The sequence below is a fragment of the Quercus suber genome, unplaced genomic scaffold, assembly GCF_002906115.3.
Source record: "Quercus suber isolate HL8 unplaced genomic scaffold, Cork oak 2.0 scaffold_143, whole genome shotgun sequence".
Lineage (NCBI taxonomy): Eukaryota > Viridiplantae > Streptophyta > Magnoliopsida > Fagales > Fagaceae > Quercus > Quercus suber.
The window spans coordinates 411,446-481,373 of record NW_027069604.1 but is presented as its reverse complement, the minus strand read 5'-3'; the positions used below and the strand labels follow the sequence as shown (position 1 = coordinate 481,373).

The 69,928-nt window shown below is 35.3% G+C and overlaps 3 protein-coding genes across 4 annotated transcripts; all 3 read left to right on the top strand.

Moving 5' to 3' along the window:
• Positions 1-13,675: 13,675 nt before the first annotated feature.
• Positions 13,676-44,076, top strand: LOC111992957 (K(+) efflux antiporter 5). 2 transcript variants are annotated; one of them, XM_024024805.2, is made up of 21 exons: positions 13,676-14,091; positions 19,376-19,419; positions 19,910-19,977; positions 20,073-20,157; positions 20,241-20,302; positions 21,050-21,125; positions 21,258-21,332; positions 26,868-26,939; positions 27,069-27,152; positions 27,252-27,320; positions 27,458-27,535; positions 27,648-27,736; positions 28,001-28,097; positions 28,180-28,233; positions 38,929-39,024; positions 39,409-39,597; positions 39,692-39,769; positions 42,766-42,810; positions 43,236-43,331; positions 43,570-43,644; positions 43,762-44,076. In XM_024024805.2, exons 1-20 carry the CDS (start codon positions 13,848-13,850, stop codon positions 43,609-43,611), a joined length of 1,743 nt encoding a protein of 580 aa, XP_023880573.1. In that variant the 5' UTR covers positions 13,676-13,847; the 3' UTR covers positions 43,612-43,644; positions 43,762-44,076. The 2 variants fall into 2 exon arrangements, with proteins under 2 accessions (XP_023880573.1, XP_023880572.1); XM_024024804.2 differs by having other exon boundaries at positions 43,570-44,076.
• A 3,327-nt stretch (positions 44,077-47,403) lies between these two features.
• Positions 47,404-51,562, top strand: LOC111992955 (cysteine and histidine-rich domain-containing protein RAR1). Its single transcript, XM_024024802.2, has 6 exons — positions 47,404-47,689; positions 48,006-48,008; positions 48,134-48,216; positions 50,450-50,610; positions 50,912-51,144; positions 51,244-51,562. Exons 1-6 carry the CDS (start codon positions 47,585-47,587, stop codon positions 51,337-51,339), a joined length of 681 nt encoding a protein of 226 aa, XP_023880570.1. The 5' UTR covers positions 47,404-47,584; the 3' UTR covers positions 51,340-51,562.
• A 10,742-nt stretch (positions 51,563-62,304) lies between these two features.
• LOC111992967 (uncharacterized) lies at positions 62,305-64,013 on the top strand. The gene has a single exon (XM_024024817.2). The coding sequence runs from the start codon at positions 62,530-62,532 to the stop codon at positions 63,934-63,936; it is 1,407 nt and encodes a 468-aa protein (XP_023880585.1). The 5' UTR covers positions 62,305-62,529; the 3' UTR covers positions 63,937-64,013.
• The last annotated feature ends 5,915 nt before the right edge of the window (positions 64,014-69,928 follow it).

Genomic DNA, 69,928 nt, shown 5'->3' with positions numbered 1-69,928 from the left:
AGCGAGACCGCTGCGCCCAATAAAGTTCTTGCTTAAGCATAAGATCATCAAGTTGTTTACTGGCTTCCACAAACTCAGACCTGGTTGCCTCATTCTGATCACCTTCATGCAGCCTTTCCAGCCGTTTCTTCAACCTCTTAATTTCAACCACCTCAGGCTTGGTCCTCGTCGAACCCCAAGCAGACAAAGCTGTCCCACACTGATTTATTTTAGTACTAACATTAACCATTGGCAAAACATCACCTCCCATCCGAAGCCATGCATCTTCTACCACATTCCCACAGTCCTCCTCTAATAACCACCTCTCTTCAAATTTAAACCCCCAAGACATTCTATCCTGGTATCTATTATCCCTTCCAATCTGTAACAGTAGTGGCATATGATCCGAAGCATGAGAAAATATATGAGACACCATGCTTGCCGGAAACAAATCAATCCAATCCTTATTCACTACCGCCCGATCAAGCCTTTCTCTAGTATTTGCTGCACCAGGCCGCTTGTTGTTCCAAGTAAATTTATATCCACGAAATCCCAAATCAATCAAATGACACTCCTCCAAAGTAGCTCCAAAGTCCTCCATTTGTTTTACTGACGGTGGATGGATGCTAAGTTTCTCCGAAGCATGTAACAATGCATTAAAGTCACCAACACAGCACCAAGGACCATTTACAAATGAAGACAGATGTCTTAAAAGAGCCCATGATTTGTGTTTTTGATTCGCTTCCGGCCAACCATAGAAACCAGTTAAGAACCATTGAAACCCATTATCCTCCACTACTTTTGCCAAGACATGATTATCTGTATAATTGATCACCTCTAACCGAACCTCCTCTTTCCAAATCAACGCTAAACCACCACCAGATTCAGGCTTTTTAACAATCAATTTATTTGGGAAAGCTAAGTCACGACAGTGGTGCATGAACCCATCTCTATCAAGTCTGGTTTCCATAAGGAAACAGACAGTGGGAGCTTGATCCCTCACAATGTCATGAAGGCTTCGAACTGTCCAAGGGTTCCCAAGCCCTTGGCAATTTCAGCTTAAAAGCCTCATTGTGCTCGGCAGGGGTGTTCCAACACCCCCGCCGCTTCATTTGAATGGGACACATCCCTAGTTTTAATCTGTTTCCCTACTTGCTCGTCTACACTTACTACCATTACCTGTTGCTGCACTTGGTTTAATCTTTTGCCCAGCACTGAGTTTGCCTCCTCCTTAAGTGACTCCATTGGCCCATAATGCATGCGGGCACGTCTAGTCCACGTACGTTGCTTATCAACGTCTTGGGGCCTTTTATCATCACTTGCATTTGTAGGCCCATTCGATGCATGCAGCCCAACAATACTTGGCCCAAGCACATCATCCAACGTGCTTTTTCCCATCATGTCCTTAGCCATGCTCTGCTCTGCCTGATGCACCGGATCTGCCAGCAAGATTTCTGAAGCGCACCCAATGTTTACGTTATCGTCATTAATGCGCTTGTCTCCTCCACTTCTAATATCTGACTCACCACTACTGCCGCCGTATTCCCTCCCTACCACCTCAACCGGTTGTTGCTGCACGGTCCTCCTTTTATCACTTCCATGGTCATCCTCATCTCTATATTGATCTCTCCATTGCGGCGACCTGCCACGGCTTCCTGTTGCCTTCATCCATTCCCCATACTGGCAAGTTACATCCCTGTTCTCCTTCATTAACTCATAGTATTTAACACAATGTTTGAGGTCGTGGCCAAGCAACCCACAATAATGACAGAGCAAAGACAGCCTTTCGTACCTAAACGAAACCCATGTCCGTTGCCCACTTGAACCTTCTAAGAACGCTCCTCTCCGAAGAGGTTTGGCTATAGGTAGCGCAACCTTTACTCTCATAAAGCGGCTTGGAGTATCCTGTTTCAGCTTCTTCTCCACTTCCTCAACAGCACCCAGGCGGCTACCTATTTCCTCTGCCACTTTAGGAGAGACCATGTCGAACGGAGCCCCCCATATTTGCACCCAAAAAGGTGCTGAATCAAATCTGACATTGCGTACCGTCATCCCCGCTTGCCATCGGACTAACAACAAGACCTGATTATCAAATGTCCATGGCCCAATTCTCAACACCAAATCAAAATCGGTCTGAAATTTGAATTGAAAAAGGTTCGCCCCTACCTCCACAATCTGGACTTTACTCTCCAAACCCCATGCTCTCTTTAGAGTGTTTTGAGCCGCCCTCTTATTAAAAGGCTTACAGGTGAGAAAAGTACCAATCAAGCTCTGAATACAGCTCTCAATCTCTTCCTGTCTGCACTCATCAGAGATAGAGATAATTTCCTCCTCTTCCGCGGTCAATTTCATGCTTTCTAGGCTGTGGATCACGTCCTCTGCCATATCTCTTGATAAACTGAAGTTAGAGTAACCTAAAGACAAACCCTTAGTCTGGGACTAGGGGAGAAAGAAACTCGTATTTCAACGAGAGAGAAAACTCCTACCTGAGAGGAGAGCGACTATTATGTTAGACAATAATCTAACATAATACTAATGGTCCCAACTCGTGATATATAGCGCATATGGGGTATGTAACGTCAGGGGGTGCAAATGCGGTGAGAATTGAGAAATAATGAAAGGCATTCACATCATGGTACTAAAATAGCTAAATGCTATTTTAGCCCCCAAAATATTAAAAAAATTCACTACATCAATTGTACTAGACTAAATTTTTTTTTTACTCTTAGAGTAAACTGCCTCTTTCTCTCTTTTTTCCCCCCCCCCTTTTTTTCTATCGCCCATGCCCAATGCCTCCACTTCTCCCTCGCGACTGAAACCAAACCAATGCCTCTCTTCTCTATCTTGCAAATGAACCCAAAGTCGTTGAACCTTCAAGGTCATTGCTTCTCCATCGCTCTCTCCCCTCTGTTAGATCAATGATTTAGGTTTCTAGATCTTTTTTTTCATTACTATTTTATTTCAATCGTGAACCATTTTTACGATATACGAGATCAAAACTCAAAAAGTATTAGTGATTAATTGCTTAATTTTTGTTGATCTGGTTCAATCTTTGTTGATTCGATTAGCTTCGTTTCTTTTTGCTTTAGATTTTCACAATGCTCGAATCCCAATATTTATAGTGAAAATTTATTAAATCTGAGTATTTTTTTCTTTGCTTTGATAGTGAATGTGGTGGTGGTTTGTGGTTGTGATGATGGCGGTGGTGGTGGTTGTGACAATTGTTTTGTTTTGATTTGTTTTGTTTTGTTTTTTTGCGGTAGTTTCTGGTTGTGGCTGGTTGCTGGTTTTTGTGATGGTTGTTTTTATATTATTTTAATGAGTTATTATATTATTTTGATAAGATGTATGAAAAATACTAAAATAGAATATTTGATATAAAGTGTATTATAAAGTGAAGTGTTAAAATAGATAAAGTATGTTTTTAAGGTGTTAAAAGCTAAATTTTTTAGAATCTTTGATGTGAATGCTCTAAGTAATTAATATTAAGTTTGTTTATGTTAACAGGTGCCCTAGGGCATTTGAAAATAAGGGAAATTTTGATGTCATTTTATTGGAAATATAAAAAGATGTAAGAAAAAATTAATTGCTTTTTTTTTTTTTTTTCATAAAATGTTTCCAAAGTTATTCCTTAAACTAATACATCTAGGACATCTGTTAACTTTCTTCTTAGAAGTTCCCAAAAAANTAACTAACAATTCATGAATTTCTATAAGCTAACTTTGCTCTACCAAATTTGACCCGTTATCAAGTACTATCTACTAGTAATCCCATTGTTTCAGAACTAGCTAAGACTTTAAATAAGTTGGACATCAACTTTACAATGGGAAAATTTGTGTGGGTCAGACAAATGAATTCTGGTCAACATGTACCAAAAAACATTTGCTAAAAATTAAAATCAGAATACTTTTCCTAAACTCAAAAGGTGATGATGCGGATTCAAAGAAATCAATAATCTAATAGAATACAAAAAAGAAAATGGGGTTTACCTGCAATAAGCAGTGAGTGGCTTAGAGAGCTCAGTGACCACAACAGAGTCCACCACTTTGTCTTCGCTCTTCCTTATCTCTGGGTTTATACCCTGACTCTCCGCTCTCACCGCCACCGCCACGCGCCTAGGCTTCACACTGACACCACCGAAAGACAAGGATTTGAAGTGGGTCCCTCCTCTTGTGCTTTGCTTTAGGCCCTCCATGGGTGGTTTGTTGTAAGACAACGTGGCACCTACCGTGCTTAGAATCGAAGCCATTGAAATGGAAATGGAAGTGGGTCTGTCTTGTCTATATCTTTTTCTTTTGGTCTCTGGAACTTTCCTCCTGCTCTGACTCTGAATGAAGTTCTAATTGTGAGAGAGGGTCGGTGAAATGTATATTTGGGGATTGACAAGTAGGTGGTGCTGAGGTAAACTTGTGGAGGACACGCTCCCTGTCATGGATGTTAGGGCAATTTTATTTTTGGAGCTTCTTCTTTTTCTTTTCTTTTCTTTAGGAATAATTGATAAGAAAATCATATATCTATAATAGAAAAAATATGTAAAATTTACACAATTTTACTTAAAAATAACTCAAATAATTAATGTATAATTATGTAAATTTACAAGATTAATATAGTAACCACAATTTACGTTGATACAGAGATACGATTCATTTTATATTTAGTTTTTGGGTAAATTACAACTTATCTACCTATGGTTTGACCGAAATTTAAGTTGCCTACCGAAATTTAAGTTGTTTACTTTTGGTTTGAAAACCAATGGTGCAAAAATTCCAATGGATTCTTTTTGATATTATTTGATCTTTTGCTTTTATATTTTTTGTGTTTTTTCAGGAGAGAAACATATAAGTGAAGCAAATTCACATATTTAGCCATGTTTTTAATAAATGTGAGATAAGGAAATCTAATAGAACTAACCTCGGGTGAGTAAAATCTCAAATTTCAAGCCACATGTAAACAACTTAAATTTCGGTCAAATCACAAATGGGCAAACTGTAATCTGCCCTTAGTTTTTTATTTATCTCGATAATGAAGAAATAGTGTGGATGGTAGTTGATAAAAAAAATTAGAAAAATCAATAAAATTAATATTTTAATGAAACTTATTGTAAATTAGATAATTCGATGTGGGGTGTTTTTAAAATTGAGTGCGTAAGATAGAAAAAGTAAGTTCTTATATTAAAATAGATAAAAGATTATGCATTAGCTAATTCGAATGCTCTAAGGTTTCACTTGGTTAAGAGATGAAAAAGTGTGAGATATAAAATACTTACTTTTCTTTCATGTGTGTTTAGTTGGGATAGAAAAGTGAAACGATGGGAAACTTTGATTAAAAATAAAAGTGAGATGATATAAAATAATATTTGTATAAATGTAAAACAAAACAACTAGGTATGGGGCCCTGAGTAGAAAAAACCCTACGGTCCACAATAATTACCTCCCAACCAAACAAAGGCACCATTCAAGATCCCTCTATTTCCCCCTAAATCACCCTTACTGGTAGGGATGGCAATGGGGCGGGACGGGGCCAAATGATGGGGTCTTCATCCCCGCCTCGCATGGTTTTGTCTTGCCCCACACCGCCCCGCCCCGCATGACGAGAAAAACTTTCTCACCCCATCCCCACCCTTGGGGCCCTGCAAAGCCCCGCCCCACCCCCATAAAACTCTATTTTTTATTAATTTGCCCTACAACTAATATAATTTTTTTAATGAAACCTATTTCATTAATAAAAATACACTTAAAATTACAACTAAATTTATCCCATCAAATCAAATCAATTTTTAGAAAAAATTGAATAATATATCCAAGTGTTTAACAAGACAATCATAAAAATAAAAAAAAAATTAAAAAAATTCTCATAGTGTAACACAACAAAATAAAAGCAGAGAAACACATTAAGCAAAATAAAATATGCTAATATTAATATGTTTGTTTAAATAATAGGGTTTTAGAGTATGAAAAATTTACAATTATAACCCTTTGTAATGCAGGGCGGGGCAAGGACGGAGAGGGGCGAGTCTAAAAAGTCTAAACCCATCCCTGCCCCGCCCCGTGATGCGGGGCTAAAATTTTGCCCCATCCCTGCCCCACCACCTTTGCGAAGTGGGGAAAACCCGCGCAGGGCGAAGCGGGGAGAGGCGGGTTAAGCGGGGTGGGAAAAATTTGCCATCCCTACTTATTGGTAAGAAAATAACATGCGTTCATGTCATGTGCAATGACAATGATACTTGTCATTTTTTTATTGTAGGTTAAAACTTAACTCTCCAACTAAGTTTTAAGCCAAACTTTGTTTAATGAACAATATGAAAATTTTTCATATATATTGACAAAAAAAGTGATATTATTTTATCTAAATCCACTATTAATGTCATTTTTTATGCACTAATCACAACAATTAAATATATTTACAATTGTTAAAAAAAAAGGGTAGAGTGATGTCAGTGATGACATGGTACTACAAAATTTACTATAAACTCTACAAATGCATGTCTTAGTTTTTAAACTTAGCACATAGATGTAATTAAGGAATTTATTTATTTTATTGGAAAAATGATAGAGTTATTATAAATTTTATTATATTACCTTACCAAATGCTGTTACAATAAATGCAATTGAATCCATGTATGTGTTTAAGAATTGACTTATTAACTTGTAAAATCTTTGCATGATTTTACTTTTAGAAAAGAGAGGAAGGGCCCAAGGATAACAAACCTAAATGCCATGGAAAGAGGGACACAATGTAAAAAAAAAACAAAAACAAAACAAACAAACAAACAAAAGGTATGGAATAGTTGTAAACAATATGAAAAAATGGTAAAGAGCCTTAAAATTCAATAATATTACCTAATCATACATGTTATATTAAAGTCAAAAACAATCAAATTCAAATTATTTTCTAATTGTTGTCTAATTTTATGCCATGTGTTTAATTTAATTTTCTTAATTTTGATATCAAGTGGTCCATTTATAATACTTAGCATTAAAGCTGACATGACCACTCCACTCACCTACGTAAAACCACCTTATCATCATTATTGTCAAATGTTTTCATGCGTAAGCACAATTTACAAACTAGTTCTCTTAATTAGAGAATTTAAGGTTCAAGTTTCCCACTCACTTATTATAAATTTTTGTTGAATACCAACTAATTCAGCATTTCGGTGATTGCTTTTTGCTAAATTATGGGTAAAGTATGGTTGCAACAAATTGGAAAAATATCTTATGCTCTTGAAATTGATCCATTTAATAGTTCATATTAAATATTATAAATATAAAATGGTATTTAGACTATCATGTCATTTAAAATTTATACACCTTTAGATGTAAAAAATAAAATCTTAATTGTGAAATGAATTCTCTAAATTTGAAACGAAATTATGAGGATTCTATTATTAAAAAAAAAGTGTAAGGTATGAATACCCCATCTGATTGTATCCTACCGCGGTGCCTGGCGCGGTGCGGTTTTGCCCCTCGTCCCGAGTGCAAGACCAAGCAAGGGCTAGACCTTGTACTTGTAATCCCACATCGGTTAGAGAGAGCGCCCCACTACCCTTTATAATGCTTCAGGAGCTTGGGTAGTGTACCACTACTCACATGTGAGTAGTGGTACACTACCCAAGCTCCTGAAGCATTATAAAGGGTAGTGGGGCGCTCTCTCTAACCGATGTGGGATTACAAGTACAAGGTCTAGCCCTTGCTTGGTCTTGCACTCGGGGACGAGGGGCAAAACCGCACCGCGCCAGGCACCGCGGTAGGATACAATCAGATGGGGTATTCATACCTTACAAAAAGCGCTTTTTGGGGTTAGGATGAGCCTTAGCTTGCCTCCGCCCCATCTAATTGTTGTCCTCCGCGGTGCCTGGCGCGGTGCGGTTTTTGCTCCTCGTCCCCGAGTGCAAGACCAAGCAAGGGCTAGACCTTGTACTTGTAATCCCACATCGGTTAGAGAGAGCGCCCCACTACCCTTTATAATGCTTCAGGAGCTTGGGTAGTGTACCACTACTCACATGTGAGTAGTGGTACACTACCCAAGCTCCTGAAGCATTATAAAGGGTAGTGGGGCGCTCTCTCTAACCGATGTGGGATTCGAGCAAGCTCGGTGTCTTGCGCACGCAGCAAGCCCGTGGCCCTTGGTCTTACACACTCGGGGACGAGGGGCAAAACCGCACCGCGCCAGGCACCGCGGTAGGATACAATCAGATGGGGTATTCATACCTTACAAAAAGTAAGGTTTTTTTAAAAATATACATAAATAAATAAGTTAAAAGCTCTAATTAGTTGGAGTGAAAATAGGAAGGATAAAAAAAATGGGGAAAAATGGTGGGAGTCGGTAGTTTTCTCCCTGGACCCACTAAATTTAAGCCCTCCAACTTGGAGAGAAAACATGGGAGAAGAGAGGGGGCTAATTGCAATTATTATTTTGCTCTTCAATATTTCCCCTACATTTAACGTCAACTTCTTTTTTATTATTTATTTTTATTTTATCTCACTTGAAGTTAATGTTTAGTATGCTAGGCTAGTTTCTCCAAAAAAAAAAAAAAAAGGTTTGGAATGATTTTTTTATTTTATAAACTTTTACAAACAATATTTTTCTATCATAAACAGAAGAGTTGTACATATTTCTACTCTTCCACTCCAAAACCAATCACCATGAGCTAACATTAAATATAGCGGGTTCCAGTTAACTCAACTGGTAAAATATCTGATGATTGAATATGAAATATATGGTTTAATCACTGCCTCCACCAAAAAACCAATTGGTGTCTTGTTATGATAATACAGAACTATGATCAGAAGCGGACGTCATAGGTTCAAACTCTCTTAAAAAAAATGAGAGAATAATAAATCTCTTATATCCCTCAATTTTTCTATCCCCATTTTATTTCCTTTCACATTTCTATTCCTCCAATCAAACTTACCTTAAATTAAATAAGCTCATTGCCCAAAAAAAAAAAAAAAGGAATATATATATATATATATATACAGAGAGAGAGAGAGAGAGAGAGAGAGAGAGAGAGAGAGAGAGAGGCCTAGGGCAATATATTTAAATTGGATATTTTTGTTATTGCTTAAATAATATTTAACTAGTGTTTAATGTCATTTTTTTTTTATAACCAAATATGTTCTTTGTGTTTTGTAAATTTTTTTTTTAAATGCTAAAGTTATAACAAATTTTACAAACAATGTAGCAATAAATATGATTAGTGACATTTCAAGAAGATGATAAACAAGTATTTGAATGAATGATGTTGTCACATCAATTTATAAAGGCTTTAAAGTAAAATTTATGGAATTTCTAGCATTTTCCTATCTAAATTATTTATTGATTAGTAACACATATTTGTAAGACACATGTATTTAAAGTTGTATTATCTCTAGTATTACTAAATTCTGGTACTTCTTAAAAGTAGAGAAAAAAATTTAAAACTAATTTTTTTTCCTATATCTTCCAAAAAAATTTAAAAAATAAATAATTTTTGCACCAAAATTTTGGAGGCCTTTCTCTAGTAGGGGGCCAGAGGCTATGGCCTAAGTGGCTTAGGCCTAAGGCCAGTCCTAGATAATGGTACTTCATTCCCTCACATTTATGGTAAGGTCTACTCATTAAATTTATGGTCAGATCCACTAAGAATGTGAGAGGAAAGAGTGTCATCTCTTTGTTTTTCAAAGTACCTAAAATTTTTTCCCAATTGACATCTTTACAATGCTAGTTCTACAATCAATTTACACAACTTTCTATATGATAAGTTATGAGTAGTAAAGATATAAACCCATAAAACTCACATTATTATTATTATTATTTGGATTCACTACTTGCCACATGATTAGTTACGATAAAAGTAGTATAAAATGATTTGGAGCATTAGCATTAGGGAATGCTAATGCCATATGTAAGGTGTATTTGGCATTTTGAGCCCTAAAATGTATTGCATCAGGGAATTCTAAACCCAAGTATTGCAAATTTTTTTGCAATACTGCTACAGTACAATTCTAAAGATAGAATTGTACTGTAGCACTATTTTATAAATTTAAATAATATTTTATTCTCAACTCTGGAATGCTAGTCTATCTCTCTCAACTCTGGAATGCTCTCAACTCTCTCTCACTTTTATTCTTGTCGTTTTCTCATCTACCCTCTCAACCCTCTCTCATTTTTATTCTCATCAGTGTGATAATCTTTAGGCTGATTGTTTTCTGGGTATTTTCTTCATCGTTTTCTGGGTATTTTTTGTGGTTTCTAGTGGTGGAGATTGGTGAGTGGGTGTGGGTCAGGTGGAGATCGGCCAGTGGGTTTGTGACTGATGTGGGCGTGGGTCAGGTGGTGCAGCGGCGGCATGGGTTTCTTGAATTTGTCTACTGGGTATGTGCTAGATTTTGGTTTTGAAGTTTGAGTTATGGGTTATTGTTGGATTTTAGATTTTGTCCATGTGTGTTGTTGTAGATTCGGCATTGATAGATACTGAATTTGAGGCTGAATAAGATTATGGCTTCGGACCATTTCACCACCTCGCCGAAAATGAAGGCTCCGGCGGAAGTTAGAGAGATAGGAGAGAAAATATATAATTTTGGGATATATTATTTTAATGAGTAGAGTAGGGAAATAAAAGTTTGGGATGCTGAAGATATTGTAAAATAGTATGGTATAATGATAAAGTATCTTTTTGAAATGATAAAATAAAGTAGAATTGAAATTTTCAGATGCTAAATGCACTAATATAGCATTGCTATGTCACAAAGTCTTCACGGGATGCTTCTTGCGTGTTCTACTCAACTTCTACAGCTTACAGCGGATGAAAGAGAAAGAATCACGGGTCGCTGGCTAGCCATACCCAACGATGCGACAACATAACAACACCCCACGCCCAAAGGGAATCCCTAGTGGAATAGTTAAGGGAATCGTTAGTGTAAGGACACCTCTATGTGCTACTTAATGGACATCCACACATGTGTGTTTAATTTAATTTTTTTTCGGTTTTTATTATATTTTTTTTTCCCTAAGAAATTTATATGATAAATGGTTAATGTTTTTCGACTAAAGTTAACCTTATATACATAACGGTGGTATGGTCGATATGTATATCCTTTCATGATTTCTTCTTCTTCTTGTCATTTTTGTTTTTTGTTTTTGTAAACTCATGATTTCATCTTTTCTAAAAAGGAGTAAACAAAGTTTTCATAGATACTAAATCCCATATTAAAATTTCAAAAATTGAGTTGCCTTTAGTAGCAGTGAAAAATAGTCTATTTGATAAGAAGATGCATGCATGATGCATGGGTTGTTGTCCTTTTTAATAAAGTTTTTTTTCCCCTATTGATTGGCATGATTGACCCCCCCCCCCCCCACACACACACACACACACACACACACACAAATATATATATATATATATATTCAAAGTTAAAAATAAATAATCTAAAAGATGTAAAAACGTTGTTTTTATTTAAAAAAAAAAAAGATTTTCCGTTAGATTCTAAAAATTTAGAACAATTGGCAAACCATGAGCACAAATTTGTCTAAATATAAATTCTAGAGTCCATAAACTGCAAGTCAGAATACAAAAACAAAGAAAGTTCCAAGTTTAGGAATTTGAAACATGCCAGACTCAACCAATCGAGAAAATAGTTCGACCAATTGAACTGCATTTCTACAGAATTTTAATTAAAGCCCAACGGCTTATTGACCCATCAAGTGATTAAGGTTTTAGATCTAATAGACATAGTATTTAAGGAAAACTCTAAGACATGTTTTGTTATGACTTTGAAACTTCTCTTTTGAGATCTAAAATGTTTTGTGCATTCTCATTTCAAAGTCACTACTGAAAAATGGTCTACATACTATTAGAATCGATAAGCTGGAGTTGTTGCATACTAGTCATCAAAGGTGCTAGATTTAAACCTTTAAAGGTGGTATTGAAGTCATAAACTAGAGATTTATATGGGAGATCTAAAGCGTGAACTAGAGGTTCATGTGAGAGCAGATCCACATCAAAAAATTGTGAGGGGTTCAAAGCTCAGTCGAGTACCTGCAGTTAGATTTACTACAAATTGGTATTATTTACTGTAAATTTGAATTTCCCGCAGGATTTAGGAGTCTAAAAACTTTACATTTTCCATCATTCCTTTATACTTCCATCCCAAAATTTATTTGTACCTCAAACACCATTATAATTATTATTACTTTCGCCATCACAACTACAATCATCTCCATTACTACCACACCACCTCTGCTATGTCATTACCCCAACAATGTTACTGTCACCGTGCCCAGTGGGCCAATGGCCAACGCCTAAATACCAATATACCACAATTGCCACCACTACTACAACACTATTTTGACACCATCATCACTATTGACCCCCTCTCTACCGACTACCATTGCCATCGACGACACACTATTTACATAATTTTGAAAAACTTTAACAAATCAAAGTCAAAGTAATAATTTAATTTTATCAACAAAATTATGATAAGGTCTAACTACCATGAGATAAAATTAATAGTCTTTGAAAGTGACATTATATGGTATCTTATAAATAACTTATCCCCACTCGTAAAATTTATCCAAAAAAAAAGAAAACAAATTATAATTCAAAATAAAAAATAATTAAGTTTAGTGGGTTTCAATTAGTTTAACTAATAAAGTTTTCTAATGATAAATAGCAAAAATGAAAGAATCTATGTCAATTTTCTTCAATAAAATTACTAAATTATCCTCAACACAGACGTGTAAACGTCGAAACACGGAGTCTCGGGATTTTTAAAAAAATAACTACAAAACCCAAACAATATTATTAGTTAGCCAACGTTTCAAACATATTGCATTTCTAACAATTCGACTTCAGAGGAGTCGATTTTACTGTTCATATGACCTATTTTTTGCAATTTTTTTTACACAGAAACCGACTTCGTAAGAGTCGTTTTCTACACAAAGAAATCGACTTCAGTGAAGTCGACTTCTTTGTATAGAAAACGACTTCAATGAAGTCGGTTTCTTTGATATACCCAACCCAAAAACTTACACAATTTTTTCGTGTTCTTCCTTTCCTCCCCAAAATGCGCCTGGGTTTCTCCACTTCCAAGCCCCAAAAACCCATGAAAAAATCAAATCCAAAACAAATCAAACCCTCCACTGCTCCCGTGCTCATCGGGGTTTAGTGAATCGGCGTAGGTTCTTCGTTTGCTCGTCGGTGTTGCTGGGTTCGTCGGTCAGAATTGGCACCTGGGTTCGTCGGCAAGAAACCCAGGCGCCTGGGTTCGTTCGTTCTTCGTTCTTCATTCGCCTGGGTTCGTTCTTCTTCGTTCGGTGTTGCTGGGTTCTTCTTCGTTCTTCGTTCTCCTGGGTTCTTCGATCTTCGTTCGTGACCGACGGGGACTTCGGTCAGACTTCGTTCTTCATCACACAAAAAGCTTGATTGGTTGTAAATATATGCTAAGAAATCGACTCCTCTGGAGACGATTTCTGTACATAGAAATCGTCTCCTCTGGGGTCGATTTATCGAATTGTTAAAAATGAAATTAGTTTGAAAGTTTGCCTAACTAATGATATTGTTTGGGATTGATGGTTATTTTCTTAAAAAACCCCGGAGTCTCACCATGTGATGTTTGCATGCGATACACTCTACAAATGCCCTCAGAATAATAATGATAATTTTGACACGTGCGATCCCGCCCCTGGACAATTAAATTAAATCCCAATTCAGCTCCAAAAAAGCACTCACCAAACCAAATCAAACCAAAGGGAAAAAAGCAAACTCCTCCTTTCAAATACGTATTCCTCTAAAATCAAAATCTCTTCCATTTTGCATTTGAATTGAAAATTTTTATACATTTTCTCAGAGCTATTCATTTTTTTGTGTGCGTGGAATCTCAAAAATGGTGATTTTCGAAGCTAAGAAGAAGCGTGGAACGCTTGGATTCTGGTACTGCCTCTTCGTGATTTTGATTTCCACCGGGAGTTGGAATTGTGGTTGCAACGCGAGATCTGAGAAGGAAATCAGGGAGAGGTTCTACGGGAGCTTGTTGAACTCGTCCGCACCGGATTCCGGCGATGGTAGCATAGCCAAAATGTTCGATCGGGTCCTCGAGAAGGAGTTCTCCGAGAATGATCAGCCTGAAGGTCAGTTTGGTTTTTTGTTTTTTGTTTTGTGATTTTATATTTCTGAAAAATTTTAATTTAAGCTCTGTTTGGTTTCCGAGAAAATTTTTAAATGGATGTATTAGGCGCAACTCAGTAGAGGATAAGTAAATGCTTGAAGAAAAAAGAATTTTCTCTTTTTTTTTTTCTCAGCAACCAAACACACTACTTAAGGTTTGGAATAGAAAATATTGAAACAGTTTATTGCGACTGCATTGCTTAAGATAAATCGGCACTTTTAAATTTGAGTAGCTTCCATGAAGTAACCATGTATAATGCGGGCCCACTAGTGGTCATTGTCTTGTGCGCAATGGTGTATTGCTTGCTGAAATTGATACCGTGTCTGTGTGTACAAAAACGCCATGTCAAACTTCTTGTAGAATGGCAAAATACCCAACTAGGGTACTATACGAGTAAGGATCTATAAACCTCCAGACCCTATGTAGAACTTGAATACATAATATTTATGTGGTTCAAGTTGAAATTAACTGAAATATGGAATTGGGTTCAGATCAGTTTGGTAGGGTTATAGATTTATAGCTTTCTGCTAAGGTGCTTAAAAACGTCCAAGCCATCCAGTAAGGCCATTGCAAGATTGGAATTTGGTGTTGATGCAATTTTTTTTATCCGATGTTTTAGAGAGGGAAAAACGAGAATGGGGGAGGACTTTTATGGTATGGCATCACTAGTAGGAAGAGGTTTAATGTGAAGTCACATCTGAAAGGTCGCAACGGAGGAGGATGCAGTTCCAATGGAAGTTGGAAGGAAATGTGGCAATAACCATGGTTTTAAAAATTGGACCAAATGAAGAAATGAAAAGGGTGGTGGTCCTTGCGGTTGGATCAAGTGGTGGAATCTTTTTTTTTTTTTATAAGTAAATGATCTCATTAAAAAAGCACACATACAGGGAAAGTCCTAGTACACAGGAAGAATATAGAGGACGTGCCAAGAAGAAAAAAACACTACAAAGTATTAACTAAAATTTTTACAAGCTAGGAAGTCAATCAGATGCGAGGCAGTGAAAGATGTAGAAATTGATGTCCACTCATAGACCTGAGGAATAAAAACTTTAGTTGCACTATCAAATGCTCTTTCCCCCCAAATTAACGTCTATTTCTTTCTCTCTTAATGTTCCATATTAACCATAGTAGAATTGGTTTTTAAATCTCTCAACCATTAAGCCAACCAAAGTTCATTTTCCAACTAGCCAAAAGAGCAACTACTAAGCTCTACATCACCTAACTTACCCTACAAAGACATTAGAACATTTTCAACTTTTTTCTATTGGACAATGTTGAAATAAGTGGTTTACATATTTTCCATTAGATCTACACATGTAGCATCAATTCATAAATATTACTCCATGTTCCCTCAGATTGGTTGTTGTCAAAAATTTCTCCAATGCAGCAGTCTAGATGAAGAAGAAAACCTGCAAAGGAGCTTTCACATCTCGCTCTTCAGTTGCTTTTACAAGGAAAAATCTGGTTGCCCTTAATAGCAACATCTTGTAATAATTTTAAACCTAAAATCCATTTGTCTTTGAAGACAACTAAATTGGTTTATCCTTTCCCTCCTGTCTAACTTTAATACAGTAAAGATCATCCAAAGAAAATGTTACATAGATTCCAATTCCCAATCTTGGACTAGTTTGAGGAATAAACGGTTCCAATGAATGCATTAGTTCATTGGAAAAACATTAGTTACCATGGGAGTTGGGGCGTTTCCATGGAAAAGCATTTAAAAGCCAAGCTAAGGTCCCAACAAAAGTGGCATTCTTTCTTTGGGCTGCTTCTCTGGAGAAAATTCTTACAGTGGATAATCTGAGGAAGTGTAACATTATTCCTGAGAGTTGGTGCTATATTATGTGCAAGGGGGATGGGGAGATGGTGGAACATTTGTTGCTGCACTTTCCTTTTGACAGGGAATTATGGGATATGGTCTTCACACCTTTTGGAGTTTATTGGGTGATGCCTGGGAGGGTTTTCAATTTATTAGCTAGTTGGCAAGGTTGTTTTGGGCGACATTGAAACAGTGAGATTTGGAAGGCCATTCCTCATTGCTTGATGTGGTGCTTTTGGAGGGAGAGAAATGCTAGAAACTTAGGGTGTGAGAGGTTAACCTTAGATCTGAATTTTCATTTTCTGAGGACTTTGTTTGAATGGTCATTGGCCTTGGGGAAGTTTTCTTTTTCAAACTTATTAGAGTTTCTTGATCATTGTTCTTTTAAAGCTTAGATGCGATCTACATCTAGTATTCATCATGTGTACATAATGTTTCTTTATTATTCTATTAAAACTTATTACTTATTAAAAAAGGGTTCCAATGAATGCAATTGTTTGATCTTTCCATGTAATCTACAACTTAGGCATACCTATTCCTTACAATCACGAAACTTTCATGATATTTTACTTTAAAGGTAAACTTCCCTTCTGGCATTTGTGCCAGAAGGCCCAGAACCAGATCTTGGTAACATCTCTAGTTCAAATTTTGCGAATTTGACAAAGTTGTTCTCATCACTTATAATATCTTTCCATAGACATACCTTACTGCAATCTGCACACCAACCTCCACAAGATATTTAGTATCTATTTGACCTTGGACAACTTTGGGAGTTTTTGTGTTTGCTTGTAGTGGCTTAAGGTTTAGTAGGATTTGTGGATCTAGGATTTAGGGTTGCAGAAGAAGGGCTTAAAATTGGCTAGGGTTCAATGGCTTCTTTTTATGACTATATGATAGAGAAAGTACATGGCCTTTATAGTTTTTAGAGGCAAGAGGAAGGGCTTGACTTGGAGTTGTAAGGATGAGGATGGACAAGAGAAATTTATAGTTTTCAAGGGTTGTATGAATCGTGGTTTAAAAAACCAAATTGAATTGGTTGGTCGGATTGGGTTAACAGGGAACCGGCCACCAATCTGGTTTTTAAAGCCCAGAAAACTAGAAAAGTCAAATTTGGCCTTTGAACCTCTCAACTTGTAGTCCAACCGGCTGGTTTGAAGACTTGTTCACTGGTTGGATTTGGCTTTTTCCCCATTTTTTCCTGAGGAATAGTGGTCCAAACAAACTTAATCTATCGAAGGCTTTGCTGGAAGCCAAAGTCAGACCTTGTTCACTAAAATCCCAAGCCAATCTTGTTCATCAGAACTCAGATGCTTTTTTGAAACGTGGATGAATGAGTCATCACCAAATCAGAATTTCAAAGAGGAAGGAGAGAGACTGGGAGAAGGAGGGGGTTTTTATGACTCAACTCTAGAGAGAGAGAGAGAGATGTTTTTATTTTTATTTTTTCCTTTAATTGTAATGAATGTATTGTAATATAAATAAGTTCTTTTTCTTTAATAGTACTTCATTGGAAGCTCAAGGGTTAACATTTTAATAATTGAATGCGTATTGGTTTTGTTATTTTCTTTAATTGTACATGCCTAAAATATTCATGTGGATGTCATTTTTCTTTAATTGCATAAATATGTTAGACATTTAAAGATACTCTCACGTTGTACAAATATGCTAAAATATTTGAGATTAAAAAGAAAACATCTATTCACAATCCGTAATAGATGATGAAAATATCATCTTATCTTTAGATATTTTTTTAATTTTTAGTTAAGATTCTAATTACAAATTTATTTTATTTATTTTCATATAAATAAAATTTAATTAATTACCATGTCATCATGGTTCAACCCAAGGAAAAAAATTTATTTAATTATGATGCTCAATAACAATACCATAAGAAAGAGAAGAAGAAAAGAGAAAAAAAAGAGAGGAAACAGAACAATAAGGCCAGTGTGTCCTAATACTCAAACACTGAATATTTTTCTTTATTAATTCCATGTTTTCTTTGAGTATATTGAGCATAAATATATATGAGGACTCTTTCTTATACTATTGGTATTGGGATTCCTAGTTTGTCTAGTAAACTAAAAACCTAATAAGGTAATAAATACTGAAGACTAACTTGAAATTTAAAGAAAAACAAACCTAAGATTCTCCTAGAAATGGAATCCCCCGTTGTCTCCCTTTTTATTTGTGATAGTAATGGAGGCCCTGAGTAGATTGCTTTCTAAGTTGGTTTATGGGGAATATTTAAATGGGTTTTCAGTGGGTGAAAGAATGATTGCTTTGGTGCTGGTGTCCCATCTTTTGTTTGCTGATGGCACTTTAATTCTTTGCGCCAATGATCTGGAACAGCTTGGCCATTGGAAATGTGTTTTGCCTTGTTTCAAAGTTGGCTCAGGTTTAAAATAAATCTAGGAAAGCTTGAGATGGTTCCCATAGGGAAAGTCCACGAGATTGAAGCATTGGCTGGTGTACTTGGCTATAAGATATCTAGCTTGCTTTTGAAATACTTGAGTCCTCCTTTGGGTGAACTTTAAGTCCAAGGCTGACATAGGACAAATTAGGGAATATTTCTATGTGTGGTTGTGGTGGGTTAAGGTTTAGGTGGACTTGTAGAAATAGGATTTAGAGTTGTTAAGTTATGGTAGAAGAAAATATGTGGGGATTTAGGGTTTTGATATGTAAAACAAAGAGCTTAATTTGGGGTTGTAAGAAAGAAGAAAAAGAGAGATTTTTATTGTGTTTATGGGCTGTATGAATAGTACTTAAGAAAGAGAAGAAGAAAAGAAATACGTAATACTCAAAACATAATTAAAACATTTTTGAGTATAATAAGACACTTATATAGATCCTACATGTACCTTCTCCTAGTAGAACTAAGATTTCTACTTTGACCAGTAAACAAAACCCAAATTGAATTAAACCAAAGCCCATACATAAAGACCCACAAACTAAATAAGACTTACTTTTTAATAGAAGAAAACCATTACCCATATCTAACAATTGTAGAATTTCTAAAATACCCTTGACTCTAGAATAACCAAATAAAATATAAAAACCTAATTAAATACCATGGACTCTATGTTCTTGCAATTTATTATTGCTTGTCTTCCATGTCAAAATTTGATATACATGTCAGGAAAATTGTTTCTTTGCCTTCTATGGTTTGGCAGTGAAACGAAGCTAATTCTTGATTACTTTCCTTTTGATATATGTAAAATTTCATTTGTTTTGGAGAATGTCATGTATTCCATTCAATCCTGCTCTTCAATATTGATGATGTATGTTTGCCTATTTGCTTCAAATTTGGAATCCAGATATTGATTGAATCATGACGACAATTCTTGTAGTATTGCATTCTATTCCTTGGTGTTTGATATTTCATTGAACCCTAATTATTTAATATTTCATTCTGCTTCTGCTTTACTAGGATCTGATCGAAGCAGCTTCAACAACAGCGTAGCTGATCAACAGGTAGGTTGATTTTTCCTGTAAATCTGTTGGACGTGGTGCAATATTCACATAATTTTCTCACTTATGTAATGGGTTTGTGAAATCTATCTTTATTTCTCAAACTTGAACTTGGAAATTCAAACCCTGACCTTTTCCTTGTTTTGGAAAATTTTTCAACTTTTCTGATTGGTTTTGGCTTGAATTGGCATATAAAGGCTGATTCATATGCTCCATTGTGATGCAATTTGCTAGTATTCATAAATAAGTAAATAAATGGACAAATAAAAGAAGTTTTACTTGGGATCTGGCCTTTGTGTATACCTCCAAGTCATGCTTCCCAAATGGCTAGTCCACAGAGTAGCTGAACACTGCTTCATCTACAAATCACATGATAGTATGAAAACTGGGTGATGTTTGTTGTTGTAAATTTCTTCCCGGTTGAACTGTTTGGCTCTAACATTCTTTAATTGTGTTTTCCACATTAAATATGAGTCTCGATTATGTTTCACAGGCTGTGCTGGAGACTGTAGCTAAAATCACTCATGAGAAGACCAAGAAAAATGATACACAGGAGGCAAAGTATGGGAATGTATATAATACATTGTGAAAATATGTTGAATATACATGTATATTTTTTTTAATTTATAACATTACCCAAACAACATGTGTATCAGTGGCACAAGAGCATTCCAGCTCCAAGATGTTTTTTCCCTAGAGAATGAGGATTCTGATGATGTGGAAACCTTGATTGACAAAAAGGTGCGCTAAAACTTTGGGAGAGTCATAGCTGTTCATGCTCTAAATTTCATCCTCGCTAACTTGCTTCTCTTACATGATGGCAGGACAATGTGTTTGTGATGTCTAACAAGAAATCCAAGTATCCAGTACTACAAGTAGATTTGAGGTCAATATCCTTTATTTCTTTTCTCCTTATTGTAAATCATGATAAATTCAGGGGCGGTCTGGCTCAAAATTCAAAATTGATTTTTGAATACCATTTTCTTAATTGAGGGTCCGTTTGAAATCCGCTTATTTTGCTGAAACTGAAAACTTTTTGTTGAAAGTATTGTAGATAAAGGTAAAAGTTAGTTGAAATAGTACAGTGGAACTCATGAATAGTACAAAAAGTGCAGTGGGGCCCATAAATAGTAGCAAAAATAAGCTGAATAGTAAAATAAGCTGACAAAAAATAAACTATTCAAATAGACACTGAATTTGAAGTTGGCAAAAAGTTGCTTTTTGGTTTGTTTGTTTGTTAATTGGCAGTTATTTTATATTATTTTATTTTATATTTTTTAAAATGGAATATGTTGTCTCATCTCATAAGAAAACATTGCCATTTTCAAGTATGGGAAGTTTATTTATTTATTTATTTTTAAAGATTTTAAAACCAAGGCTCTCTCTTATTTCTGTCTTTTCAGAAATTGAAAATGTCATTTATATGCTGGAGTTCGCCATCACAGATAGTGTTTATTTTTTTAAATTTCTCCAACAAGGCTTTTCCCCAAACTTACACTATAGTTTGGAATTACAATCTGTTTTTTATTTAGGGTTAGTCAGTTCTTGAAAACAATGGTTGAAGTTGTTTAGTTTATATTTTATATGCCGCTTGAGATTTATGCCTCATTAGTTCTGTTTTACATTCTGGCAGATTGATCTCAGACTTGGTGGTTGTCATAGTTACTGCTGCTATTGGTGGAATTATCTTTTCCTGTTTGGGGCAACCAGTTTGTATTCATATTTTTTAGCTTTATTTATTTTTTGACTAATTGCATTGCATTTATGTCCAAGTATATAAAGTGATTTATGTGGTACAATGTTTGAAATGTTCTTTTGTTCGTTTTTGATAAATATGGTAGGTTATTGTGGGATATCTACTTGCTGGTTCGGTTATTGGACCAGGAGGCCTGAAATTCATTAGTGAAATGGTACAGGTATGTTGTTTTTAACAGCCCTAGAACAATATTTCTTGAAGTTAGAACGCTTTGTTCTATCATCATTTCTCAAGTTCTTACTTTTATTTTATTAAAACGTTTCCTTACTGATATTGTTTTCAGAAATTCACTCCAAAAGGTTATTCACTCTTCTAAATGCCCTTGACATAGATACAAAAAAGTATTAAACTAGGGACAAAGTTTGTCTCCAAATTGGTTTGGAGTTATCTCTTCCAACTTATTACGTGGCGATTTATAAGACTATGTGTATTATTTAACAAGCCACATGACTCATTAAAAAAGTCATATAGCTAACACTACACGTGGATGGTTTCTTTAATCATCACATAGTAGGTTGGAAGAAGATAGCTCCAAACTGGTTTGGAGCCAAACTTTTTCCTTAAACTAGAGGTCAAAATAGTAACTTTGATAGAATATGAAAAGTTCTCACTAACCACACTTCCTGAAGATTTTCTCCATTTACACACCAAATTACCGATTTTTTTGGCATTATTCTGTATTACGCTCCGTTAAAGACGATAATTAAGTAATATAGAGAAGTAGAAGCATGAAAGAGAGAAGAACACAAGGGATTTTGTGGTTCGGCCAATGGCCTACATTCACAAAATAAAGCCCTAGTTGCTACATTATTACTGTATACTCAAGTCAATAATTACGATGAACCTTTAACAAGGTATATATAGAAACTAGAAGATAGGGTTAGCCCAACATGGGTTTTCAACATAACTGGGCCTCTTGGGCCATTACATCAACATAAACTCAATACTTTAACACGCTCCATTACCTATAACTAGGGTGACTACCTAGGTAACAGTAGTCATTAGATAGAGGAAGTCACCAAGATGAGGAGCATGCACACATTGCACATGCTTCAGTACAATAGCCTATATTCACATGCAAAATCTTAGTAAGTGTTAGAATATTAGTTAAATAATTTAGTGCGTGCTATCATCTTCTAGTTGGCCATAGTGAGCAATTTTTCCCTTGAAAAAGCATTTGGAAGTAGAAGATTCCTTGTAGAGTGGCTTTCTTTGTATGGATTACTGCCTTGGGGAAATGTCTGACAATTGACAATTTAAGGAAAAGAAAGGTATGCATTTTGGACTGGTGTTATATGTGCAAGTGCAATAGTGAAACTGTTGACCATCTATTCTTCACTGTCCGGTTGCTCTGGAGTTGTGGGATATGATTTTTGGTTTATTTGGAGTTTGTTGGGTTATGCCAATGTCTGTTGTTGAGCTTCTTGCTTGCTGGCAAGGTCGATTTGGTCGCCATCGTAATGGAGATATATGGATTGTTATTCCTCATTGTTTGATGTGGTGTATTTGGAAGGAAATAAATAGTATGTGTTTTGAAGATAATGAGCGTTCTATGCCTGATCTCAAGCTTCTATTTTTCAGAATCTTATTGGACTGGTTCTCAGTGTGGAGAAACCAACCTTTTTCTTCAATTTTGGATTTACTTGATTTATGTAATTTTTGTATTTGATATGTACACCCCTGTATACTCTTTGTGTACTTGGGTTTTTTATTTTATTTATTTATTTTTTTTATATATCAATAAATCTTTATTACTTATCAATTAAAAAAAAAAAAATCATGGTATTAGAGCAAAGTGGTTTTGAAAAGTTTGAATTGTGTCTTTGCTCTACCTCCCATTTAAAAATTTAAAAATCTCATGTGTCGAGTCCCACTTATTAAGGGTTAGTCTTGGTCTGCACTTGAAGGGGTGTGATAGAATATTTAGAAAAGCTGGAGATAATGGTGGGTGATTTTTCTGTATCAGTTCGATGGCAGGGTTTGGGGGATGGTTTTATTTGGGCTTGCTCTGGGGTTTATGGCCCGAATGATAATAACTTGAGGGGGCAGTTGTGGGATGAGTTGATTGGAATTCAGCAACTTTGGGAAGTTCCATGGTGTTACATAGGGGATTTCAACATTGTTCGGTACCCTAGTGAACGGTTGGGGGGATCTCGTCTTACCTCAGCTATGGAAAATTTTTCTCAGTTCATTGAGGAGCTTAGCTTGATAGATTTGCCACTGGAAGGAGGGAGTTATATTTGGTCAAGTGGCTCAAATCAGCCTTAGATGTCTAGGATAGATAGGGTCCTGGTTTCTCATGATTGGGAGGACCACTATTCAGATGTGACCCAATGGGTTTTTAACTAGCCCTATTTCAGACCACTTCCCCATTTTAGTGGAGGTAGGAGGGATATTAAGGGGGAAAAGTCCTTTTAGGTTCGAGAACATGTAGTTAAAGTCGGATGGGTTCAAAGATAGGGTTCTTTCTTGGTGGAATCGCTATTCTTTCTCAGGTACCCCAAGTTTTGTTCTTGCCAAGAAACTGAAGGCATTGAAGGAAGATATTATTCAATGGAATCGGAGTGAGTTTGGAAATGTCGTGTGTCAGAAAAAAGAACTGTTGGAGGCTTTGAAATTATAGGATGTTAAGGAAGGGGAGCTCGGCCTTTCTGAAGTGGAGTTAGGTGAGAGGGCTGTGTTGAGATCTCAAATACAGAACCTTCTCTCTTTGGAAGAAATCTCGTGGAGACAGAAGTCGAGGATGCTTTGCATTAAGGAAGGAGACAACAATACCAAAATTTTCCACAAGATGGCCAATTCTCGGAGAATGCATAATCATATTAGTATGTTGGAGGTGGATGGGGTTATCTATGAGGACGAATTCGAGATGGTCGACCAAGCTATACAGTTTTATAAAAAATTGTACAAGGAGACTGAGGAGTGGAGGTCTTGTGTGAAAGGTTTGGAGTTTGATCAAATAGAGGGGCTGGAAAGGGACTGGCTTGAACGGAGGTTTGATCGGGAGGAGATTCTTAGAGTTGTCAAAGAGATGGAAGGAAATAAAGCACTAGGCCCTGATGGTTTCTCTTTGGCTTTCTATCACAATTGTTGGGATGTTATGGAAAGAGATGTCTTAGCCGTGTTTGAAGAGTTTTATCAACACAGTAAGTTTGAAAAATCTCTTAATGCAACTTTCATAGCCTTAATCCCTAAGAAGAATGGTGCTTCGAATATTCGAGATTTTAGACCTATTAGTTTGGTGGGGGGTGTTTACAAGATTTTGGTTAAGGTGTTGGCAAACCGCCTAAAAGAGGTATTGGATCAGCTGATATCGGAGTCTCAGAATAGTTTTGTGGGTGGTAGACAGATACTTGATTCAGTTCTCATTGCTAATGAGTGTGTTGATAGTAGGGTGAAGAGTATGATTCCGGGGGTTATTTGTAAATTAGACATTGAGAAAGTCTATGACCATGTGAACTGGGAGGCTTTTCTTGATTTGGTGAAGAGAATGGGATTTGGGGTAAGGTGGTGTAGGTAGATCTGCACTTGTATATCTACAGCCCAATTCTCAGTCTTGTTTAATGGGTCTCCAGCTGATTTCTTTAGGAGCTCGAGGGGACTGAGACAAGGGGACTCGCTATCCCCTGTGTTGTTTCTGATTATGATGGAGGTTTTTAGTAAGATGATGAAAAAAGTTGAAGGGGCAGGTTTGTTTCGAGGCTTTAGGGTTGATGGTAGACGGGGTGGAGGGGTATGTGTCTCACATCTTTTGTTCGCGGATGATACGATTCTCTTTTGCGATACTAATGAGGAGCAAATTCTACATGTTAGGATGCTTCTTCTTTGTTTCCAGGTAGTGACAAGTTTGAAGGTTAATGTGCTAAAGAGTGAGATGATTCCCATTGGGGAGGTTCCTAATGTCCGTGTCTTGGCAGAGATTTTGGGTTGTTGGGTCTTTGCCTATGACCTATCTTGGTATGCCTTTGGGGGCGTCCCACAAGTCCCCTACTGTTTGGAATCCTATCTTGGAGAAAATTGAGCATAAGTTGGCCGGTTGGAAGAAGATGTATTTGTCTAAAGGTGGTAGACTAACATTGCTTAAAAGCACATTATCTAGTCTCCCCACTTATTATTTATCACTTTTCACCATTCCTACGTATGTGGCTAATAAAATTGAGAGGTTGCAAAGGGATTTTTTTGTGGGGGGCCTCCAAGTTACACTTGTTGGGATGGGACAAGGTGTGTGTACCTTTGCAAAATGGTGGGTTAGGAGTAAGGAAATTAACTACTTTCAATAAAGCCTTACTTGGGAAGTGTTTATGGAGGTTTGGGAATAAGGAGACAAGGCTTTGGAGAAGGGTTGTAGCTCTCAAGTTTGGGGAAGAATGGGGGGGGATGGACTTCCAAGCTAGGTAGAGGGGTTCATGTGTGTGGCTTGTGGAGAAGTATTCGCATGGGATGGGAGGAGTTTAGCAAGAATATTCGCTTTGAGGTAGGGATGGGGGATAGAGTGAAGCTTTGGACAGATCAATGGTGTGGGGATTCTCCACTTCAATTGACTTTTCTGAATGTGTATGGGATTGCCTCGAATAAAGGGGCATCGATGGCCTCTTCTCTTGAACGGTTGGGGATTGAGGAGTGGAGAAGTTGGGATGTTCATTTTATTCGGAGACCAAATGATTGGGAAATGGGTGGGGTGGAAGGTTTTCTCTGCACCTTGGGCTCAAATCTTTTCCCTACTGAGAGCGAAGATCGTATGCGATGGAAGTTGACAAAGAATGGGGACTTTGATATTCGATCGTTCTACAATAAGTTAAGAAGCTCCTTGCCCATTATTTTTCCTTGGAAAGGTGTTTGGCAGGTTAAGGCTCCTTGGCGTGTTTCCTTCTTTGTGTGGACTGCTGTATGGGATAGGATCCTTACAGGTGATAATTTGAGGGGTAGATGGGATTTTGTCGATTGGTGTATCATGGGTTGCAGTAATGGGGAGACGGTGGGTCATTTATTACTACATTGTGGAAAGGCTTATTGGTTGTGGAGCTTGGTGTTTAGATCTTTTGGGTTTTCTTGGGTCTTGCCAAGATCGGTTGTAGAAACTCTTTTTAGTTGGTGGAATTGGCCTAGAAAACATTTGTCTAGCATTTGAAATTTAGCTCCATTGTGCTTGATGTGGTGTCTTTGGAGGGAGCGAAATAGGAGGACGTTTGAGGACATAGATAGTTCGGATGACCAGCTTTTGGCCTCTTTCAGTGGCAATTTGTTTGACTGGTCTAGGGTTTGGAGACTCATCCCTAGTGATTCTCTCCCTATGTTCTTTAGCTCTTTTCTGTGTACTTAGTTCCTTTTCCTTTCTTTTTCTTTACTCTCTTTCTTTTCCCTTTGTATTTTTCTCTCTGCCTTATGTTTTTCTGCATAAGGTAGTGTTCTTGAATATAAATCTTTATTACTTATCCAAAAAAAAATAAAATAAAAATAAATTCACGATTTCCTAACAACTTAAGTTTTTGGGCAATTGGTAATTTATCATAAAGAAATCAAGTGCAACAGTCTATATCCATGTGCTATGTAGCATGGAGTGACTATGATAGACTCAATTGAGTTAAAGCAAGTCATATTATGGGAATTTCATGTGCAATGATTTGGTCTACCATTTACCTGGAACCAATGATCTACAATGACAAGTTCTCTTCTCTCTCTCTCTATTTAATTACAGGTTGAAACTGTTGCACAGTTTGGTGTTGTCTTTCTTCTTTTTGCTTTAGGGCTGGAATTCTCTTTGACAAAGGTATATTGTTCTCACTTCCTGGATTGGGAAGTCTTTTTCTACCCCGTATTTCACTGTAGCTTATTTTGACAGTTATGTAATAACTAATAATACGCTTCCCTTTTGTGGTTTAACTTGTGTGTGTTGCAGTTAAAAGTTGTGGGACCTGTTGCGGTTCTTGGGGGGATGCTTCAGATCTTCATATTTATGTTTTTGTGTGGCATACTTGCCATGGTATACTTTGAGAGTATCTAATCTGAATTTTGTTCATTTTGATTAGTTACAATTTTGTTCAAAACAGATGCTAAGCTTGAACATCTGCTAATATTGCAGTTATTTGGAGCAAATTTGTCTGAAGGTGTATTTGTTGGTGCATTCTTATCGATGTCGTCAACAGCAGTGGTATCTCTCTAGAGACCTTTTCATGACACAACTTTTTCTTTTTTACCCTTTTTTTTTGAGAAAGTTTTCTTTTTTACCTGGTTGCTGCTTGCTTAAATTTTTAGTGCTTTCCATGCTTTTCTTATTGTCCTTACCAGGTGGTAAAGTTTCTGGTGGAACGGAATAGTAGTAATTCTCTTCATGGTCAAGTTACAATTGGGACACTTATTTTTCAGGTATCTTATAAATCATTAATCAGATTGTAGATCTCAGAGTTTAAATACACAGAGGTAGGAAGCCTGATTTTATGGTTTTCATCCATTCCTTGTTCACCTTGGATTATTTCAGGACTGTGCTGTTGGTCTACTGTTTGCCTTGCTCCCAGTTTTGGGTGGTAATGGTGGTCTTTTGCAGGGAATGATTTCAATGGGAAAAGTGTAAGTCTGTTCATGAGCAGTTTTTGTTTTTGTTTTTTGGTTTTTCTCCCCATTTAATTTACTGAGGACTCATGATTTAAAATTTTCTTTCAGAGTTCAAGCTTTTAGTTATTTTGAAATATAGTTGTGTTTTTGCATGACCAAGAAAAGGGTGTCAACACCAGCATGTAAATTAGTCAATTATCTCGCGGCAACCGGTTTGTTTTGTTGGCATCAACACCATCATCTTTATTGAATATGGCCTGTTTCTTTTGTTGACATCAGGCTGCTAGTGCTGTCGATATATATCTCTGCTGCATCTGTATTGTCTTGGTCGTTTGTTCCCCGCTTTCTAAAACTGATGATGCAGCTATCATCCCAAGTAAGTTATAAACAACATTAGCTACATTCATGGATTGACTAGTATTTCTGTAATTTCATTTTGTTTCCCTTTTATGATCCAGACAAATGAACTTTATCAGCTTGCTGCTGTGGCTTTCTGCCTATTATCTGCATGGGTGAGTTCCAGATGGTTATCTTTCATATTAAGACTAATGACTGTTCATCATTTTGCATTTTCATAATGCATCCTGCCTGCTTCTGGCCTGTTATTTCTGTGACAATAGTTATTCTATTTGTGGTGATCTCCTTTGTACAATGTGCTCTATATTTTCAATTGCCTGATTTATTGTACAGTTATGTGACTAAGTAGATGTAGTTGAATTCTACCAAAAGTTTTGGGAGATGGGAAAATGTTTTGTTTAAATTTGTAGAAAAGGGCATGAATCTTCTATATTGAGGTAGAAGAGAAGGTAAAGTTGATGAACTGTAAAATGAGATTGACAGGGATGAGCGTAGACCCAAGGAGCAAAATGAGCTCTAGAGACAAGATGTTTTCCCTGTTCTAGAGAAGCACTGGTGGCTCCATTGAATCAAAATCCTTTGAAAATACTTTGGTGGAGTTTGTTAGAAGTATGTGATTAAATGATTAAATTTTTCATATTTCAATAGTTTAAACTTTTGGAAAAATTGGTAATTTAACAGAGTTGGATATTCATGTTTAGGTTTTTAAGAGAGGACATTATTTTTTATATTCTATCTTCTTGGGTCGAGAAAACAATAGGTGGCTTTTAGAAACTTTGGCGGACCTTGCAACAGTTGATTAGACCAAGGGCTTCATGAGGAAAGCCAGATAGGGAAACAGAGCTTTTTGGCATGGATGATATTTGGCATTAGATGAGTTAGTGGGAATAGGGAAGACTTAGGTGAAAATGATGCTAAAAAGGTAAGAAAGTGATGCAGCTATAGAGGATTACTTTGCTAATACTTTGCAAATCAGCTATTTAAGAATTATCTTATGGGGTCAGTGTGTGAAGTTTAGTTGAAGTAAAAGTTGAGCGGTTTTAAAGTTCTAGGTAAGAGTCTTTTAGGGTTAAAACTTAAAAAATTCTTTTTATTTTAGGGTAAAATATCATTTTCATTCTTAAACTTTCACAAAAGTTTGTTTTTCGTCCCTAAACTTTTAGAAGTTTGTTTTTCTACCCTAAACTTTGCAAAAAGTTCTACTCTATGTCCTTCCGTTTATGCATGTTATTTTACGTCCTATGTGGCCTAACGGAGTGTTGACGTGGCATTTGACTTGGACCAAACTATTTTATTGAAAAAGTTTTGGACACGTGGCACAAAGTTATTGACACGCATGGAAAAAGAATCTGATGAAATTGCCCCCAACCTAACCTTATTCCACAGCCAGGAAACCCAACGCCCAAACCCCAAGATCGGCAGCCTCAACCGGCGAGCCCAATCGGCAACCCAACCATGAAATCCAACCCTAAATCGGTGACCAGCAACCCCAAACCGTTAGGTGGTTGAACTCTCCGTGGTGCGAAGCATGTTCAATGGAAGTGGAAGATGGTCTTCATGTTGTTTGGGGCTGTCAATCTATCAAAGAAGACTAGGAAAAAACTGAAATAATCTCAAATCTAAGCAGTCACAGCCTTGCAGGTTCTCCAATTCTTTTGACTTACTACAGTAGGTCCTTGAAGTGTGCAAATAGGACAACGAAGACTTTATAATGCTTTTTTGGTGCCTGTGGACTAGCGGAAACAAGATTCAACAAAATCAACCCCATACCAACTGACAAGGAACTAGAGTGATGGCATCTCAGTTATTGATGAGCAACTCAATTAAAAAAAAGGAAATCACGCAAAGTCATGAATTTCCTAGAGCTTCGTGCAAACCTTTCACAATGGCAAAAAGATTCAGATCAGCCACTCAAAAATTAGCGTTGCAGGTCTGGGGTTGGAATTCAACTGTCGGGGTTGCTGCCTTGGAGACGTTGATTGGGCTAGCCAGTTGAGGTTGCCGCTATGGGGGTTTGGGCATTGGGTTTCCTGGTTGTGGAATAAGGTTAGGTTGGGGGTAATTTCATCAGATTTCTTTTTCCATGTGTACCAATAACTTTGTGCCACATGTCCAAAACTTTTTAATTAAACTGATGGCCATAAACGGAAGGACGTAAAGTAAAACTTTTCGCAAAGTGTAGGGATGAAAAACGAACTTTTATGAAAGTTTAGGAATGAAAGTAATATTTTACCCTTTATTTTATTAGTTATGGTCAATTTGATATTCAGGGGCAAATTCTAAACCACCTTTTAATCCCTATCACATAATAACCCATCAAGCCAGCTTTTAATCCCTATCACAATAATTCTAAACCTTAGATCCACAAATTCCCCTATCCCTAAACCCACCACAATCACGTGTAGAGAAATTCCTTTTTTTTTTTTTTTTTTGATAAGTAATAAGTTTATTGATATCAAAAAGGGGAGCACCCTAGTACAACAATCAAGAACAAAAATTACAAGAATCTAGGAAATCAAGAAAAGATAAAAATGATTGGTTCCGCAATGCAGCCAACCAATCCATTAAAGTTCTAAAGAAAAATAGCTTCAAGTCTGATATTGATCTTTCCTTATCTTCAAAGCACTTACTATTTCTCTCTCTCCAAAGGCACCACAATAAGCAATGGGAAACCATCAACCATATATACCCATTTCGATGACAACCAAATCTGCCTTGCCAACATGCTAAAAGCCCCACTACAGATTGCGTCATAACCTAGCTCACTCCAAACAATCCGAACACCGTAGCCCACATATCCATTGCAACCGGACAATGAAGAAAGAGATGATCAACCGATTCACCATTACACTTGCACATGTAGCACCAATCTAATATCCAAACCTTCATTTTTTGTAAATTGTCAATCATTAAGCACTTCCCCAAAGCAGTAGTCCAAACAAAGAAAGCTACTCGAGAATGAATCTTCTGTTTCCAAATACTTTTCCAAGGTAAGCAAAAGTCATTAGAGCCCAGAAAGAGACCATAATAGTCTTTAACCAGGAAGCCCTTCTCTCTATCAAGTTTCCAACACATCTTATCCTCACAAAACCCTTTCACCAAAGCACCATAAATGGTATCCATGAAACCAGCCAGTGCCTCTAATTCCCAAGCATGCACACCCCTAAAGAAACTTACATCCCAAAAAGGACTCCATTATCAAGCTTCATAAGCTTAGCCACAGTAACCTCCTTGTCTCGGCAAAGCCTAAACAATTCAGGATAGCTTACTTCAAGAGAAGTCTCACCACACCAATGGTCTTGCCAAAATTTCACCCTAGACTCATCCCTAATATCAAATAGAATGTGGCGAGAAAAAGAAGACCATCCCCGACTAATATATTTCCACAAGCTAACACCATATGGACCATTAACAGGCCTAGTACACTAGTCACCCCATTCACTGCCATATTTCACCTCTATCACTTGCCTCCAAAGGGCAGCCCTCTCCATCCCAAATCTCTATAGCCACTTCCCAAGCAAAGCTTCATTAAAAAGTCTTACCTTCCTTATCCTCAAGCCACCCGAAGCAATGGGACTGCAAACAGTAGCCCATTTAACTAAGTGGAATTTTGGTTCATCTCTAATGCCACCCCATAAGAAATTTCTTTGAAGTTTCTCAATTCGGTTAGTCATAGCTGCAGGAATAGGGAATAGAGATAGAAAATAAGTGGGTAAATTAGATAGAGTGCTTTTAATTAAAGTGACTCTATCTTCCTTGGATAAGTACAAACGTTTCCATCCTGCTAATCTCTGTTCTATCTTCTCCAGAATTGGGTTCCATATTGCCTTATCCTTGAATTTAGCTTCCAAGGGAAGACCCAAATACTTCATTGGAAGAGTACCTTGTTTATAGCAAGGACAATCACCAATAAGTCCAAATTATCCACCATACCAACAGGAACCAACTCTTTTTTTTTTTGATAAGTAAGAATGTTATATATACGAATGACTACTCTATGCATGAAGAACATAGAGCAAACCCAGAAAATACAAGAAGGAAACAACAAAAAAGAAAACCAAATCACAGATTAATTACAAAGAGAAAGAGAGCTAAGGAAAGAAGGGAGAGAATCACTAGTCGTGAGTCCCCAAGCCCGAGACCAATCAAAAAGAGTCCCACTAAAAGAAGCAAGCATTTGATCATTGGAACTATCCAAATCCTCAAAAGTCCGCTGATTCCGTTCCTTCCAAATACACCAAAAGATGCACAACGGAACTAAATTCCATATCTGAGACGAGTGCTTCCCCAACCAATTCCACTAGCCAAAAAGCAAATTTGGGATCGATCTAGGTACAACCCAAAACAGGCCAAAAGTTATAAAGACAAAGCTCCATAACCTATAAGCCATCTGACAATGAAGAAGTAAGTGGTCTACTGTCTCTCCACAATATCGACACATAATACACCAGTCTACAAAAACCAATGTCCTCAATCTCAGGTTATCACCCGTTAGGATCTTATTCCAAGCTACACACCAAACAAAAAAGGAAACTTGCCTAGGGGCCTTTACTTTTCATATAGCTTTCCAAGGAAAGACAATTGAGGGAGAATTCCTTAATTTGTTATAATATGACCGGATATTAAAATCCCCATTAAGCTTCAACTTCCATCTTATCCGGTCTCCCACAACCATTGGAGGAGTATTAGCTCCCAATATACGAAGAAAATACAGCCCTTCATTCATCTCCCAATCATTAAATTCTCGAATAAAACGAACATCCCAAATTCTTCTATCCTCCGCCCCCTGCCTTGACAAAGAAGTTTCTACAGATACCTCCTTATCAATAGCTATACCATACAATCTTGGGAAAGCCAATTGAAAGGGTTGGTCCCCACACCACCCATCCTGCCAAAACCGCACTCTATTTCCCAACCCAACAACAAACTAACAATTTTTGCTAAAATCCTCCCATTCCATTCGAATACCTCTCCACAAACCACACCCATGAACTCCCCTACCCAGTTTTGAGGTCCAACCCCCCCATTCTTCCCCATATTTTAAAGCTACCACCCTCCTCCATAACCGATCCTCTTCCTTCCCAAACCGCCACAACCATTTCCCCAATAAGGTTTTATTGAAAGTAGTAAGTTTCCTTATCCCCAAGCTACCATTGGCTATGGGTGCACAAACTTTATCTCATCCTACCAGATGAGGTTTGCTATCACCCCATAAAAAGTCCTTCTGCAACTTTTCAATTCTATTAGCCACATGAGTAGGAATTGTGAATAACGATAGAAAATAGGTAGGAAGACTAGATAGCGTACTCTTGAGTAACATCAATCGACCCCCCTTAGACAAATACAACTTCTTCCACCCGGCTAATTTCCGTTCAAATTTTTCTAAAATAGGATTCCAAATTGAAGGAGAATTATGTGAAGCTCCCAACGGCATGCCAAGATAAGACATAGGCAACTTTCCAACTTTATAGCCCAAAATTTCAGCCAAGGCATGCACATCATCAACCTCTCCTATTGGAACCATTTCAGTCTTATGCACATTAACCTTTAAACTTGTTACCGCTTGAAAACTAAGTAACAACAACCGAATATGAAGAATTTGCTCCACATCCGTATCACAAAATAGGATAGTATCGTCTGCAAACAGTAGATGTGTAACACATTTCCCACCACCCCTCCTACTCTCAACTTTAAAACCACGGAACAAGCCAGCTCCCTCTACTCTTCTCAATATCCTACTAAACACCTCCATCATAATTAAAAACAGCATAGGAGATAGCGGATCCCTTTGTCTTAAACCTCTCGAACTACCAAAAAAATCAGCTGGAGACCCATTAATCAAAACAGAGAACTGAACTGTGGATATACAAGTGCGGATCCACTTACACCACTTCACTCCAAAGCCCATTCTGTGCAACAAATTCAACAAAGCCTCCCAATTCACATGATCGTAGGCTTTCTCAATATCAAGTTTACAAATGACTCCAGGAACCCTACTCTTCCCTCGGCTATTCACACACTCATTCGCAACAAGAACCGAGTCAAGAATTTGTCGCCCACCCACAAAGATATTCTGAGTCTCAGAGATCAACTGATCTAAAACCACTCTTAATCGATTTGCCAAAACCTTAGTCAAGATTTTATACACACTCCCCACCAAGCTAATAGGTTGGAAATCTCTAATATTAAAGGCATCATTCTTTTTAGGAATTAATGCAATGAAGGTAGCATTAAGGGATTTTTCAAACTTACAATGTTGAAAAAACTCTTCAAAGACCACTAAGACGTCTTTCTCCACTACTCTCCAACAATGCTTACCCAAATTTATCTTTAGACTAGAGACCGCCTCAAACCAAATGAGGATCATACGGAGAAACAGAACCGAATCCAGATCAACACCACAAAAAATCAAAGTGTCATCTGCAAAGAGAAGATGAGACACCGCCAATGATCTTCCCTCTTCACTACCAACACCAAAGCTTAACATGTGACCATCATGGATAGCTTTATCCAACATTCTCCCAAGGGCTTCCATAACCAGTACAAACAGCAAAGGGGACAATGGGTCACCTTGTCTCAACACCCTGGAACTCTCAAAAAACCCACAAGGAGAGTCATTTATCAAAATAGAGAAATGAACAGTAGATATACAAAAGAATATCCACTGCCGCCATTTAGCAGAGAACCCACCCTTTTCAAGTAACTGCATAAGAAATCCCTAGTTTACATGATCAAAGGCCTTCTCAACATCTAATTTACAAAGTAGCCTTGGCAACCCAGATTTCAATCTACTATCAAGGCATTTATCAGCAATAAGAACAGGGTCAAGAATCTGTCGATTCCTCACAAAAGCATTCTGTGAAGCTGAAATTATTTCTTCCATGATTGTGCGAAGTCTGTTGGCTAAGACCTTAGCAATGATTTTATAAACCCCCCCAACAAGACTAATGGGTTGAAAATCCTTAATTTTTCCTACGTCAGATAGATGATTGAAGAGAGTCAACTAACCTCATGCCTACCACCAACCTTTCTCCTTGTCAAGAGATCCCTAAAAAAAATAACGCTTAGTTACAAATACCACAATACAATGAAGGGCTTTGATAAACTTACTATCAAACATGAGATTAAAGGGTAATTTAGGAACATATAAGACATCTCTATTGTGGAACTAAGATTAGTAATGCTTAAGAAATAGTAGTAGTGGATCCATTTGCCAATGTAACACAAGGAAGATTATTAGAATACTCAAGGTCAAAAGCAAACCAGAGGTAGCAGTCATGTGATCTGTGACTCTTTAGATTTGTAGGTGGCGAGACAAGTAATGGGAATAACTATCTAAACTAGAGTAGAAATGGAAGTTGATGCCGCAGAATTAGGTTGTGCAGACACTAAGAGACTATAATATTCCTTTGAAAGACACTAGGTGGCGGTGCTCTTCCTTAGAAATAGACTAGAAAGCACCGACGTGGCTCCGGAGGAGCCGCACCCGCGTCGGACTCGGCGGGATGCGGCGACGCAGGAGGGACACTGCAGACCGCGTGTCCGTGCCGCGTCGGGCTGCGTCCTGCCACGTGGAGCGCCAGACTCGCGCCGACTCGGCTTCGACAAGCGCTGATTCGCACTGAACCGGACCGATTCGCGCCAAATCAGATTGTCTTCTTCCTCCTTTTTTTTTTTTTTGACAAGCGCTGATTCGCACTGAACCGGACCGATTCGCGCCAAATCAGATTGTCTTCTTCCTCCTTTTTTTTTTTTTTTCGCGAGCCCAGAAAGAACAAAAAAAAGAAAAGAAAAGAAGGTGCGAAACGCATCGTTTGAGGAAGAAACGAAGCTGAGGAAGACGAAAGAAGAAAACTGGTTTAAGAAAACTAAAGAAAGGTTAAAAAAAGAAAAGGTATGAACTGGGAAGGGAAGTGATGGAAGAAACGAAGCAGAGGAAGACGAAAGAAGAAAAAAAATGTAGAAACGAAGAAACGAAGCTGAGGAAGAACAAAAGAAGCTGAGGAGAAGAAAAAAAATGTAGAAAGGAAGAAACGAAGCTGAGGAGAAGAACGAAGAAGACGAAGAGATGTTTTTTAAAAGGTGTGGACGTGTGGTGTAGATTATGCTTTGGAGGAAGCTTGGGGAAAAAAAAAAAAAAAAAGAAGGTAAAATTGATATTCTGAGGAGACCAAACGTAATGTGTTGTTGACTTGTTGGCACTGGAGTGGCAGGTGAATGGAGAGAATAAAAATAAAAAGATTAATCTTGTGGGTTTTATTTAATTTATGAATATTATATTTGAGTTATTATCTATTATTGCTCTTAAATTTAGTATATGTATATATAATGTGAAAAAGTATACTTAGTAATATATTAAAAATAAAAATAAAAATAATTTTAATAATTTTTTAATCGCCGAGTCCTGCCGCACCTGCACCCACCTTTTTCAAAAATTGCCGAGTCCAGCACCCGCACCCGAGTCTCACCTGTGCTTCCTAGGAAATAGATACTACTCTAGTAGTTGATGTTGGTGTAAGTGACTGAAGTATTCTCCTCCTCTTGAAGACTAACTTGATGAGCAGGGGGTTTACCATGCTGATTCCAACAAAAGTCTACAGTATGATTCACAGAGACTTCATCCTCAATAATGTCCTTATCCCCCTTGCTCATGATCTCCATTACCACCTCTAGAAAATATACCACCGTATGTAATGATGGAAAAAGTGGATTTCTCACTAGATGATGGAATAATTAAATTGGTGTAAGGAGGTATGTCTTAGTTGATTGATGACTTCACCTAGAAAGGGAAGTTGAAGTTCCTTACTTCCCAAACCTATGACTTTACTGGATCAAAGGTTGGAGGCAGGCCAAAAATAAACTGGGCTACATGCATAAGTCTCTCTGTTTTTGCATGGTCTTAATATCAGCAAAGATAGGTTGATAAGATTAAGTCCTTCACATATATCTTTAAATTTTGTATTATAATCTTACAAAGAAAGATTGAGTAAGGGAGAAGTAAGTCATCATAATTCAAAATTATTGACACTAGAATATAACTCCGGAACCTGTTCCAACCCAAGTTGTGCAGTGGGTAAAAATACTAGACTGATCCTTTTCTTAGACTCCATACTATTCCACAATCCACTCCTAATCTGCACATCTTTAACTCTCCTATAAGCATATTTAGGATTTGTAGTACCATCAGTCAAATAATTGAACTTTTTTCTCCCAAGTAGAAAGACATCAATTATTTGGGTCTGTAGTGTATACTTCTATGATACGAATTGAAGCAATAGAAAGTCTATCATAAGGCAATAAAAAATGTGCTGTGTAGTGTATACTAGCATTCAATTCCACACTGACTCTCAAATCAAAACAAATAAAACAAATCAGGCAGAAAAATTGTGGGCCCGTAGGTACACTAGAAACTGAAAATACTAGCCCAAATGGGAAAATGTAACACTATCAAGTGAAACCCAACCAACAAATGATAAAAACTGAACCGCTGATTTATCACAACTTCACCACCTTCTGTTTCACATAATCTTCTAGCACTATTCACCAAAATAACTCATCGAACCAACAAGTGTCAATTGGGAAATTGGGAATTAACCAAGGAAAATTCTAAAACTACTACAAATTTTACTACATAAAACTTACAAACTGACATGGGAATGAATGTGATTTGTGGGCTTCAACCACCTAATAAAATAAAATTTTTTTTGGTGATTGATGACATACCAGTTTGTAAGCTCTATTTAGTATCCCGAGCATCACTTGTTAACCAATTATGGGCAGAACACCTTAGAATAATCAATCGCATAATGTGATGAAGGGGGTCAAGACATGCTGAAGCCTAGTAACAACCAATTGCATGCTTGTGATGAGAAAAACTGTACACACAGGAATGAAGGAGGCTAATTAAGCCATAACAGACCAAATAGGCACCCTCAGACGGAGATCATGTGAGTTCTAGGTGGTGGGTGAAAATTCTAGATGCAATCATGGTCATGGTAAGGACTGGGACTGCATGCTTACAACTGGGAACATTGCTTGTGTTGGGCAATGCTATCTGGTGTTACTAGCATTAGGCGAATCAACCCATGACTTGGTCTTCGAAGTCAAGCTGTTGGCTATATCATTCTATGCTTGGGTATGGTCACCAATTTCAAGTGGTTTAATTGGTGTTGGCAGTGGAAGAAAATTTTAACATGAGAAGTGTGTTTCTAGTGTATAAAATTAGTTATTCTAACACAAATATTATTTATATATGGGTAAATAATACATGCTCATAACATGTGCTAATTCATTCATATTATGTATAAAAAAAAAATTAAAAAAAAATAAAAACTTTATTTGGTGATTGATCCCTTGATGGGAAAGTGTTTTGGGGCTATGGGATGCTGTGGAGGTGACAGCATTCGGGGTTGAGGGTTTCGATGGTGACTGGGGAAAAGAAGCTTAGGGGAAGGATTTTTATTTTTTTAAAGCAAAAAAAAAAAAAATAAAAAAAAAAAAAAAAAATACAAAAACAAAAGGACTAGGAAGACAGGAGAGGGTTTTGTGATCACCAAACAAGCTTTTGGTTTTCTTTTTTCTGAAAATAGTGTTTTTAGTTATGTCTTGCCAATATTATTATTCTCATTCTTTTTCTTGAGAACTAGAGATTCTATTCTTAATTCTGATTCTTGAAAAAAGTTTATAAAAAACCATTCCAATCGGTCCAGATTCTCCTTTTTAGATTATCTTAATTTGAAGTTAAGGTGGTGAGTTGTTGAGTTATTTGACTCCAGTGTGGGAAATTGTTGAGTAACTTCAAAGTTATCTACACCTTTTTAATATTTTAAAATATTCTGTAACATTTTCAGTGCAGCGATAAGCTAGGCCTTAGTCTTGAGCTGGGTTCATTTGTGGCTGGTGTTATGATATCTACTACTGACTTTGCACAACATACTTTGGACCAGGTACTCCTTTTTTGTGATTAATAATTTCCAAACGTTTCATGTATATAAATTTAACCATCGTCTAAAACTAATTTCTAGTTCTACTTCATGTTGTGATGTTTTCTTATGTTATTTTAGCTTTTGAAAAGTTAAACTGAATAGTGTTTGAATCGGGGTAAATGAGTGTAGACTGCGGACTAATTTGAAATTATGATAATTGGTGTGGAACCTTCTTAAAATTAAGTATCTGTAGTTGTGTACAATTCAATTGCTGCATGTAGATGGATTTAGATTGAAGGTGCAGCTTCACTGTGGATGTCATATGCAAAAGTCACTCATTTCCTGTATCTATTGTTATAAGAATAATGGGAACAGTATTCTGATTTGATTTTCTCTACACTGAAGGTGGAACCAATTCGTAACTTCTTTGCAGCACTTTTCCTTTCAAGTATTGGAATGCTCATACATGGGCATTTCCTATGGAACCATGTGGATATATTGCTGGCATCTGTTATTTTGGTCATAGTTGTTAAGACGGCTGTTGTTGCTATTGTTACTAAGGCCTTTGGTTATAGCATTAGGACGTCATTCATCGTAAGTTGACTTGCTCAGCTTGTTGAATTAGTTTTAGATCTGGATTAAAAACAGAAATTGCTTATTTATGAAAAATTGATTTTTTTTTTTATAGGTTGGGGTCTCACTTGCTCAAATTGGAGAATTCGCTTTTGTTCTCCTAAGTCGTGCCTCAAATCTTCATCTTATTGAGGTGAATTCTCTCGCTCTGCTGTTGTTTGTGTGGGTTGAATATTTGTCTTGCCTATTGCTTGATCCCTGCTTTCATTATGGCTAGTCTCTTATGTTTGCTCTGTGTTGTAAAATATCACCACTCTAATTGTTACTAGAAGGTGATGGGAGAGCTCAATTCTGTCACACACAATGCTTTTATTCATGGAATGCAGATATTAGACTTGATACATATTGCTAATGAGTGTTGAGACAGTTGTCTAGGGGAAGGAATTCCGGTAGTGCTCTGTAAACTTGACTTAGAAAAGCCTATAACCATGTCAATTGAGATTTTCTTTTGTACATGCTGAGTAGGCTTTGTTTAGGGGAATAACGGAGGCAGTGAATTCATTTTTGCTTCAATATTGTTCTGTTTTTAGTATTGGTGAATGGTAGTCCAAGTGGATTTTTGCCAAGTGATAAGGGTTTGTGTCAGTAGATCTTTTTATTCCTTTATCCCCACTCCTCTATGTCTATGTAAATGAAGCTCTAGGTAGAACGATCTCATAGACTGTGGATGGGAGTTTCTTGCCAAGTTTTTCAGTAAAGGCCAATAGTGATATTTTTAAGATCTCACATTTGCTCTTTGTAACAAGACGCATATCAGATGTGATGCGATTTCGGAACAGTTACAGTATTTAAGATGCACCTTGCTACTTTTTGAAGTGGTTTCTGGTATAAGGATAAACTTGGGCAAGTCAAGGATGGCACCCGTAGGAGATTGTAATCATATGGACGAGTTAGCTGACATCGTTGGGTGTGAAATTCCTGCCTTACCTTCAAAATATATGGGCTTTACCACTAGGAGCTTGCTTTAAAGTGAAAGCTACTTGGGACAGATTCCTAGAAAGAATGGAAAAAAAGGCTCATAAGCTGGAAGAAGATATACTTGTTAACGGATTGTAAGCTCACTCTAATTAAGAGTATCAAATAGAATGAAAAAATTCAACGGGGTTTCCTCTGGGGTGGTTTGGGGGATGAATTTAAGTTTCATTTGTTTAATTGAGATTCTGTTTGTTGTCCCATTTAATTGGGCAATTTGGGGACTAGAAGACTATTGGATGTCAATCGACTACAGAAGGTTGGTGCACGGAAAATATTGGGGGAATATATGGTGTGAGTTTATGGAAATACAAAAATAAGGGGTGGTCAAAGTTTTAGAGCTTTGTTGAATATGAGGTGGGAACAGGAAATAAGGTTCACTTTTGGTATGACTGTATGATTGTTGGCAGGGAGCTGAGACCTTCAAGACTGATACCCATAACTTTTTCTAATTGCAAGAACTAAAGAGGCAAAGGTGGCTGATTATATGGGTGAGACTAAATGGGAGCATTCACTAGAACCCTTCTTTCATTTGAACAGTACATAATTGGGAGTTAAAATCTATGGGTAAAAGGACAATCACAAATCTAAGGTGTTGGAAATCAAAAGAAGGCAACTGACATGCTTATGTGGTAAAAGGACAATCACAAATCTAATGGGCTATTCCTTGTTTGATTTGGACTGTTTGGAATTTGGAGAGAGGAACTTGAGAAACTTTGAAAGCAAAGAACATTTGGTAATTCAACTTAAGTCACAGCTTGTGGGAGGATGCTATTCAAATGGCAACAAGCTCAGTTGCCTTCTTTTGATTTCAATTCAGATCTTTTAGCAATTTTGGATAGCATGTATCTTGATTAATTTTTTATTTCTTTTGTTTATTTTTTTCCCTTCTTTAGTGTCCGTAGTTTACTCCCTGTGTACTTGAGCCTTACCCAATTTTCTCTTTTCAAAGAATTTTATATTTAACTGATCGATATATATATATATATATGAAAGAAAAATGAAGGATTTTACTTTTAGCCCCTCCCCACCTCCACCCAAAAAACAAGAAAAAGAAGAAGAGAAGCAATGCTACTTACAAGTTAAAAGGAATAAGTAATGCCTTGGTACTATCTTATAGCTGTGTGCTAAGCAGGAAGAATATTTATATCCTTTTTGAGATAATGCAACATTTTTTTTTATTCCTATCGTGACCTTCTAACTGAACCTTAAAATGGGCGGCTCATCAGCCTTGTGATGCAGTGGATTTTTTATAAGTATGTGATGCAGTGGATTTATTTTAAACAATTTTGAAACTGGGAAGATGTTAAGCGTGGGAATGATTTTAAGGAAAAAAATGTGTAATAGAAAACATATCACATGTTTTTATTAACTTTAGAAACTGCAACTATTTGAGTAGCCTATACATTTAATATCATATAAGCATTTTGAATTGGTTTTGAAACTTGAGGTCTCCATGTATGCAAAATTACTACTCATCTGATGGTGATTGTTCAATTGTCAATGTTATTTGCAAATGACTTGAAGTTGAGTGACCACTGCTTTCCATTGCCTTTTTCTACTTGAAAAATGGTCACAAACAGATAAAATTTATTGCATACCTTTACAGTAATTGGAATATCGCATCACATGCCTTCAAGCTAAATTCATGCTTGTATGTTTGTTAAAAATGAAGCAAAGCCACCTGGATAGCTTTCATAATTCCATTACAATTGTTTTTGCCGCACAAAAGATTATGTTTTGATAATTGTTTGCCCTATAATATTCAAGTAATTAGCTTTGTTTTTTCGTTTGCAGTATGCCAGTTTCTTTTAAGTATATTATGTTTTTATCATACCATAGGATTCTCCAGTAATGTAGCTTACCAGTTTTGCCTCTGCAGTATCATCAGCGGCTTGGAGAACTTACAAAATTGTTTTTGCAGCACAAAAGATTATGTTTAAGTTGATAATTGTTTGCCCTAAAATATTCAAGAAATTAGCTTATTTTTTCATTTCCGGCAGGCCAATTTCTTTGAAGTAGAGTAGTGTGTCTTTATACCTTAATATTTTCCAGTAATGTAGATTGCCAGTTTTGCCTCTGCAGTATCACCAAATACCTCGTGACTTATATTGTTTTCTCTTTTATGTTTGTTGTTGACAAAATGCTGTAATATAGGGGAAGATGTATCTTCTTCTTCTCGGAACAACAGCTCTTAGTCTGGTAAGTTTCTTTTAGTTGAAAGTTATACCATTTTTTTAACAAAAAATATATATATATTTATGATGCAAAACATTGAACTCTGATATCAAAACCGATGTAGAACAAAATCAACAGGGGTTGGCTGGAGGCAACACCATGCCATTGGAAAAACTCCAACCAAAAAATTATTCATTATAAACTTGTCACCATAGGGTTACAATAGTCTACTTATATAGACTACTAGGACTAAACCTTAATCCTAATTGACTTGGGTCAAAGCTCAGTTATTGAATTATGAAGAAAAAAATAATACTAATAACGTAATTAACTAATAAGACCTAAATAAAATATAATGGAACAATAGTAAAAAATACAATTGACTTCAAGAATTGAAAATTGTTTTACCCTTCTTCCTTCAGTTTACCCTAGTAAATGTTTGTGTACAGGTAACAACTCCTCTCCTGTTTAAACTGATACCTGCTGTGATTAACCTGGGCGTTCTCATGCACTGGTTCCCCCCTGAGAGCAGCACACCGATTGAGGTCTCTCTCTCTCTCTCTCTCTCTCTCTCTCTATATATATATATATATATATCTTTTCAAAATGGATTTTGGAAGGCAAAGCTATTTATCTTAAAATCTTTTTTTAACAAAATTCTTAAACTTTGGTCTAGCGAATTATCCATGAATACCAATGGATACCAATTTTAAAGCTTTTTCCTCTAATCTTTCTGCGGACCATGTATGTTGGAAGCATGACGAAATTTTTTTGTTGTTACAGGAGAAAGCTTCCATTATTGATGTGCATAACAGATCATTGTGACCTTCACGTTATTTTAGCCCTGGTCATATCAGGGTCTGCTACTTAACTCCCAATGATTTGTTTGCATTAGGATTTGCTTTCATTGCCATTGCAATTATTTGTGCGCTGCAGGATTTACTCCCACCGCCAATTTCATTTTTGACATTTCAGATGACACATGAGGATATTCATTCCAATGCAACCCAGCTAAGAATTCTCATGTACATAGGCATACATTTTTCATATGATTAGAGTAATTGTATATAGGAATTCTTTTAGGGCTCACACATGTTCTGGCTAGTCTATGACCTGACTGATATGTATACTATGATACTACAAAGTTAGATCAGATATATTTCTGATGAGTTACACCAGAAATTATTATTTGAATTGTATAAGATAGTGTAGGAAACAGAAAAAGAAACAGAGCTTCAGTAATATTTTTGTGCTTCTTAATGAAATATAAATTTGTCTTTCAAGTGTCAAGCATGCTGTTTGTAACTTTGTTTTACTACCAGCAGAGCTAGAGCTGTAATATCCGAGTCGTGACTGGGCTTATTGTCTAAAATCTCAGTCCAGCAGACAAATTTTTAATTGATAAACAATATCTAATTATACAGTATCTAATTGACAATGTTTGGAACGAATAGAAGGTAAGAAGAAATTAGATGAACTGCAATTTGTTTTGGGGTTGGATATGGTGTCCCCCTCCCCCACGCCTGAAAAAAAGAAAAAAGATATGCAAATAGATGAGGACATTATTTCGGCAAGGTGTAATAATCTCCTTGTGGATCTTGGAAACAAAATTGTGAACTTTATATGGTTGTGAGCCAGCAATTTATGCAGTTTCATCCAAATGACAGTATAAAACCAAGCCACTTGAGCCCTTAATGGGATTAAGGGTTTGAATCCTGTCCCCTAACTATCGAATTATCAAAAATAAATAAAAAATTGGCTATTGGTGGACCAAAAGAGAGGAAAAAATAATCATCCTATTTATACATTTTAAACTTGAATTATTTCGTAAATTTCAATTAACTTAATTAGTAAAAGTCATTTAATTAAATAATTAAAGTACTTTCAAAGTCAAAACTACTTATATTTTTAATGGTTGGTTTGAAAGCAGGTAGGACAATGAAAATTTAGAAATTGCTCATCTTTTCAATTGTTCCAATAGTATTGGATTTTAAAAATAAATAAATAAATTGTTTTCACTATCTAGCAAGTTGAAACTGATCGTATTTTTATTCTTAAGTTTGAGTGTATTATACCAAGAAAAATATTGTATTTGACTTTTTGAAAATTGTATTTTCATTTATTTACGTTGAAAATCTAGGACAGACTATTAATCTAGCAAAATGTTCAAACACCACATGTATCAAGCTTGCAAAATGATCTTAATTTTGACTAATATTGAGCAAATACATACATACAAGTATTGCATTTTTTAAAAAATTTATTGGGTGAGTACAATTATTCAAGAATTGACTATAACATGTTATTAGGTATTACGCCTTATCGTAATTTATTTAGATAAACTTTATTTATCATTTCTTTATCTCTCTTAGTCTTGAGGGTATAATTCGATTTTTAATATTATTATATTATTTAAATATTATGAATGGTGATAGTAATTCTTTTTTATTTTTTTAGAATCAATGATGATAATAATTGATAGACATAATCACATAATGTTTAACAAATATCTAAGGTTGTCAAAATCAGGATCTGACGTAAGATCGTTAAAGGTAGGCGGGATCGTAAATCGTAGGATCGCACCGTGAATCGTAAGATCCTACATATTTTCAAATTTAAGGCAAAAAACACATTGATAATAACTTTGTATGTTAAATAATCACGTAAATTATAAATTCATCTATAAAAAAACTAAGATTTGCATCATAATGATATAATTTGCATGTCATATATCGCTAAGTCTATACTAACGAAATAAATATATTTAAGTTTTGACCCAGTAAATCTAAAAAGTTCAATAAATGTTTAATTAGTAACCAAATACCAAAATATTTATCAAAACATATGGCAAATATTTTCCAAATTTTAAGTTTCAAGTTTGAAATCCAAAATAAGTTAGCAAATGGAAACTAACTAACTACAATATGAAATCCAAAAGCAAGATAAATATTAAGGTGAAGTGAACATTTAATTATTTCCATTCTAAAGTTCTTATAACCACCGTCCTAAATTCCTAATCATTATCATCAATTTCATCATCTATGTAGACATTATATATTTGTAAACTAAAGTTGCAAAAGACATCAAGATACAATTTACACACTCAACTATTCAAGTTATACTACTCAGCAACAATTAAAGAACATTCTCAAAAAAATCAATCAATCAATATACAAATACAATTGTACAAGCATAATTGATAAAATTATATATAAAAAAAATACTTTAGTAATATTAGAATACAAATTAGTATATTGATCAAACAAATTTAACAACATTAGAGCTTAAAATGCAACAAAGCCAACATCAAATTCTTCAATTAGAAATGAAGCAGGATTCCTTCATTTTAATTACAAGTGAACTAGAAATTAGAAAACATTTGCTTAGATTAACATAATTTTATAAAAATAAAATAAAAAGTCATACCATCACAACATAAAAAAATAAAAAATAAAAACCTTTAAAGTTTCATCAAAACAAAAAATTTATCCCATAAAAAAAAATAAAACCAAAAATTTATGTTTTTGGTAGGATCCCATATGATCCTATGATCTTTCTGTTTTTATAATCCTAGTGCGATCCTAAACGTTTTGGTGAGATAAGATCATAAAATCATGCAATCCTACGATCCAAATCGCAATTTTAACAATCTTGCAAATATCTATAAATTAATATTACTAAATATATGTCATGCCTCAAGACTAAATATAGTGGCTCTAAAGATTGAATGTTTTCTAATAATGTTTTAGAATTTAACAACAAATAATATTAAGTTGTCTCTTTTTAAGCAAAATAAAATAAATAAATTGATGAGTTTGAAATGAGTTTGAAATGAGTTTGAAAGGAGTTTGGATTCATTAAATATACGTGGAACAAATTTAAGATTAAATTGCTAAAATTTAATAAAATTGGGAATGAGTTTGAGATCTATATTATTAAATAAATTTGGGTTTAAAATAAGTACAGTCAACCCAAATCTATCTTTCCCTATTTGTAGGTTAGTGCACTAAAATGAACTGACTTAGACTAAAGTGAAAACGAATGGACTGAACTGGACGAGGACATTATTTCGGCAAGGTGTAATAATTTCTCCTTGTGGATCTTGGAAACAAATGGCATGTTTGGTAATGTTGTTCTAATAATATTGTTTAAATATTATGAAAATACGCATGGTTGAAAGAGTGTTGTGAAAAATTATATGGTGTCATTTAAACAACGAAAACTGTTGATTAAATAACACAACCAAACATGCCCAAAATTGTTCTGTTATCTGCTTATTAATTGGATTGGAAAGTGTTAGAGAAGTAGAAAGATGAAATTATTATATTTATATAGCACGTTTTTACTCAATCCCTTATTTTAATTTAATGGCATTGGGTCCTTTTTTTTACCGGGGCTCAGCTCGTAAAATTGGACTAGTCGAATTTGTGATGGACACGAAACTAAAACAACGTAATAGTAATAAAAACCCAATTAATCGAAGCCGTTGATATATAATTATATCAGTGGCAGTGATTGGAACACGTAATCAAATCAAAACATATTAATCCCTATGATTAAATTTTTACCATAATCAACTTTTCATTATAAATAAATAAAGAACCGAAGAAAAGAATCTAAACACAGGAAACCGAGTTGGTTTAGTTCTAGGAAAGTAAAGTGCACACGGTGGAATCAAAACAAAAGCTGTCTGTTCTGTTCTGTTCAGTTCAGTCTTCTTCCAAAGTCTTCTACAACCCCCAAAAAAAAAAAGAAAACGCCTCAAAGACAGAGAGAGAGAGAGAGAGAGAGAGAGAGAATGGAGCAGCAAGGTTTTACTAAGGTTCGATGCCAACGAATTGGGTGCGATGCCATGTTCTCCGAGGACGACAACCCCGAAGGTTCTTGTCAATACCATGCTTCGGTATGCCCTATTATTTTTCTTTTCTTTTTCCACTTTTAATTATGTGATTTTTTTAATATATATATTGTGTGTGAAAGTATACCTTAAAGTCTGGAAGACAATTTGAGTCTAATACCTATGTTTAATTATTAGTATCCAGATATTAAATATATTCTCAAAGATCAAATTGGAAGCTGAATTATGTTACATTTTTTTTTCTTCTCCTAGAAAGTTTAATTATTGAATATCACTATGTCCTCTGAATTTACTAATTAGATTTTCATCTTGCATATGCTTGGGTTTGGTTTTCCTTCGTGGCGGTATTCCTTTTAACTAGGGAGTAAGTATTTCTCTTTTCTTTTTTCTTTTTTTTTTTCTTTTTTTTTTAATTATCTATTTCACTCTGTATCCTTTTATATTTATTATTCAAACTTAAAATTTTTTTTTTTTTTTTTTTAAATCCAGCCAATATTTCATGATGGGTCAAAAGAGTGGAGTTGTTGCAAGAAGAGAAGTCATGACTTCAGCGATTTTTTGGCGATTCCAGGGTAAGTGCACTGTTTTTTGAAGTAAAGATTTTATTTTACAAACATCTTGCTTGATGTGAATTTGGATTTGGATTTGGATTTATATTTTTTTGTTGACACCCAAATACTTAGTACTTTAATTCCATCATGATTTGCACGAGATAGGTCTCATGTACACTGCTTATTGTTACATTTAGTGGAAGCATTTTATTTTATTTTTAAAATTTTGTCATTAATGCGAGAGCGATTGTTTTCAAGTGAGCTTCTTTTTTGTGATCTTGGAGAAAACTCCACATCATAGTATGATAATTGTGATGTATATTATGCAGAATACAGTGGTTCAGTTAAATGTTTGTGGAGAATCATAATGCCTTTTGTAAAAATCATCTTCCACTGTTAGGTTGTCGGAAAAAGAACCCCTGATATTTTCTTAGAAATAAGGAGAAGAAGAATGTAGAAAACTTTGCTGGACCTTATAAAATCTATAAGGCCCATTAACTCATGGTTTAGCGTTAAAATATGTATTCACTCAAGATGCCTCTTTCTCGTTCTCCAAAACTTCTGGAGTCTGGTGTCACCTATAAGGCTAGCAATGTGTCAACTAGTGAAATAGAGTAACTGCGATAAATGGTTATACATAAGTACTTCAGTTTATCCAAGGTATTCATCACAACATTACTGTGGGCGTTGAATTCATGTCCAGTGAGTTTGCTGCTGAACACATCCATTCTATTAACTTCTCTGGCATTTTATTTATGAGATAAATATACATCTCTTATTCCCATCTTTCAGGCACTTGATAGTGTATTGATATCCCCATTACAATTTGGTGATTGGATGTGCGTGTTGATCAAGACACCTCACTAACTCATATCACCATCCGATTGAGTGGTTCACGTAAAATTCTATCTTTTTTTTTTTATTTTGTCTATTTTGTTTGTAGCACAACTCATAAGATAATAGTTTAGTGCAGCAATTGCCTAAGAGATATTCCCAAGTTTAATCCTGTCTCTTACCCAGTTGACCTCTTTTTAAAGGGGATATTTTATCATCGTTATGATAAGTAGGTTTGTCCATTACTAATTTAATTTCGTGGAATGAAAGCTAGGGGCATATAGAATTAACTTTTGAATGAGACTAGCCTGTAATGATGATTCATCTAAAATGTTACCAAAAGGGAACTCGCTTCCTCATCTCATTGTCAACAACCAAAGTTGAGCATGTGACTTCAGAGTGAGAAAGGAGATTAGTTTGAGTTCCCTTTAAAATTTCACTTTTGGAATAATCCTTTACTTAAACTTTTATTAATGAGATGGATGGGGATGATGGAAGCTTTGACATGAGGTAAGGTGCATCGACGTGGCACAAAATAGCAGCCTGCTTAGGACATGATTTAAACAGCTAGCTTTCATGATGTTATCACAATGGACTCAAATTGAAAATCTTTACTACTATGTTAGGAACTTGAAATAATTGTTGTAACAATTGTTGTAATCCCTTTAGTTAGTTAGTTAGTTGAGATAAGGATGAGTTAGTTAGGATTTGAGCACATGTAGCTCATTTAACACATGGTTTAATTCATAGGGCTTTGTTAGGAACCTGGTGGTTCCTAATGGGGATTGATGCGAATTATAAGGGAATGGATGGGGATTGTAGGGAAATTGACTTAATTCGAGGTAGTCACCCTCCATAGAGAAATAGAGAGATTAAGAGAGAGAGAGATGCACTAATGCACTAACAAATTGGTTTATTCTTCATTGATATCTAATATTGAATTACAATCATGTATTTATAGGAGATTAGCTCTAATCTTATTGGCCCACATGACTTAAGATAATTGGCTAATTAATTCAACATGTGCCCTATGAATTAAACCATGTGTTAAATGAGCTACATGTGCTCAAATCCTAACTAACTCATCCTTATCTCAACTAACTAACTAACTAAAGGGATTACAACAATTGTTACAACAATTATTTCATGTTCCTAACATACTAATTCATCTAAATAAGGTGTCATGTCTGTTGAAGTAGTACATAACCACGAGGAATAACCCAGTTTTATCACACATTTAAAATTTTCCTAATCAATGCAAATTATGCTTTTGATAAATATATGATACTGGTACCAAAGCTCTCATTCTGGTTGCATTAATTAAACAGTGTTATCTATTCTTGACAGGTTTCTTTAATTATAATTATCTATGTATATTTATGTCAGTATATGTTGTTAAAGCTTTCTTTTATTAATGAAGATGTAAGACAGGCAAGCACACAACTGAGAAGCCAGTGTTGACAAAGCCAACTCCTAGTCCAAAGAATCCAGTTCCTGTTCCCTCTCCAAGTTCTACAACAGATGCATCTCCAAAAGAGACTTGCCCTAGGTGCCGGCAAGGTTTCTTTTGCTCTGATCATGGTAACCTTTAATATCCTTTTAGTTTAGTTTGTTAATAGTTGTTTGTGTTTCTCATATAAATGAAGTATTGCAAACCAGATTGCGTTTCACAAATCTGCAACATTTTTAAGGAATTTTTCCTCCCATAAATTATGGGTGGATGGTGAAGTAACCTCATTTATATCAAGCAAAATAATATCCTTTTAGTTTAGCATATTAATAGTTGTTGAATTCCTGTTTCAAGGTACTTTATTGCTTAGCTTCCCCACTACTATAGGAATAATTTATTCTCTCTAAGCTGAAGCAAGTCTGTCTTTTCTAGGTTCACAGGCTAAAGTGACAAATTCAAAAATAGATAACACTATGGACACATCTGCACCTACCAACATAAATGTTCAGAGCTCTCCTGCTCCTGCAAAGAAGGTTGTTGATATTAATCAACCCCAAACATGCAAAAATCCTGGCTGTGGTAAGACTTTCAAGGAAAAGGATAATCATGACACTGCATGTAGTCACCATCCTGGGCCTGCTGTTTTCCATGATCGTATGAGAGGGGTGAGATATATAATTCTTTTCAAGTCTATTTATGATTGTGTTGCCTTATTGATAACTAAATTTAAAAACAATGCTTTTATTGTATGTTTGATACTGCAGTGGAAGTGTTGTGACATCCATGTAAAGGAATTTGACGAGTTCATGGGCATTCCACCTTGCACCAAAGGATGGCATAATGCTAATCCATCATCTTAACAAAGCAGAGGCCTCCAGCTGCAAGGATGAGTTGTTTCTGTTGTCACTGCTTTCTGTTTTTTCGGTTGATTTGGTTCTTTTACCTGGGGGGTCAGTTCTATTAAAATGAACCTAATTACTTTTTTTTTCCTCTCCGAACTGTGATGAACTTCCATAATTTAAAACACTTCTAATATTTTCGGATGTGAAATGTGAATTTGGCATTTTGAGATTATTTGCTAAACCAGTCTTATGCATGTGACACTATTTCTAAAAAATGTTTTCAAACTACCATGCATGAAATTCTTTTTCTTTATTCAACTCATCTTTTTATTTTTAGTGTTTTTTTTTTTTCTTTCAATAATTAACCCCACCACTGCAATAGTAAAAACTGTAAAATGAAACCACTTTAAGTATGGCTGTGAGTGGCTGACTGGGTTTGGACTTTGAGGGACAGATGTTGACTGTAAGTTAAGGAGTTCGGTGCCTACATTTTCCTTTATAGACTCTGGCAGGACCACGACTTTTCGATGTATTACTAATTTACTATTGCTCTTCAGAATAAAAATGGTGACCATAATCTTGTACTAAAATATTTCCTACGAAGTTGACAAACAATTAGCATAGATGGCTAGATACATCAACTCTTTCATAATTTTTTTTTTCTTAATGCTAAAAGTGACGAGAGTTGTACTTGATAGTTTGTAAAATCGTATTAGTGGTGGGTTTATTTGGAAATCAACAATATGTTACCTTAGTAGGTCGTAAAACAGTAGTACAAAAATATTATGTATATAGCATTATAGTTTGATAAATACCCCTTTTTAACTTGTCGATTCCTTGTTACAAAGGCAAGGTACACAATACATGTTCCTTTTAAAAGATGTTAGGGCCTCTCAAGTCTACCCAGCCGTAACTGGCCTTCACCTAATGGGCTTACATGAACAGGAGCATGCAACCAAATCCTAGGATTTGTCTATGGGTCGTGCGTCAAGAGAATTCATTAAGTATAGTAAGGGACGTGAGAGTCAAGCAAGCATATGAGCACACAAACATCTAAGCATGCGGGCATGTGAGTTTTTAGGCATGTATGCGTATGAACATCCAAGCATGTGAACATGTAAGGATATGAATAAGTGAGCATACAAACATCAAAACATATTAACATCTAAGTATGTGAATATGTAAATATATACACATGTAAGCATCAAGTCGGACATGTGATCATCAAAGCATGTAAGCTTGTCTTATATGCTTGATGCAACCATTAACTAAACATGTTCTAGTGGATCAAGGATGTAGCAATTAGTTGAGCACGCAACTATTAATTAAAACAAGTGATAGTTAATCAAACACGTAACAATTAATAAAGCATGTGATTTTTTTTTTTTTGAGAAAAAAACACACACACACAAGGGAGAGAAAAAGAAGTTCTAACACAAAAGCACACCACAACTCCACTCAAAAGTCATTGTAACTTTTAAGGGATGGTAAGACAAGTTATATTACACAGAATACACTCTCTTAAGCAATGTGAAGCATGTGAGAATTAATTAAACATGTGAACATCAATGCTAGCATGCAACTAGTAGTTGGACACATGACAATTAATTAAGCACACCGTAGAAGGAAAGAATTGATCATGAAATTTTGAATTTATCTTAAGTATGTGACTAATCCCTATTAGGCATTTAATTCAGAAAATCCAAGTGTTTAAAGTTTAGGATCAAATGCATTTTGAGTGAAGTTGTGGTGTGTTTTTATGTTAGAACTGCTTTCCCTCTCCCTTGTGCATGTATGTTTGTTTCTAAAAAGAAAAAGAAAAAAAGATTCAAATTAGAGATTAAATTCAATATGTGATGTAAAACTCATGTTTTACCCCTCCAATCCTAATATGCCACATCACCTTATCACATATTTAAGAATAAATACAACCACACTCAATCAATTCTAATACCCATATATAAATCCAACTAAATTGGGAGTTTATTGAGATGTTATGAAGTGTGATAGAATGTATCAAATTTTAAGTAAAATGCTAATGTATCAATCTCTTATTGAATGGTATAAAAATGAGTTTTACACCCCATCCTTTGAACTCTTTAAAAAAAGGTATGAGTTTAAATTCAAACTAAACCTTGACTTATTTAGAGATACACACCCATTTATTGCATATTACCTCAATTAAAACTATGACCACTTTTTCCTTCCTAATTCAAGAGCATCTTTTATTACTTGCCAAATTCCATTCTCAACTTCAAATCAAATTAATTTCTAAATATCACTATCTTCCAAAATATGACTTATGAAATAGTTGGCAAATGATTTAATTCTCATTTATGATCACTATCTTTCCAAACCATGGCAACCAATTCCTAATGTTAGCCGATCTGGACAGTTTTGCAATCGGCCTAGAAAAAGGATTTTGGGCCAAAATTTGGGTTGTGTAGGTCACAAATTGGGATTTTAGGCCATAAAGTATGCTAATCATTTTGATAACGATTTGATTCTTCGTCATTGGAGCTAAAAACTTCAGCTAAAAACTATAACAAAATAAGGTGTCTACACCGACGCTTATGCTACTTTTATTGTTAAGCATTAATCACATGTTATTAATCACATGTTAACATTTTAACAGTTTGTAAGAGCAATTCCTGCCTCTAAAATTGAAGAGTCAAGGGATATTCTTTTGTGACAAATGAAACGTGGATATAACATAACAGATTTCACAAGCATATCGTACATTATATAAACCGTGAGGTAGACTAATATTTGCCGTGGCCATCAAGTCGTGTTACAGGAGTACAAATGTTTTGAATATCGACAATCTCAATCAATAAGTTCTTTACCCATCCTTCCATAGCTTTATTTATGAAAGTTAGGTTGAAGTTTGAACATCATTCCTCAACCCTAAGTCAAGGGTTCATTAGAAGATTACAAGGCCCAGAAAAGTTTGATGTGAGGATTATATCATTTCCACTCAAAAAACGTGTGCAAGCACATCTGGTCCAGAGTAACTGGTTTCAAAGAGAGACTAAATCTTGTCAAGAAAGATCATGAATTGAGTTATTTCTAGTTGTAAATGTCCAGTACTCTAGAAACGTTGACATGAAGAGGACAACAAGACATAGCATGTGAATATGTGATCTCCTTCTATATCTTGTCCTCTTCAAATTTTGTTGTCTCTCTTCAGCATTCTACAACGAGTTTCTTCTCTTATTACAGAAAAAAAGGGAAGAGAGAGGAAAAATCAAGCTGATATTGGTGCTATTAGTTCACACGAGGTCTAAAGACATGTGAAACGATTTTCATACCAAGCAAAACATCTTGTTAACAATATTATATTTCAACTAAACAGACTGATCTAATTGAGTCAACCCAAACTCAGGTCTTGCCTTGGACATTTGACAGGTAGAAGCAACCAATATAATCAATAGGGGAAAAATAGGGGGAAGAGAAGAAAAGTAGATAGGAGGAGAAGTACAAGGAGAGAGATTGACAAATTTTTGGAATTGTGTTTTTCCTAAACATACAGGTGAATGTCTTCTATTTCAGAATAAACCCCAAGCATTTGGAATTTTCGAATAACTTCACATAATCTAAACTTTCTACAATATTTGCCCTTTGTACAATGTTAAAATGGCACTTCACTTTCCAACCCTAGGGTATTTGCAACGTCCCTCTAAACTATAAATTTAAGCAATCATACCCCTAAATTATGAGATTAGTTGAAACATCCCACATTCTCAATTACCAAATTTTCCATCCTATCAAACCTTAATTTTCACATGCTTATCAAGTGATCTCATATTGAAGATGCAATTTACCCAAAGCTTCGTTTGTTTTTCTACAACGAGTTTCTTCTCTTATTACAGAAAAAAAGGGAAGAGAGAGGAAAAATCAAGCTGATATTGGTGCTATTAGTTCACACGAGGTCTAAAGACATGTGAAACGATTTTCATACCAAGCAAAACATCTTGTTAACAATATTATATTTCAACTAAACAGACTGATCTAATTGAGTCAACCCAAACTCAGGTCTTGCCTTGGACATTTGACAGGTAGAAGCAACCAATATAATCAATAGGGGAAAAATAGGGGGAAGAGAAGAAAAGTAGATAGGAGGAGAAGTACAAGGAGAGAGATTGACAAATTTTTGGAATTGTGTTTTTCCTAAACATACAGGTGAATGTCTTCTATTTCAGAATAAACCCCAAGCATTTGGAATTTTCGAATAACTTCACATAATCTAAACTTTCTACAATATTTGCCCTTTGTACAATGTTAAAATGGCACTTCACTTTCCAACCCTAGGGTATTTGCAACGTCCCTCTAAACTATAAATTTAAGCAATCATACCCCTAAATTATGAGATTAGTTGAAACATCCCACATTCTCAATTACCAAATTTTCCATCCTATCAAACCTTAATTTTCACATGCTTATCAAGTGATCTCATATTGAAGATGCAATTTACCCAAAGCTTCGTTTGTTTCAATAAAAAACCTTATGTGAAGATTGTTTTCTACATTTTTTTTTTTTTTTTTTTGTATTTGGTAGTATTAGGGGGAAAAAAATGAGTCAAAGGAAAATAATCTTTTAACTTCCATAGTTCCCTTCTTTATCTTAGCATAAAATAGAGTTGTTTTCCACTTAAATTTTCTAGAAAAATACTTTATATCACGCGAAACTAAATAAGAGAAGTCAAGAGCTAATTTTCCAACTCATTTTAAGGTCACTACCAAACCTAAAAAAAATGAAATAGTTTTCTAGAAAATATTTTTTGGAAAATAATTTATTTTCTAGAAAATGCTAATGTTGAAAGTTGAAACAAACAAATTAAAGAATATTATTTACCCTATATCTATGAAGCACAGACACTTCATTTAGGGTATTGTACCCATGTCAAACACTCGACACGCCTGAGACACTTTTGCATGTTTGTCCCAGTTCCATCATTTTATAATATAAAAAAAATTGTGGAACACAATTGGAACATGAGAACAAGATGAATTGAATACCTTTTCACCAAAAAAAAAAAAATCATGTTTTAATAGCAACAGTGCATATACCATTACGCACCATTGGTATGATGGTCATTCCACAAATATAAATACTTGAAAAATGTGAGGGAATAAAGGCCACAGTTCAAATCTTTAGAAATGAACTTTACACACATATAAAGAAAATCTAAAGTTAGCCAAGAAATCTCACTCTGCCAATATAAAATACTACACTCAAAGTAATATAAAAGACAATATATATCACTCTTCATGGCAGAATCCTCATGGTTGGAAAAGACAAAGTAAGACTTGAAAAACCCACCTAATATTTGTAGTCAATATAAAAAACTAGCAGACAAAGAACAAAAAAAAAAAAAAAGACTTGTAAGCAGTAACCGAAAATTGCAAAGAATGACAGACAAAGAAAAAGAAAGACTGGCAGACAATAGGTGTCTCACCGAAAATTTGATGAATAGCAGCAGCTTCGCTTTGCAGAAAACGGGCATAACAACGTGATCAGTAGGGTGCGAAAATGATAGGCCTTTTTAAAAAAAAAAAATTTACGGCTGATATTAAAGGGTTTTTTTTTTTAGGAGTTTTAACAAAAATTTCATTAAACCTAAATCCATTCTATCCTATTCCTCCCAATTTTGGGGAACAAAAATTTGAGGTTTCAAGGAAAAATAGAAGAATGAGCGTTCCCTCCTAACTATTACATTCTCTCTCCCTTAAACTTTCTTACAAGGGAATGGATATTTCATTCCCTCCATTAAAACTCTCAAACAATGGGAGGAAATAATATTCTAAAAATATTCATTTCATTCCACTTCATACCCTCCTTCCAAACGAAGTTTAAATTAGGTTAGAGTAGGATTCTCTTTTAAAGCCAAAAAAAAAAAAAACAACAGTGCATATGAAAAATAATAAGTATTCTTATTTTTGGTTTGTATTTGATTTCTAAACATCATTTAATAGTTTGGATACACTTTATTATCCATTATTACTCTTAAATTAATATATACTTAACATTTATAAAAAAATATAAATGTTTAACAATATATAGAAAATATAACTAAAAATATATTTAATAATTATTCAATAGACATGTCTTGCCAAATCTGTGTCCTATATTTTTAGAAAATGTTGTGTCGAACCCATACCCATACTCGTATCCGTGTTTGTTTCCTAAACCTATATACTTTGAATTTAAAATGGGTTAACAAGTAATCTCGTGCAAGCTCCGGAGGTCACAATGATGTATTTGAATAAATTCACATTATGAAAGGATCTATTTACAGATACAGAAAATCTTGGGGTAAATTCTCAAATAGCCCAAACTGATATTCCTTTCTTCATATAAAATCCATATGAATGTGGCACCGCTTAATTTGTATCTGATGCTTCCTTTCATATCAATCCAATTTCTTTTTGCCCACCTGTTTATAGACACAGCAGCAGTAGCATAGTATTCTACAGGAAGAATGCTGAACACAACATATCTAAACCAAACTTTATGGCCTTCTACTCAACAAACACCTGCTCTCTATGCCTCTGGCACATCTTCATGTAGCAGGCTTTCAGGCCACCAAAGAGGTCCATGTCCTAACTTTAAAAACAGCATCTTCTTTCTAAACATGTAACAATTAATAAAGCATGTGAGTTTTTTTTTTTTTTTTTTTTTTTTTTTGAGAAACAAACACACACACACAAGGGAGAGAAAAAGAGGTTCTAACACAAAAACACACCACAACTCCACTCAAAAGTCATTGTAACTTTTAAGGGATGGTGAGACAAGTTATATTACACACAATACACTCTCTTAAGCAATGTGAAGCATGTGAGAATTAATTAAACATGTGAACATCAATGCTAGCACGCAACCAGTAGTTAGACACATGACAATTAATTAAGCACACTGTAGAAGGAAAGAATTGATCATGAAATTTTGAATTTATCTTAAGTATGTGACTAATCCCTATTAGGCATTTAATTCAGAAAATCCAAGTGTTTAAAGTTTAGGATCAAATGCATTTTGAGTGGAGTTGTGGTGTGCCTTTGTGTTAGAACCCATTTCCCTCTCCCTTGTGCATGTATGTTTGTTTCTAAAATAAAAGAACAAAATATTCAAATTAGAGATTAAATTCAATAAGGATGTGATGTAAAACTCATGTTTTACCCTTCCAAGCCCAATATGTCACATCACCTTATCACATATTTATGAATAAATACAACCACACTCAATCAATTCTAATACTCATATATAAATCCAACCAAATTGAGAGTTTATTGAGATGTTATGAAGTGTGGTAGAATGTATTGAATTTTAAGTAAAATGCTAATGTAACAATTTCTTATTGAATTGTATAAAAATGAGTTTTACACCCCATCCTTTGAACTCTTTAAAAAAAGGTATGAATTTAAATTCAAACTAAACCTTGACTTATTTAGAGATACACACCCATTTATTGCACATTACCTCAATTAAAACTATGACCACTTTTTCCTTCCTAATTCAAGAGCATGACTCAATCTTAGCATTTAACACCCCAATCATCTTTTATTACTTGCCAAATTCCATTCTCAACTTCAAATCAAATTAATTTCTTAATATCACTATCTTCCAAAATATGACTTATGAAATAGTTGGCAAATGATTTAATTCTCATTTATGATCACTATCTTTCCAAACCATGGCAACCAATTCCTAATGTTAGCCGATCTGGACAGTTTTGCAATCGGCCTAGAAAAAGGATTTTGGGCCAAAACTTGGGTTGTGTAGGTCACAATTTGGGATTTTAGGCCATAAAGTATGCTAATCATTTTGATAACGATTTGATTCTTCGTCATTGGAGCTAAGAACTTCGGCTAAAAACTATAACAAAATAAGGTGTCTACACCGACGCTTATGCTACTTTTATTGTTAAGCATTAATCACATGTTATTAATCACATGTTCACATTTTAACAGTTTGTAAGAGCAATTCCTGCCTATAAAATTGAAGAGTCAAGGGATATTCTTTTGTGACAAATGAAACGTGGATATAACATAACAGATTTCACAAGCATGTCGTACATTATATAAACCGTGAGGTAGACTAATATTTGCCGTGGCCATCAAGTCGTGTTACAGGAGCACAAATCTTTTGGATATCGACAATCTCAATCAATAAGTTCTTTACCCATCCTTCCATAGCTTTATTTATGAAAGTTAGGTTGAAGTTTGAACATCATTCCTCAACCCTAAGTCAAGGGTTCATTAGAAGAGTGCAAGGCCAAGAAAAGTTTGATGTGAGGATTATATCATTTCCACTCAAAAAACGTGTGCAAGCACATCTGGTCCAGAGTAACTGGTTTCAAAGAGAGACTAAATCTTGTCAAGAAAGATCATGAATTGAGTTATTTCTAGTTGTAAATGTCCAGTACTCTAGAAACGTTGACATGAAGAGGACAACAAGACATGGCATGTGAATATGTGATCTCTTTGTATATCTTGTCCTCTTCAAATTTTGTTGTCTCTCTTCAGCATTATACAATGAGTTTCTTCTCTTACTACAGAAAAAAGGGAAGAGAGAAGAAAAATCAAGCTCATATTGGTGCTATTAGTTCACACGAGGTCTAAAGACATGTGAAACGATTTTCATACCAAGCAAAACATCTTGTTAACAATATTATATTTCAACTAAACAGACTGATCTAATAGAGTCAACCCAAACTCAGGTCTTGCCTTGGACATTTGACAGGTAGAAGCAACCAATATTATCAATTGGGGAAAAATAGGGGAAGAGAAGAAAAGTAGATAGGAGGAGAAGTACAAGGGGAGAGATTGACAAATTTTTGGAATTGTGTTTTTCCTAGACATACAGGTGAATGTCTTCTATTTCAGAATAAACCCCAAGCATTTGGAATTTTCGAATAACTTCACATAATCTAAACTTTCTACAATATTTGCCCTTTGTACAATGTTAAAATGGCACTTCACTTTCCAACCCTAGGGTATTTGCAACGTCCCTCTAAACTATAAATTTGAGCAATCATACCCCTAAATTATGAGATTAGTTGAAACATCCCACATTCTCAATTACCAAATTTTCCATCCTATCAAACCTTAATTTTCACATGCTTATCAAGTGATCTCATATTGAAGATGCAATTTACCCAAAGCTTCGTTTGTTTTAATAGAAAACCTTATGTGAAGATTGTTTTCTACATTTTTTTTTTTTCGTATTTGGTAGTATTAGGGGGAAAAAAATGAGTCAAAGGAAAATAATCTTTTAACTTCCATAGTTCCCTTCTTTATCTTAGCATAAAATAGAGTTGTTTTCCACTGAAATTTTCTAGAAAACTACTTTATATCACGCAAAACTAAATAAGAGAAGTCAAGAGCTAATTTTCCAACTCATTTTAAGGTCACTACCAAACCTAAAAAAAATGAAATAGTTTTCTAGAAAATACTTTTTGGAAAATAATTCATTTTCTAGAAAATGCTAATGTTGAATGTTGAAACAAACAAATTAAAGAATATTATTTACCCTATATCTATGAAGCACAGACACTTCATTTAGGGTGTTGTACCCATGTCAAATACTCGACACGCTTGAGACACTTTTGCATGTGTATCCCAGTTCTCTCATTTATAATAAAAAAAAAAATTGTGGAACACAACTGGAACATGAGAACAAGATGAATTGAATACCTTTTCACCAAAAAAAAAAAAAAATCATGTTTTAATAGCAACAATGCATATACCACTACACACAATTAGTGTGATGGTCATTCCACAAATATAAATACTTAAAAAATGTGTGAGAATAAGGGTCACGGTTCAAGCTTCACACACATATAAAGAAAATCTAAAGTTAGCCAAGAAATCTCACTCTGCCAATATAAAATACTACACACAAAGTAATATAAAAGACAATATATATCACTCTTCGTGGCAGAATCCTCATGGCTAGAAAAGACAAAGTAAGACTTGAAAAACCCACCTCCTCATGGCTAGAAAAGACAAAGTAAGACTTGAAAAACCCACCTAATATTTGTAGTCAATATAAAAAACTAGCAGACAAAGAACCAAAAAAAAAAAAAAAGACTTGTAAGCAGTAACCGAAAATTGCAAAGAATGACAGACAAAGAAAAAGAAAGACTGGCAGACAATAGGTGTCTCACCGAAAATTTGATGAATAGCAGCAGCTTCGCTTTGCAGAAAACGGGCATAACAACGTGAGCAGTAGGGTGCGAAAATGATAGGCTTTTTTTTTTTTTTTTTTTTTTTTATAAATTTTTTACGGCTGATATTAAAGGGTTTTTTTTTAATGAGTTTTAACAAAAATTTCATTAAACCTAAATTCATTCCATCCCATTCCTCCCAATTTTGGGGAACAAAAATTTGAGGTTTCAAGCAAAAATAAAAGAATAAGCGTTCCCTCCTAACTATTACATTCTCTCCCCCTTAAACTCTCTTATAAGGGAATGAATATTTCATTCCCTTCATTAAAACTCTCAAACAAGGGGAGGAAATAATATTCTAAAAATATTCATTTCATTCCACTTCATACCCTTCTCCCAAACGAAGTTTAAATTAGGTTAGAGTGGGATTCTATTTTAGAGCCAAAAATAAAAAAAAACAACAGTGCATATGAAAAATAATAAATATTCTTATTTTTTGTTTGTATTTGATTTTTAAACATCATTTAATAGTTTGGATACACTTTATTATCCATTATTACTCTTAAATTAATATATACTTAACATTTATAAAAAAATATGAATGTTTAACAATATATAGAAAATATAACTAAAAATATATTTAATAATTATTCAATAGACATGTCCTGCCAAATCTGTGTCCTATTTTTTTAGAAAATGTTGTGTCGAACCCATACCCATACTCGTATCCGTATTCGTGTTTGTTTCCTAACCCTATATACTTTGAATTTAAAATGGGTTAACAAGTAATCTCGTGCAAGCTCCGGAGGGCACAATGATGTATTTGAATAAATTCACATTATGAAAGGATCTATTTACAGATACAGAAAATCTTGGGGTAAATTCTCAAATAGCCCAAACTGATATTCCTTTCTTCATATAAAATCCATATGAATGTGGCACCGCTTAATTTGTATCTGATGCTTCCTTTCATATCAATCCAATTTCTTTTTGCCCACCTGTTTATAGACACAGCAGCAGTAGCATAGTATTCTACAGGAAGAATGCTGAACACAACATATCTAAACCAAACTTTATGGCCTTCTACTCAACAAACACCTGCTCTCTATGCCTCTGGCACATCTTCATGTAGCAGGCTTTCAGGCCACCAAAGAGGTCCATGTCCTAACTTTAAAAACAGCATCTTCTTTCTCACTCGGTGCTCCACAAAACCAGGCATTGACAGCAACAATGCAACAAATAAGAATCCTGCCATTGAACGAGATTCAAGTTCAAAATCTCAACATTTGGCAATTACTACACCAAATCAAGCACTAGCATCTACTTATTCTAGAGGTCTGGTGCATGACTTGGGTCCCAAAAACTGCTGGGATAGTGCAGAGATTGGCTCACCAGTTGTGAAAAGATACCTTGGAGACAATGAGGAAAGGTGGTACATGTGGTACCATGGAAGGTCTGATATTAACAAGACTTCCGAATCCATAGGATTAGCAGTTTCAAGCGACGGAATCCATTGGGATAGAGAAGAAGAGCATGTTAGATCATCCGAGGATGCAAGTTTGGTGATGAATTGCAGCAAGAATTGGTGGGCTTTTGACACACATAGTATCAGGCCTTCTGAGATGGTTATTTTGTGCAGCCAAATGTACAGCGCTGTTTACTGGCTTTATTACACAGGATATAGTTCTGAAGAAGTTAACTTACCAGGAGCTCCAAACATTTTACAGAACCCAGAAAGAATCCATGGTGAAGACGACAAGAAAGACAAAAGTCATAAAATTGGCAAAATTTTCAAGTCACTGCCAGGGCTGGCATGTAGTCAAGATGGCAGGCACTGGGCCAGAATTGAAGGGGACCATCACAGTGGAGCTTTGTTAGATGTGGGATCAGACAAGGAATGGGATTCTTTGTTTATTGCTGCACCTCACGTTGTAGTGCACAGCAACAATGACTTCAGGATGTATTATCATTCATATGATGTGGAAAATGGACAATATGCTCTAGGAATTGCAAGATCCAGAGATGGAATCAGATGGGTGAAACTGGGGAAGATCATTGGAGGGGGAGCAAAAGGTTCTTTTGATGAGCTTGGGGTCAAGAATGCTTGTGTGGTGAGAAACTGCAAAGAAGGAAACTATTTGATGGCATATGAGGGAGTTTCTGCAGATGGAATAAGGTGTATTGGGCTTGCAGTATCCCCAGATGGGCTGAAGAATTGGAAGAGACTTCAAGAAGACCCTGTTCTTAAGCCTTCGGAAGAAGATGGATGGGATAACAAAGGAGTGGGATCCCCATGTCTGATTCAGATGAAGGGTAATGTAGATAAATGGAGATTGTATTATGTAGGCGTTGGGTGTGGAGGAAGGAGTGGGATTGGATTGGCAGTTTCAGAAGGCAGTAACATAAGAAAGTTTAGGAGATGGGCAGATAAATGTAAGATAAATGTATAGAGCATTATTACCATGTCAGTGTATAACTATCTATCAAAAGATTTTCAATACTTCAATCAAACTATTGTTCACTATAAGATCATAACACAAAAGTTCAGCGTTTGAAATTCCATTACTTACTACACTATCCCACTAGCTTTACTCCATTTCCATGTGTTCTGAAAATTTTAAAAACACCACTCCATAATTGGAACATGGCACCAGTATACCTTCAAAAGACAACCAGAGTGACACCCAAAATTCTTTTGAAGCTTGATTTTTGCTAGAATTAAAGTTCAAGTATCATAAAATGATTCCAGTCATCAGTCGGGATGACTTTCCTACCACGAAGGCTCCAAAAACTAGCAAAATTTGTCTGAAGCTTAGAGTTTTGACAGAATGAAAGTCCAAAGTGTCATAAAATGATTCTAGTTATCAGTTGTGATGACTTTCCAACTATGAAGGCTCCAAAATGACCAACGAGCCTTTATAGAGCACTATGGTTTTAAGTTTTAACAATGCCACAGGCACCACATCACTCATAAACTCAACAAAGTCTTCTGTCATAACTATTTGAAGTCGACCAATTAATCTGCAATTGGCTGACAACTCCATCTAGGGCCATTTCCACCTTACCTCTAGGCCATCATGTTTATCTCATTTCATTCCATCTTTTTTGCCTTCCCTTGCCCATATGCCGCCCTAAAGTCGAATCAAACTGCTCCTCTTTAATGCAGCAGTCATAAGACTTGACCAACCATTTCAAACTTCATAAAACTAAGAAAAATTTAATAAGATTTTGAATGAAATGGCTAGTTGTATTAAAAGAGCGGTTAAGAAGTATATGAAGAATCTAAACGATGAGTGAGCTACCAACTAAAGAGACTTGGTGGTGGAATGAGGAAATCCAAGTGGCAATTTGATAAAAGGAATAGCAAAATATTGATTTCTTGAAGCTTGAAGAGGAATAGCAAAATATATCATAAACATGAATGTTAAGGTTGTCAATTGCTATATCCTAGTCCTCATTTAACATAACCTTTTGAAGATAACCATTGATTTCTTTTCTTTTGATTAGTTTCTTCACACCCACAAACACTTACCGTCTTCCCTAGCTTTCTTGCTTGTATTGACAAAATACGTTATGCAAGGTTACTGGTGATTGAAGTCCATTCATTCACACTAGATTCTTAAAGAGAAATGCACACTTTGAGTAGAGAATGTGGTGGTCTCAAGAGTGAAACATAGAAGTACATATATCACAGGACATAGCAGCCAATTAATAGTTCTCCCCTTCCTTCAGATGAAGGTTTATTTGTCAGAAAAGGGAATTAGTGATACAAACTTTATAGATGGGAACTATACTCTTGCCAACCTTATAGCGATTTGATGAAATAACTCAAAAGGAAAAGAAGTGAAAAAATGAAGACAAAACCAAAGGAAGACAGTAGGGATCTTTCAATGGTGCATTCTTTGAGGCCTTCCTCACAGTTCAATTGAATTTCTATAAAAGTGATCAGCGACCGTAGCCTCCTTGAATATCAAAAGTAATGGGAGATCATAAAAGGAGAAAAAGAGAAAGTGATTGGGTGGGGAAAAAATGAAACCCACATTTATGCATCCTTGATCTCACTAAAAAGTGCTCTGAAACAAGAATATCAGCTTAATTCATTCCAATAGGGAGTCCTAAACCTCAAATTCAGTTAACTTCTTTTTCTTACAATTGTACTTTATATTGACAAGATTGTCCTAAACCTCAAATCCACTAAAGGAATCTCTAAACTTCACTCACTAACTCATTCCTAGAAGTTTGAATTCATGTATCTATTACTGATATCTTACATTAGATATTCTATCACTTCTCTTATCCGGGTAACGATACACACTTAGAAGACAGCCATATGTTGGTCAAAAGAACATACATGGATGTTTTTTGAAGATGGGATTTTCCTCTTCTGGGAAATAAGTGAATGTTCATGAAAAACAAAACTGATTCAGCAATATTGCATACACCACTTAACCACACCCACATAAATTCTGGGTCACGAATAACATAATTGATGGCATCCTAAAATCCCACAAAAGTATTGTAGAATTCTCTCAATATAACAAGTGTGTTAGTGTTACCCTCCCCAGAATTTTTACTTTCTGTTCTTGTTGCTGAGTAGTGAGTTGCACACACTGACACTCATTAAACAAGCACATAATTTCTCCCTCCCTGCATAAACTAGTATAAAATTTTTTACTTGTGACTATAATTTGACAACTGGGATACGTGTAATTTGCTCAAACACAAAATATGGTTTTAGTATTCTTTCATACTCTATTTCATATCCAGTTAAAAAGAATAAACAAAAACAAAGTCAACAATTAAAACAATGAGAAATCAGAGTAGAAACTAACATTGTGCAATAAGATTTTGTTGCAGAATCAGCAGCTCTGAACTTTGATTGATTGCAGTTTACAGAAGCAGAATCACGAGCTATCTACCCAAAATGGAAACCAGGCCAAGTTAAAGTTTTTGGTTCTTTTGTGTTGGGTAGTTGTCCTTCCTGTTTTGATGATGTTATCAGGAAGGAAGCTCGTTGTATTTGTTTAATTGTTGTTTAATAGTCTTGATTCATCCCAAAAAAAAAAAAAAAAAAAAAAGCTGTGTTGGCAAAGCTGGTTGTTCATTATTCAATTTTTATCTTTTTGTTCAATAGTAACAACAAAATAAATATATAGTTATCTCAATTATCAAAATAAATAAACAAATATATACTATATCTCAAGATTATGATTGATGCATATTAGTAGTGGATGAAAAGATAATATTATTCCAATTACAAAGAAAACCACACATTTTTTTTAAAATTATACTACCTTTTTATGAGTTTATGATCAACTTTCTATTAAAAAATGTGGCAGAGTGGACCTGAGTCTTCCCTGAAGACCCTAACTGAGAAACAAAAACCTCATCCACAAAGTAGGCTTGGCCGAGAATTGAGAAGGGATGAATGAACCTCCCGTAGGAAAGGGATCAGTTGGGCTCATTACAGAGGTAATTCGTGGAGCACTCTTCCCAAGAAGCATGTGGCTCGAATCACTTGTTTAACCAAGAGCTCCTTTATTACCCGCTTTACCGAGAAGACAGTTAAGAAAAAAGCAAAACTCAATCTAACAATCACATCCACATTTAAGGTCATTCTCATCTAATGCCAGCCACATTAAATGCTAATTGACTGGCCTGAACATTAAAAACATCTCTAAAAGTCTACCTTCATGCGCAAGAAATTGCAAGAGGAGGTGTTGATGGAATAAGTATCCCCTAAAATTCGGCTAAGAGCAAAATAGGTTGACATGGAACAAGAGTGGGGTTTAGAAAAATTGAGAGAGAAACTAAAGAGAGAAAGTGAGAAGAGTTATTCTTAAGTGTTCATCCCTCTAAATCCTTATACCCACCTTGAGAAAACCCTTTCCATAAATATATAAAGTTGTGATTCAGTTGGCTCTATCTTTGATTACCTGTTTAGTTATCCTATTGTGGATTTCCGCCTTCCACATTTCATAAATTGGTTCTCTTGATCAAGAACATTCAAAAAGCTTTCTAGATATTATGTTTTTGTCCCCACAAAAAATAATATTAATCAAATGCAAGCTTAATACAGTATATATTTTCATATCTTTTTTTTTTCATAACTAACATTAAACTATATATAAATATAATAAAAAGGCATATAATTTAATAAATTATTGACTATATATATATATATATATATATTTTTTTTTTGGTTTCCAAAGGTGGGCTTTGCACTTGCAGTTAATGTTTAAATCATATACGGTTGGGCTTCAGAGAAGCCCAGCCTGAATACTTGAAGGTTGTGCAGCCCAATTAACAGCTTTTGTACAAAGATAGTTATCACACCTCACTTTTTTTCTTTTTCTTTTTTTTTTTCTTTTTTTTGTTTTTTTTGGGAATGAGTTATCACACCTTTATTTTCTTTTTCTTTTTTTGAGAAAATCACACCTTTATTAAGGTATGTTGGAAACTGGAAAGTAATATAAGATTATATGGGGAACACTATAATTTAAAAGTTTAATCTCATATTATAAGTTTTGGTCCAATTATATTATATTAACTACTTATTTTTATTATTAATATTTAATGTGGGACTTTATCAATGCATGTGTAGGGACTGGATTTGAGCACTTCTACTGTTGAGTGAGTGGACTTAAGTCCAGCTAGTCCAATACAATGAATTTGTAGAGAGCGGGTTCAAGAACTAGGCCCTAACAATCAGGCAACACCCAACGCAGCGTTCACCACCATTTGATATAGACGAATAGAAATTATCCTCAAAGGTTTGTCCTCGGTCCGGTTCGAGGAGCTTGGTGATAGTCCTTCTTTACTCTGAATCCCCCCTTTTTAAATATGTTTCTTCTCCTTATATAGTCCTCTTCCAATGATCCATTTCCTCTACTTGTTGATCATCCATGTTTTTTTCTGACAACCCGTCCCATCAGCCACCTTACCAAAACTCCCAGTGAGTTGCAGCAACCGAGGAAGCACTACTCAGCAACCGAGGAAGCACTACTCAAGAGTCATTTCCCCATTAATGCTGCTTGGACATCAGTCGTGCGCATTTAATGTGGAAGTGACAATTCAATCCTGGTTTTGCTCATCGACCACCCTTCCACGACTGATGTGTTGCGCTTGATCTTTCTCCTTAGATGCCCTGGAGGGCTGCTTTTGATGACTCGTTACTTCTGCCTCCTACGGTCTTGGCTTGCCGGGGACGACCCTGTCCTCAGCAAGGCCCCTGGGCAATTCAGGTTTTCACACCTCATCCTCGGGCATTTCCTCCTCTTTGGCATGGGCCTTGGGCCGAGGTTGCCAGTGGGTCGGGGTTGCCAAATTCTCAGGGCCCACAGCGTGTATATCCAACAAGGTAATTTTTAAATTAAAAATCAATTTTTGATACAATTTAGGGATTAATAATATGAAAAATTAAAATTATAAACTCAATGTCAAAAACTTTATAGTTCAATTGATTTTTTTTGGTATTTTCAACTTAAATGTCTATAAAACTATTTCGACAAGTTTGTGTCTATAAATCAAATTTCTCCCCAACTTTTGAATTACTGAAAAATGAAAATATATTGAAATAACATGGTTTTATTATACTTATACAAACATTCCCGGAGTGCTCAGTGCTCACACGAAATATAGGGATGTGTTCCCAAATCATCTTCCTTTTAAACTGGGTGTCTGAGTCTGAGAGTATGGTCCAAAGTCTGAACTGATACTAACTGAAAAGTATAAAATAATAATAATAATAATGAAATATAAAACGTGGCCATCATTGGAATACAGCACCATAATAAATAATTATTATTAAGAATTTCACATCACATTGCATTGCATAGCATATCAATACATGAAGATATCATGGTATATAATTGAAGAACAGTGAAGTAATATTTATTTATAGAGCAGAGCAGAGAAATCTATAATAGCATAGCCGTCACGGGTCATATGATGGGTGCAATCAATCCCCATTTTCAATTTTTCAACCATATTTTGTGGGCCCCAGCAAATCCATTTCGTCACATTGCAACTGGACCAAACCAAACTCTTCCTCGTTTGACTGCCTTGAACGTTGGTTTGACCACTATTCTATTTTTGATGAATATATTCTTATATTGAAAAATACAAAAGTTTTATAACTAAACTAATTAGCCATTAGTTTTAGGCAAATATTAACACACGCCTTTAAGTGTTAATAATTTATTTAAATAAAGTTTTATGAAAAAAAATAAAAACGTAATTAATATTTTGACAGTTTTTTTTTTTAAATTTTTTAAAAAATTGTATCAAAATTTTTTAAAAATAGATTATTAATTATTGCCCTAAGGACATCCATCAGCATGATTCTTAGTTTTATAACTCAACTAATTAGTAATTTTTATAACTTAACTAATCTTGCAAATGTACTATTCTTAGGTTTCCAAACTCTAACATTGTATTTGG

Excerpts from the sequence above, each read along its gene's own strand:
- LOC111992957 (XM_024024805.2), top strand. The coding sequence starts at position 13,848 with ATGGTGATTTTCGAAGCTAAGAAGAAGCGTGGAACGCTTGGATTCTGG. Across the intron at positions 20,158-20,240 it reads AAACCTTGATTGACAAAAAG|GACAATGTGTTTGTGATGTC; the intron begins GTGCGCTAAAAC and ends ACATGATGGCAG. Across the intron at positions 27,153-27,251 it reads TGTGTGGCATACTTGCCATG|TTATTTGGAGCAAATTTGTC; the intron begins GTATACTTTGAG and ends CTAATATTGCAG.
- LOC111992955 (XM_024024802.2), top strand. The coding sequence starts at position 47,585 with ATGGAGCAGCAAGGTTTTACTAAGGTTCGATGCCAACGAATTGGGTGC. Across the intron at positions 48,217-50,449 it reads GATTTTTTGGCGATTCCAGG|ATGTAAGACAGGCAAGCACA; the intron begins GTAAGTGCACTG and ends TTATTAATGAAG. Across the intron at positions 50,611-50,911 it reads TTTCTTTTGCTCTGATCATG|GTTCACAGGCTAAAGTGACA; the intron begins GTAACCTTTAAT and ends TGTCTTTTCTAG.
- LOC111992967 (XM_024024817.2), top strand. The coding sequence starts at position 62,530 with ATGCTGAACACAACATATCTAAACCAAACTTTATGGCCTTCTACTCAA.